At 43.8% G+C, this 66,405-nt stretch overlaps 1 protein-coding gene across 1 annotated transcript; it reads left to right on the forward strand.

The window, feature by feature from the left end:
- The first annotated feature begins 2,227 nt into the window (after positions 1-2,227).
- LOC147445128 (uncharacterized) lies at positions 2,228-58,730 on the forward strand. Its single transcript, XM_086527600.1, has 10 exons — positions 2,228-2,899; positions 2,978-3,017; positions 46,286-46,344; positions 46,419-46,500; positions 46,600-46,720; positions 46,838-46,879; positions 57,103-57,639; positions 57,720-57,839; positions 57,925-58,143; positions 58,273-58,730. The coding sequence occupies exons 1-10, from the start codon at positions 2,458-2,460 to the stop codon at positions 58,297-58,299; spliced, it is 1,689 nt and encodes a 562-aa protein (XP_086383726.1). The 5' UTR covers positions 2,228-2,457; the 3' UTR covers positions 58,300-58,730.
- The last annotated feature ends 7,675 nt before the right edge of the window (positions 58,731-66,405 follow it).

Here is a 66,405-nt window from a genome sequence, read left to right on the forward strand (position 1 = left end):
ACAAAGAAGCCAGTCTATCCCATACTTGGTTTATTGTTTGTGCTGAGCAAACGTGTGGAGTAATAGAATGCTTAACAAAAGTGCGATTAATGCATGAGCCTATGAAGCATCCCAACCCGACTTGTCAATTGCAGCAAAACAACTCTAGTACTAGAATTGCTAGAACTTGCACTATCAAAACGACAGAACCTATATACATAGGACTTGGTCTTATGTCATAAATGTGCACAATGTTTCGAACTTTCTTTGCAACAAGGAGATGATGTGTCATGCGTGCCCAAAGTGGGTAGTTTTTCCCATCCAATGTATCCTCAGAAGACAACATACTAAACCACATCATTGGTGTCAGCCATGGCCAATGACTGCACCTTATGCAAAAGTTGTTTTTATAGAGGAGAAGCTTACAAAACTAACATCATATAGAGCAGAATTTCCCAAAGCCCCGCTCCCCCCCCACCCTCTTATTATTATTTTCATTATGATGTGAACCATGATTGCAAGCATTATCATAAAAATAATAATTATCTAGCACTTGTTTAATTAGTTGGCAGATTGTGAAGGCACAATAACTTCACAATTTGTGTGATTCAAAGCTAAAATTTTCCCTCAAAATGTATAAATTCAACAACACTCTGAAAAGCATTTGATACATGAATTGGGTAGCCGTGTGGAGAGTGACGAAGGTTAGATGCGAAAGGTAAATTATCATGATTTTCCAACCATAACAAAAAACATATTTGATTGCTAAAGCTCTCTTCATCATTGTGCTATTGTAAATACATAATGGTAAGAACTTACATGAGGAGAACATAGAATCTTGTGAGTGCTTCAAGAGCCCATAATCACACCATGGTTGCTCCTACTTTACACACACACACACACACACACACACACACACACACACACACACACACACACACACACACACACACACACACACACACACACACACACACACACACACACATGCGCACGCATGCACGAGCGCACACACACAATGAAGGCTAAAAAATGTGGTATATCCTCTTGGAACAGAAAGAGTACTAGCAAATTTGACCTGCATGCACCACTTTCATTCCTTGAGGCCTTGACTGCACTTTCCTCCCAATTTTAGGTTTGACTCCTCTCCTTTTAAAGCATTTGGGATTAGCGTAGAGCCTGCCAAGGTCAACCACCCTTATTTCGTGCGTTTTTGATTAGTGTAGAGCATGTGAGGGTCAATCACCTTTATCTCTTGCATTGGGCTTCATGCACGCAGCTTCATGTAGTTCTCGTACTGCTCCCAATAAGCAACTCACGATTCAAGGGTCATTCTTTAAAGTCCTTTTGATTCAAAAAATTTGTTGGTATTCTTGAAAAAATCCTCGTTTTAAAATGAATCTTCTAAGCGATTTTGGCACTTAGCGACTTGTCCTCTCTTGTTATAAACAACTTCTTGAGTATTATAAATGTCACCTTGAAGTATTTTTAGGTCATTTTTTCGAAAAAAATTGTTGAAATTCCTAACATAAATCCTAGCAGCTTATGATCGTTCCAAAGTTGGCTAGACATCTCTCGCACTTGCATTGTCACTCTTGTTAATTCAATGGCCGGTTTTAGGGCGGATATGCAAACTTTCTCTCTTTAGCCTAGAGGGACAAGTGCTCATCAAACCTCAAACATGCATTATGATCATTCATATACATATTTGAATGATTAAAATGATATGTTGATGTTAGCATAGTATTTATAAATGACACACACACACACACACACACACACACACACACACACACACACACACACACACACGTACACGTGCGCGCGCGCACACACACACACACAGACACTCTCTCTCTCTCTCTCTCGATTCCTAAAATGCAAGAAATTGTTCTATGCTCATTTTTATGAGAAGCACAAAAATGTTTTTGTTGAGAAAGGATATAAATTCTTGAAACTCAACCTCCAAGGAAAAATGAATTTGGGTATGATCACTAATTATGTGTGTGAAAAAAGACACGATAATTAAATGGACACACAAACACACACACGCTCTCTCTCTTTCTCGCACATGCACTCACTCATGCGGACACGTTCAGACATGTATATATATGTATATAGGCATAGATGTGCTCAACTAGCAAGAAATAATGCCAAATTGTGTTAACGCTCACGTTCTGAAATCGAATTTTTGAATCGTAATTTGGCAAGCTTTATTACATAAACTGAAACAACGCGTTGAAACGAGCTTTTGTGCCGGTATTTGTTGTGATGGTTTGTACCACCTCCATACTTGCACCATAGCCAGCTCGCAATCCATGGGCTTGCTCCCGCTCCCGTTCCCGCTCGCGCTCCTAGCCAAGCAGTCCTCGCAGCAGGCCAACCATCTCTGCCTCCAACAAGCTTCGCCAACTAGGAACGCGATACGCAAAATTTAATTATACGCTAACATATGCGGGTGCCGAGGTAAGGGCGTAGATGGACCCGGAGGTCCTCCCCGACGCCTCTACTGCTTCTCAGCAGCCCGGGGAGGCTTCTGTTGAACCAGAGGTCCTTGCCCATGGGAACTTGGCCCTGATCAACAAGGCCTTGCAGAATGCGATGCAAGATGGGGCACCCGCCATAGAGAAAGAAACAACCGTCGGAGGAGCAGGAGGAAGGGAAGAGGACGAGCAGGAGGAAGAAGAAGCAGCAGACGGAATGGAAGAAGAGGAGGAGGAAGAAGAAACACTAGAAGGAGAGGAAAGCCAGGGAGGAAGAAGCGGAGCAACATCAGAAGCAGCAGTGGACAAAGAAGAAGCTGCTGAGGAAGGAGAAGAAGACACAATGGGGCAAGATGGAGAAGAAGAGGAAGAGGAGAGAGAGGGAAAAGAAGGAAAAGCAGGCTCTGCAGAAGTCAGAAAAACAACTTCCGAAGGAGGCAAGTCTTCCTTTGCAGGTTGTGGTTAGTTTAAACACTTTTTCTGCTAATTACGGCAGTCTTGTCCTCAACTTGCAGATGCTTCTGAACCTTCTCCACCAACAAGCACTCTAGACGAGTATGCCACCTCTACCTCTTCTTTCTTGTTATCAGTTTGTTACATAGACCTCCTTTGCTAGTTTTCATAATCTCATGTAGAAGATTGTGCATTTCTGAGAACTCAGGCATGTAATGTGCGTTTGGTGACCACTGAAACTTTGGCTCACAATTGTAACTTTCTTGATCGATTGATAAAGAAATACCCCCAGGGTCGTTCGACTGGAGGGCCAATACTCTCTAAAGTGGAACTACGCCTCTCTTGTGTCATGTACAAAGTGCAAAAGTGATCTTTTCAGTTTTGTTCAAGCGTTTTAGTTTGGTTTTATGTGTTTTGGTGAGTCGTGTAATTATAGTGGCATTAGAGCTCTTGTTATTACAAGAGGAGCAATCACTCAGCAAGATGGAAGCTTTTACCAATCTAACGACAATGAAGCAGAACTTGATTCAACAGGAAGAGGTTTTGCATAGCAGATAATCATAAAGCAAATAATCACAAGGGTTTTGGAGAAGAAGAAGAATATAAGAAGATGGTACTAGAAGGAGAAGATCAAGAAGAAGAAAGCAAAGGAATTGTTAGTTTTTTTTACCAAGAAGAGTATATATATATGATAACCGATGATGAGCCAATCATGAGTGAAGAAGATGAGGAACACGTTTGACCTCTTTGGGACAGGTTTGACCAACATTGGCTACATGTTGATCAAAGGTTGACCGATGGTAAATTGCAGCTTGGGAAATCATCAAGTTATTTTTTTGGTTAAATGAGATTTTGTTTGCTCTAAATAGCTTGAAAAGCAAGCTTTTTGGTGCTTTTGTGTGTTTTGGAATGTTCAAGAACTTTTGGGAATACACATGCACAGATATATTTAAAGTTACCAAGGACTTGTTGCATGTTACCACTGCTTTCATTACAGACAGACTGCCTATTACCTATGGCTTGCTATTACCGTTATGGATAATGCATTGACCTTTATCGTCAAGCTGTTTAACATATGCATGTAGTTACTATACTTAGCTCTAGGCATTATGTACCCTACAACTCCATGAAACTCTATGAAACCTATTTGTTTCTTCACGGAACCTTCGCAACGAAACGAAATGAAACACGTCAAAACAAAAGAACTACAAAACACCGAAACATTTCCTGTGACTATGGGCCACTTAACTAATGCTCCATAAACTTTTAATACGATGATGAATAGAATCTTTAGAGGATACAAACGACTTGTAAAGGGCTTTCTATGACGACATCATTGTTTTCTCTAAATCAGACACCACATATCGGTCATTGATGGGAAGAAGAGTAAGTTCTTCATGAAGGGACAATATTTTTGAGGATGGACTTTGCAAGGATTCAAGTAAGATGAAGCAATCAAAGATTGCCACTCCTAAGGAATGTTAAGACTCGATGGTCGCTTCCTTCCCGTTCGGGAACCTAAGAGACTAGCTCTCAACTTAGATACCTTCCGGTTTAGAGTCAGAGCGTGGAAGCTCTACAAACCGTCCTAGATTCCGTTTCCGGAATTCCCGAGCATAGGCTGAGGCCTCCTTGCTGCTCTGTGATGGAGTACCTGAAAAATCACAATCAGAGTAGCAAAGAATCGTAGATCTTATGCACAACCATTACCTGTTGTTCCTAGCACAGAAAACAACCTCTGTACGCAAACTTGTCCAGAGCTCTTGCAATTCCGTTGCGGCAGAGTCTCCTTGCACTAGCGCTGGCACACTTCTGAGAGTGGGGGCGCCTAGTTGCTTTTATAGGCCCTGGGAGGTGGCAGGAATAACAAATGTGCGCAATATCTTTTTCTGCCAATAATAGCAGGTTGGGGGGGCGCGGAGAGAGAGAGAGAGAGAGAGAGAGAGAGAGAGAGAGAGAGAGAGAGAGAGAGAGAGAGAGAGAGAGAGAGAGAGAGCTAGCTAGCTAGCTAGCTAGCTGCCGCATGTTGTTTTTAGCCAGCAAGAGGCCTTTTAGTTGATTTAATTTCAATAACATCTAACTCGGAACCTAACTGTGGAATATTGTCAAGCAATCAAGCTCATTGCAATTTTGGCGATCATGGTGCTGAGCTAAAGCTCTTGCCCTTGCTTTGGGTAGGCCAATTGTTGCAATCTGAAGATCCCTTGTGCAGTGCGGCACCTCTTTGTGCGTTTTCCTCTTGCAGGTTGTACCAATGGTAGTGTTTTCCTAGCACCCATCAGCATTTGTTCCTTGCGGTTCCTTGAGTCCGTCCAAAATCTTCTTGACGTTTGGTAGCATAAGGAGCTGCGTCATTTCCACGAGTTGAACTCGTACTTGTTGAAGTGCTTCTTCAACGGTTCTCCCTTGACCCGTCATGGTCCTTCTCGTTCCTTCTCAGAATCATTCTCGAGGAAAAGAGAGGTGATCGAGCTCTAAAGCTTTACATTTCACAAAAGGCAGTGCAAACGAGCAAATAACGCTGAAAATGAATAGAAGTTGAAAGAGAGAGAAAAGGGAGAAGATTGACACAGTGTTGGGGACTTGAAGATGGGCTAGTCCCCACCCTTACATAGAATTTCTATTATGGGGAGAATCTCTATTATCAAGCATGAGAACCGAAGAGAAACCCCCTCTGTTCTAGATTTCAGAGTCGATGGTCGTTTCCTTCCCGTTCGGGAACCTGAGAGAGTATTCCCTATCCGATGCTCCCGTCACCCATCTTGTGATGCATTAGGAATATTCATTACTTGGTCTCTCCCACCGAACTTACGAAACAACTCCTTCGTGATGCTTAATGTCACCCATCATATGGCACATCAGAGATGTTCATTCTTGATGGCTTTTATCAGTTCTTGTAGATCTACAGTTCCTAGTTTAATAGTTCAAGTGTACACATTTAAATATCTTAATTTCATTAAATAGAAAATTCTCAAAGAAAAAGAAAATAGTCAATCAAGCAATATTATGCAAAAACTGAGTATGAAATATTGTGAACCTTTTGAGATCACAGAAGAGATCAATGATGTATCCTTCAAAGTACAGCCGCCAGATCATTTATCACGTGACACATTAACCCTATGTGTACATGGACAAGCTACTTCATGACACGGGTTCAGTTAAGTTAGCTTAGGAAGTGATCTGGCACTTTTGTGAGTCTGTTCGCAGACCGTGCATGTCCAGACACTTAGATTAGATGCATATCCTCTGGTTGCACACAGCATGATCATGAGAACCCATCAAGAGCATTTTTACAGTGCATCGACCTATTTTTCCTATTTTTGACATTTTTCACTTATCATTTTTAAATGACTTTTGTTGGGTACTAGGTAGCGCAAATTCAGTAAGTGACTATATAAGAAAAACCTAGCGCTAGCAATTCTGGCAGAAGAGGCAGCAGGAGCACCTTTGTTCAACAGACACCTTCTCAACAAGACCCCCCACCGGCAGTTTACCTAACGTTTTCTGCATCAAGACCCAGATCCAGCCTAGCGTTTTTGCATGCAATTCAGCCCCTGGCGCTTTTTGCATTGCAGTTCAGCAGATCCACAGCAAGGCACAGCAGATCCACAGCAAGACACAACAGACTCCCTAGCGTTAGCAAATTTCCATAGCAGAGCCCAAATCAGCCCTAGCGTTTTTGCATGAGCCTGACACCTCAGCGTTTTTGCAGATCTTCGCGATAAAATCAGCCCATAGACCAGCGTTTTCAGTTTTCAGCAGCTAGAACCCGTAGAAGAAGTCTTGAACCTTGCAGATCTCACCCTCTCGCAGCAGATCCTCGCCGCACGGTCAGATCCCGCGTAGTTTGCAGTTTCAGCCCGGAAAATGCAGATTTCAGCATCTGCGTTTTCAGCGCGTCGTCGTCGCATCGTCGCCATCGACATAGAGTCAAAATTCAGTAGATAAACATTTGCAGATTTCAGCCATTTGCATTTTCAGATTTCAGCTTGTCTCGTCGTCGTCCTCATTGTCGTCGACATCGTCGGCAATTGCAGAGATTTGTGCAATCATAAGTAGACCGCTCTCGCCATAGAGAGTGGGGCCTTTGGAGAAGGGTTTGACAACTTCTTTGGTGTCGTATTCTTCTCTCTCTATCTCTCAGTCTCAGTACCTTCATTCACAATGTTCACCACTTTGTTTGTGTCCATTGCACTCTCTCACTAAAGGAACGGAAGGCTCTCCCTTCCGTAAGTAAAAGGAACCTTGAGCACAGTTCGGAGCACTCATCTTGAGCAAAGTTCAACATTCACTTCCGCTGCACCTTACATCATTGGAGGCTTCACAATGTTTTACATGTGATTTTTTGTTGACCTGCTAGGGGAGAGGTGCCATATGATGAGCGATCAAAGTTTGAACTTTGAAGAGATTCTTCAACCATATCAAGCATTGGTCCACAAGCAAACAAAGGCAAGGTAATTCCGGGGTACTTGGTAATGTTTGGGAATTATCCGGCTTTGGATGCCAAGTGGTTAATGAAGGGTGCTTGGCAAGTTAACCTCAGCTTTCGGATCTCTACCTTGAGGCTTTGTGGTTTGGAGCCTACCATTCCAAAAGTGTTTTAGTCGTCGAGTCTAATGCATTATCTGCTGTATGAGGGAAGCCACTCCACTTCTTAGTTCTTGTTCTAGCGCCAATCCTTCACAATACAATTTAAAAACATGCTCGCAACCCGTGTAATAGACTTGGACACTCCAAGCCAAAGATTTACTACAACACATGTGAGAAACCGCAAATAACTGAGAGAGAGAGAGAGAGAGAGAGAGAGAGAGAGAGAGAGAGAGAGAGAGAGAGAGAGAGGTGCCCCTTCTCGGTATTTCTTTATTATTATGCTTCGCAAAAGTACAATGTTCGAAGGTCGTCCTTGTCTCAAGGCTCGCAAGCCAAATTTGAGGTGAAGTGAGGCTTTGGGCACACTTATAAAGGCCCTTGGCCTATCCCAAAAGTGGTTACATGATAAGCTATGCTTCTAAAAGCATTAGGGCCAAAATCTGGTGCCCCAAAACGCCCAACGTAAATCGTGGAAATTCCGTACAACTGCCACGTCATAAGCGCAATTTGCGGAAGTCCGTACAACTGCCACATCATCAGCCTCTACACAAATTTTAACTCCTTGCTTTATTTTAAAAGGGGTTTACGCCCCTCGGTCGAGTCCTGTAAGTTAGTAGAGTTAGGTTTTCAACCCTAACCTAGAACCTGCAACAAGTCGGTGAAAACTTCTTCTGTCTCTTCCATTAGGGTTTATGCCCCTCAACACTTGTCAAAGATGACAGTCACTGAACAAATTCATATCACTGTCCCCGTTGAGATCTTAGATGAGAATCATGATCATTGTAACTTATTTAGCAATCACATCCAGACCGCGCTAATTTTTTCACGGATCTCTTGATCTAAATCTCGTTACTATCATATTTACATCACTCCTCATATGACTAAGACAAAATGCTATAGTCATTTCATCTTTCCGACACGTGCTCAAACAATACACACATGAGAGATCACATGTAAAGGGAGGGCACCAATGACCACGTGCCAACGAGAGCGAACAGTCTGAACAGACTTTAGACGTTTCAAATACAACTAAATTGAAAGAGAGAGTGCACGACACAGAAGACGGGGAGTGGTGGAGCTCCATCCCAAGAGAGCATTCACCCCAAACCCTCGCACCCCTTAGGTATTTTTTTATATTGCTTCAACTCAGTACAAACTGATACGCCATGCTCTGCACCTTCACGTGGATATGCGCCAGAGAATGAGCACATAGCACATATTTAAAGGCCCTAGGCCCATGAAAATCAGTATACATGAAAAGCGTTAACCCCAAAAGCTTTTGGTCCGAACGCGTTTGACCCAAAGCTTCAAGGTAAATTTGGAAATCCGTACAATCTGCCACGTCAGCAGTCTGTGCATTTCGCGGACGTCCGTATAGTGCCACGTAAGCATGTTGGCACAATTCACGGGTTGACCGTACAATCCTGCCACGTCATCGGCTTCATTCGTTGGGCAATTTTTGTGAGAGTGGGTCTTGGTTTATTTTATTCTGGGCCCCATTGGACGGGAACCCCATAAGCTGGTTTAGACTTCTTGTGTTGCTTCTTCTCATAGGGTTTAGGCCCCTCGATCGGGATCTGCAGGTTGACTCAGTTCTTCAGTGACTTGACAAGTCAGCAATTCGTGAGAGCACATGTTCATTTTAGGAATTCCATTGGAAATGTATATCTTTTCATAAGGTCATTCAACAAAATATTGTCAGCTTGTTAGTATCCTTGAAATCTCAAAAGATATGTGTGACTTTATTGCCATCAAGGTAACCTATGACAAAGGAGCGGACTAACTTTCCTCTTGTGAAGTCCACACAGCACCAGATTCAACCAAAAAGCTCTAGTATCTGAGGAGTATCTGCTTAATCCACCTCCTCCATCCACTTGGCATCAAGAACCGGATGATTTCCGAACTTGACTAAATACCGGCATATCAACTTACCTTTACTGTCCTTTCCTTTCGAGCTAGGACTTGTTTTGGAATGAGGATCTCTTCTGTCTCTTCCACTTTTGGTTGCTCGTCTGGCTCCCTGTCCATTGGCATTTCACCTTCGAAAGGTCTCAATAAACTCACATGAAATGCATTGTGAATCTTCCAAGTATTTGATAACTTCAGTCTGAACGATACATCATTTATCTTTTCCTGTACCTAGAATGGTCCATAGTGTCTCATACTTAGCTTGGGAAAAAGCCGCTCCTTACCCTTCCGTTTTTGTAAATGTGCTTTCTTAAATGTGAGTAGCACGCAATCATTTTCCTTCAGCCGCAAGTCACGTCGATGCTTGTCTGCTGCCTCTTACGCCGTGTGTGGGACTTTTGCAAAGCCTCATGTACCTTGGCAAAAGCACCGTCCAAATCCTATGTATACTAATCTGCTTGAAAATGCGGAAAATCTGGTACGTCAGTAGTCAACGCATTGTGAGCGTCTGTAGAGTTTGCCACATCAGCATGTCGACGCATTTTACGAGGCATGTCTGTTGCCATGTCAGCAGTGTGTCCGGGGGCCTGCCATGTCACCAGTTTGTGACATACCCCCCTCTTGAAAGAATTGTAATCGCCCTCGATTACGCCTGCAAAACAGACAAAGGCCATAAACTGTCTTAGTAGACACTGACTGTTAGTACCGACGCACTAGACACGACACCTCTAGCACTTGTACAAGACAACAGTCACATCGCCGGACATCACTTGACATCACATGACAAATCACACACAAATTCATTCCAAATCTTAGACCATGATCAACTGGCAACGTATTTAGTAATCGCATCTAGATCCATTCCGGACCTCATGTATGCTCGATTAACTAATCCTTATTGCAATCATGTCTATAGAGATTTATGAGACCGAAATGTTGCAGTCATTTGTTTTCAGTTCTTGCACTCAAACAAGTCAAGTACAAATCAATCATTTTCATTTTCGGGAATTCGAGTTATAAAGTCATACAACAGAATACTACTCAGCCTTTAGTATCCCTGAAACCCAAAGGGGACATGAGTGACTCTATTCAAAATCGGGGTAATCCGTTGACAAAAGAGCAAAGTGACTCCCTTCTTGTGCAAACCCATTGCACTAGATTCACCCTCGCTGAAATCTGGGTTCTATCGGAGTAGACTATGCTAAACCGAATGCTTCAAGGTAAAGTTCCAAAATCGCAGGAGTATCTGCTAGGTCCTCCTCCTCCATCCACTTGGCATTCAATGCAAGATAGTTCTTGAACTTAACCAAGAAGCGCCTAATGACTTTACCTTTTATCTTTCTGTCCTTGTGTGCCAAAATCTGTTTTGGAACGAGTATCTCCTCACTTTCCTCCACTTTGGGTTACTCATCTGGCTCCCCGTAATTAGGCACATCGCCTTTAAAAGGCTTCATTAGACTCACATGAAAAGCATTGTAAATCTTCCAAGTATCGGGCGGCTTCAGTCTAAAGGAGATACATTTATCTTTTCTTTTATCTGAAAAGGGCCATAATACCTCATGCTAAGCATTGGAAAAAGCCGCTCCTTTCCCTTTTTCTTTCTTAGGCGTGCCTTCTCAAAACGTAAGAGCACCCAATCGTCTTCCTTTAATTTCAAATCGCGACGGTGTCGATCTGTTGCCTTCTTGTGTCGTTCTTGAGATTTCGTTAAAGCCTCCCGGACCTTGGCAAAATCAATGTCCAAGTCCCTCGTGTACTCGTCGCCTTCAAAAATCTTATCTTTCGTGCTCAGGAAGGGTGGAACCTTCAGAGCATCTTCAATGATCTCAAATGGTGCCTTCCCTATTGAAGAGTGGATCGTGTTTTCGTAGGCAAATTCCACCAAGGGCAAATTTTTTTCCCATTGAGTCTTTTGATCAGAAATATAAGACTTCAATAAATCCAGAACAACTGAATTTGCAATCTGTCTGCGGGTGAAATGTTGATGAGAACTGCAACTGTGTGCTAATGTTCTCCCAAATAGCCCTCCAAAACAAACTTGTGAATCGGGGATGTCTGTCGGAGACTATTGTCTCAGGCATGCCATGTTCTGAAAATCTGTGCAATGAACAGTCTCGCTAAATGATCCGGCTTGACTGTTTTCTTCATTGGAATGAAGTGAGCTTGCTTGCTCAATCTGTCGATGACAGTCCAAATGCCTTCATGCCTACTCTGTGTCTTCGGGAGATAAAAAATGAAATCCATTGCATTACTTTGCCAAGGGCGGGTGAAAATGGGTAAAGACTATAACAATTCCTCTTGCCTTGTGCCTAATAAACTTGACCTTCTGGCATACTAAACAACTGCGTACAAAGTAGTCCACATCTTTCTTGAGTCTCGGCGAAGAGAAGTAACGCTCCACACCTTTCAAGGTGGTGTCGATGCCGCGGTGACCTGTAAAAGGTGGACAATGGCACTCAATCAGAACCTTTTACCTCAACGGCCGTGTAACACACAATATCGTTTTCTTCATCAAGTAGCCATCTCCTATGGAATATCCTGCTACTATCTCCCCATTCTGTATCTGAGTGAATACTTTAGGAAAATCCGGATCGGTGGCGTACTGATCAACCATATCCTCAAAGCTTCTATGATGGATCGTGGAAATAGCCAAGACTAGGGGCTTCCGAGACAAAGCATCTGCCACCAAGTTTTTCTGTCCCTGAACATGGACAATCTGGAAGTGAATATGTGACAAGATGTTAGCCCACCGCATCTGCTTTTCCGAAAGTTGCGTCTAAGTTTTGTGACAAGGAGCATAATGTCGCCACTGATTAAGAGCATGGATCACTGCCAAAAGCTCTTTCTCATAAATCTGTGCTGTCAATTTTGGCCTTGAAAACAATCGGCTTTCATAGGCAATCACATGGCCTTCTTGCATTAAGACCGCTCCCAGACTACGACCACAAGCATCACAATATACTTCAAATGACTTTTGCAATCCGGCAAAGTCAATATTGGTCCAGTAGTCAATTTTTCTTTAAGTGTCTGAAATGCAGTCACCTTTGTGGGTGCCCATGAGAAAAGGGACTCCTTTACGTGTCAGAATGTGCAAAGGGGAAGCTACCTCTGCAAACTTTCGAATGAACCGCAAGTAGTAAGAACACAAGCCCAAGAAGCTATGAACATGCTTCAAATTGGGCCAATCACGTATAGTCTCAATCTTGGCCAGGTCCATCTGTACTCCTGCTGAGACGATGTGTCCCGAGAAGTGTATCTCTGGCAAGAAAAATTCACTCTTTTTGGCATTGATAACTAACTTGTGATCTTGCAATGCCTGAAAGACCTGTAGCAGATGGTGTTTGTGCTTTGCTTCATCCTTGGAGAAGACTATAATGTGATCAAAGAAAGTGCCGACAAATGATCTATACTCTTGGAAAATCCTATCCATCAATCGGTTGAAAGTCGTAGGAGGATTGGTAAGGCCAAAAGGCATCACCAAAAATTCATACAAACTGAAGCTCGTTCGAAAGGCTGTCTTGTAGACATCTCCCGGAGCGATTCGGATCTGATGATATCCGCTTTTCAAATCAATCCTGTTGAAACAAGAGGATCCCTGAAGTTTGTCAAGAATATCATCGATCTTTGGAATCGGAAATGTCACGTGCACATCTAACCCTATGTGTATGCGGACAAGCTACTTCATGTCTAGGGTTCATTTCAATTAGCTTAGGAAGTGTTTTGGCACTTTTGTGAGTCTGTTCGCAGACCGTGCATGTCTAAGCACTTAGAGTAGATGCATATCCTCTGGTTGCACACAACATGATCATCAGATTACCATTAGAACCCATCAGGAGCATTTTTACAGTGCACATACCTATTTTCCCTATTTTAGCCATTTTTCACTTATTATTAATAAGTGACTTTGTTGGGAAACTGGGTAGGGAAAATTGAGTAAGTGAGTATATAAGAAAACCGAGTGCTAGCATTATCTGGCATAAGAGGCGGCAATCCACAACTGAAGTGCACCTTCTCAGCAAGACCAGCAAGAAGACCTAGCGTTTTCAAGCTACCAAGACCAGCCAGCGTTTTTCCATCAAGTGCAGATCAACCCAGCATTTTTCCACTTGCAGATCAGTCTGGCGACAACAGATCCACTAGCGTTTTTGCAGCAGGACCTCAGCACAGCCTAGCTTTTTTGCATCAGAAATCCAGCCTAGCATTTTGTAGATTCCCGACGACAAACCTCTTTTCTGCATCAACGTTTTCAGTTTTCAGCATATAGATCCCGCACCGCAGCCCCCAAACCTCGCAGATCTCACCTTCCTGCAACAGATCCTCGCCGCACGGTCAAATCAGCCAATGTTTACAGATTCAGCCCGGAAAACGCAGATTTCAGCATCTGCGTTTTCAGCGCGTCGTTGTCGCATCGCCGTCGTCACCGACATAGAGTCAGAATTCAGAAGATACAAGATTTGCAGATTTCAGCCCTTAGCGTTTTCAGATTTCAGCCCGTCTCGTGGTCGTCATCATCGTCGTCGACATGTCGGCAAGTCCATTGCATTGTAGAGATTTGTGCAATCAATAGTAGACCACTCTCGCCATAGAGAGTGGGGCCTTTGGAGGAGGGTTTGACAACATTCTGGTGTCGTATTCTTCTCTCTCTATCTCTTAGTCTCAGCACCTTCATTCACAGTGTTTATCCAATTTGTTGTGATCATTTGCACTCTCTCACTAAAGCAACGGAAGGATCTCCCTTCCGTAAGTAAAAGGAACCCTTGAGCACAGTTCGGAGCACTCATCTAGCAAAGTTCAACATTCACTTCTGCTGCACCTTACAGGAAATTTGTTCTTGATGGTGATTTTATTGAGAGCTCTGTAATCAATGCACATTCTCCAAGATCCGTCTTTCTTTAATACCAACAACACTGGAGAGTAGTAGGGTGAAGTACTCGGCTGGATAAGACCCTTTTCTAGAAGGTCTTTCACTTGGTTCACGATCTCTTCATTCTGGGCTCGGCTAACACGGTAAGGTGGCCGGTTTGGTGGTGTGCTTCCAGGAATCAGATCAATGGTGCGATCCTTAGGACGAGATGGGGGCAACTCGCCTAGCAGGCCCTCAGAGAAACAATCAGAATGAGTGTGGAGAAAATCTTGGCGTTCTTTATCAAGTTCAGACATGTTTGTTTTGTGTTTATCATTTAACTCTTTCAAGTAGATCGAGTAAACAAAGAGATTGGATTCCATTAATTTGGAAATGGCCGAAGCCGATACAATAGGGACGGACTCGCCCTTCAGTTTTACATCAAGTACAATTCTTCGGCCCTTTTCATTTGTCAAAGTCGCTTTCTTTGCAAGATAATTAACCACGGCGTTGTTCTTATGGTACCAAGGGACTCCTAGGAGGACGTCACAACCTTCCAAGGGCATTATGTGTAATAGTCCTCATATCCTAAATACCCCTGACAATGCAACCGAAGTTTGCCAATGATAGGTTTAATGGCTATGTCCCGTCAGGGTGCCGCTAGAACTGCCTCTGCTGATGGTCAATTCGAGCCTCGTCGCCAATTCAGGGGAAACAAAGTTGGCCTTGGCTTCTCCATCGAAGAAAATCAGGGCTTCTTGATCTTTCACTTTGTCCCAAGCTCGACAAAGTTCTGTACTTTCTTAATCAGGCTTGGGTCAGTACCCATGCAATCTGGTACCAGTCCTGCTTTCATCTTGCCTTTTCTGCTAGGTTCCTCTGCTGCTCTCGAACTCTCTGGCTTGCCTTCAGTCTGTTCTTGCTGTGCCTTTTTGGGGCACTTTGCAGAGATGTGCCCATCTACAGCCAAAACACATCCCCTCTCTGATATAATTGGCCCTCTCTTGAAGAGTGAGCCGGGGTCGTGTATCCTTATCCTTCTTTTCTTGGGAACTCTTTTTCTTTCTACTTTCATTGTTGGAGGTTTGTCGGGTTCTCTGAGTCGATCTCTCATCAGTGGGGTAAGTCAAATTTCCCCAATGTATCGAGAAACCCCGTTTCGCATGACCCATTAATTCTTGAATAGAATTTGACTTTTGTTCAAGACAATAGTCTCGGATCTTTGTAGGGAGTCTGCAACAAAACCGCTCAATTTGTTCCTTAAAAGAGACCTTCTTAAATGAAGAGGTTGGTAGAAAAGAGTCCAAAATCTCTCGCTATAAGCGTCCAAAGAATCACCCTTGGTCATTCGAAGATGGTTCCAATTCATACTCCCGAGTCAGCCAAGAAGAAATAAAGAGCCTTTTGAATTTCAACCACTTGACTTGAGCTTCTTCCCGAGAAGAAGGGTGGACAACCATGTTCAAGCATTTCCTTTAAGAAAAGATGCAGCCCTCCTAATCTTGGAGTGCTCGGAGTAATGTCCTCTAGAGAAGGCTATGTCAAATTGGTGGATGAAGGCCAAAGCCCTTGGAGCATCTCGGAACCCAAAAAAGGATTCAAACTTAATCGACTGTCCACCTTCTTTGAATCATTTTGCTTTTGTCTTCGAGGAAGTCATATTGGTTGGCTCTATAAAAATGCTTCTTCTTTGCATAAAACATATTGTCATCGGAGTCCGAACTATCAGAGGAGGACTCCTCTGTAGAACTGTCAGAAATTGGGTGAAATCTGGGTTTCTTTGCCTTTCTTGCCCTTCGGGAAGATTTTCTTTTCGCTTCGCTTTTTGCCTTTTCTGTCCTCCTCGGTCGAGTCAGAAGAGCTAGAAGAACTGTCAGAAGAAGAACTGGGTAGTCCTTCAAATCGTACATGCTTCTTCTGCTTTCTTGCAGATGCAAAAGAAGATTGACGGCCCAAGTAACCATGGTAGTCAGTCCCCTTCTTGCGCTTTTTCACTTGCTTTTTGGATTGATTGTTCGCGTCCAAAAGCTGATTGATTTTGAGTGTGAACCACCTCCTGTAGTTCTTGTTCTGTAAACATCCTCGGAGAAGGAGGTTTCTTGATTGCCGGTTTGATTGGTGGTTTTGTGGCTTTCTGTCATTGAGTGTGCACTTTTGCGATGGATTGTTGAGACAAAAATTTTGCAAACTGAGGGTCCTTCACAAATTTAATCATCTGCTTTGTGCACTCGTCAACCTGCTGTCGACATTCCATTTCTTGAAGTTCGTACTGAGTAGGCAGAGGTGGCCCGTACTCTTTCTCTGTTAATTCGGTTGAATCTTCTTTGTGATCTCCTTCCGCATCAGCAGATGTAGAAGTCGACTGATTCTTGTTGGAATCCATAAGTGTCGCGAGAAAAGGATCGGATTTTCCGGTAGAAGAGAAATCGGCCGTGCTTTGATACCAATGTAACAAACTTGGACACCTCAAGTCTAAATTCTATCGCTACACAACAAAGATTCACTTTAAAACAGTTCACAAAAGACGACACACTTTAAAACAGTTCACAAAAGACGACACGGCCCCACGTAGTTCCGTGCCAAGAGGTATTGGCCCCAAAGACTGGCGCCCCTTTCGGTATTTCTTTTTATATTAATTTGTGCGCAAAGTACAAGAGCCCGCGGGTGCTCACTCTGTCTCTGCGTCGAGATGCCCAGAGAAGTGAGCCCCTCAAGCTTATTTATTCTTACAAGGGATGCCCAAAAGCAAAGCCCCAAAATTAGTTTAAACTCAAAAGCTTCTCAAACTCAAAAGCAACTGTAACCAAAAGCTGCCAGCGTTAATTGTGGAGATCCGTACGTCCTGCCACGTCAGCAGACCAATGCGTTTTGTGGAAAATCTGCCACGTCAATAGTCAGCGCAGATTGCGGGCGTCCGTACAATTTGCCACGTAAGCCTGTCGACGCATTTTACGGGGCTTATCTGTTGCCACGTCAGCAGTGTGTGGGTCCAAGGGCCTGCCACGTCACCAGTTTGTGACACTGACACCCTCGACAATCCCTAGACGTGTGAAGTGTGTTGTGAGCAAACTCCACCAAGGGCAAAAACTTTTCCCATTTGAGTCTTCTGATTGGAAATATATGACTTCAACAAGTCTTAAACCACTGAGTTGGCAATCTTTGACTACCCATTGGTATGTGGATGAAACGAGGACGAGAATATTAAAGATAGATTCAGGCATACCATGTAATCTAAAAATCTGTGAGATAAACACCTTGGCAAAATGATCGGCTTTTACTATCTTCTCTACCGGAATAAAGTGAGCCTGTTTGCTGAATCGGTCGATGACTGTCCAAATGCCATCATGCCCGCTCTGAGTCTTTGGAAATTTAAAGATAAAGTCCATTGCTATACTCTCCCAAGGTCGGTTAGGAATGCGTAAAGGTTGTAGTAGACGTGGTGCCTTATGTCTGCCAAACTTGACCTTCTGACACACTAAACAAGTGCGTACAAACTCTTCCACATCCTTTCTGAGTCTAGGCTAGTAGAAATACTTTTCCACACCTTTCAAGGTACTGTGGATCCCTTCATACCCAACAAATAGTGGATTATGGACCTTATTCCTCAATCCCTGTGTGACACACAACAGGGTTTTTTGCAGTAAATAACCTTCCTTTGTACAATTTTCAAATCTTGCCAATCTCTGATGGTTTCTTTTTTGGCCGGGTCCATCTTACACGCTCTTCAGAGACGATGTGTCCCAAAAGTGTATTTCTGGCAAGAAAAACTTGATCTTTTTCCCATTGATCACCAATCTATGTTGTCTTCGCGCCTAAAAATTCTGTAAGAGATGATGTCTATGGTCTACTTCACTCTTGGAGAACAGATGATGTCGTTGAAAAAAGTTGCCCACAAATGACTTGTACTCTCTAAAAATCCTGTCCATTATCTTGTTGAATGTTGCGGGAGCTTTTGTGAGACCAAAGGGCATCACCAAATACTCGTAGAATCCGAAGGATGTCGTGAACGCGGTTTTGTATACATCTCCAGGAGCGATGCTGATATGATGATAGCCACTTTTCAGGTCGATTCTACTTAAGCAGGTAGAACCTTGTAGAATGTCGAGTATATCATAGATCTTGGGTATTGGAAACCTGCTCTTGATGGTGATTTTGTTGAGAGCTCTTTAGTCAATGCACATTCTCCAAGATCCATCTTCGTTATTAGTACGAGAAGCATTGGTGAACAATAAGGTGATGCGTTGGGCTGAATGAGACCCTTTTCAAGAAGCTCTTTCACTTGGTTCATAATTTCCTCATTCTAGGCTCTGCTTACTCTGTATGATGGCTAGTTCTGCGGCGTGTTGCCGAGAATCAAATGAATCGTATGATCTTCAGATCGCTGAGGAGGTAACTCTTCAAGCTAACCCTCAGAGAAACAATTGACTTGAGATTGCAAGAATTATTGTCGCTCTTTCTCTTAGTTTGACATATTTGACTTCTTATTTTCATTGAGTTCATTCAAGAAGATCAAGTAAACAAAAAGAGTGGATTTCATCTATTTTGAACGGCCGAATTCGATACAAGTGGGACAGACTCGCCCTTTAATTTTACATCAAGAATAACTTCCTTGCCCTTCTCATTCTTCAGCGTGGCCTTTCTTGCCCGACGGCGCTATTCTTGTGGGACCAAGGGATCCCCAAAAGGACGTCACATTCCTCTAGAGGCATGATGTAGAACTCATTCTCTAAATACCCCTGGCAATGCAACCGAAGTTTGCCTATGACAGATGTAATGGCAACATCCCGCTTTGGTGCCGCTATAACTACCTCCATCGGTGGTCCCATTTCTTTTGGTGTGATTTCAAGCCGAGCCGCCAAGTCCGATGAGATGAGTTGGCCTTGGCTCCTCCGCCGAAGAAGATAAGGACTTCCTAATGACGTACTTTGTCCCACGTCCCGCGGACTTGCATACTCTCATCTGTCTGTTTTGGGTCAATCCCCACAAAATCCGGAACCAATCATGCCTTTGTCTTTTCTTTCTTTGCACGCTACATTGGCGCTTTGGAACTCTTTGCTTTGTCCTCGACCTGATCATTTGACGCTTTGTTTGGACATTTCGCAAGAATGTGCCCTTGTTCTCCACAACCTTAGCACTTGCCCTCTTTGTAGTAGTCAGCACGTTGCTCGGCTGATTTGTAGTGCCGGTTGGCTTCTTCTTCTATTGCTTTCCCTTCTTCTTGTTACCATTGAATGGAGTTGGCCCCCTTTGAGCGGACGTTGGCCTGCCCGTAGGGTACGTTGGTGTGCCGATATGCATACCAAATCCTTGCTTGGCATGGCCCATAAGTCTTTGAATGGAGTCCGCCTTCTTCTGCAAATAGTATTGCCGTATCTCCTCGGGCAAACCGCAACAAAACCGCTCAACTTGTTGCTTGAAGGTAATTTTCTTGAAGGAAGAGGCTGGTAGAAAGGTATCCCAAAACCTTTGACAATAGTCATCTTGAGTATCTTCCTTGGTCATCCTAAGATGATTCCAAGCTGTGATAACATCCTGTTCATACTCTTTTGTGAGCCATGCGAAAGTGAAGACGCGTTTGAATTTTATCCACATTGTAGGCACTTCCTTGCGCAAGAGTAGGGTCGACCTCCAAGTTTGGGCATTCCCTTTCAAATAAGATGAGGCTCTTCGTACTTTAGAATCTTGGGAAAAATGTCCTCCCGAGAAGACAATGTCAAATTGTTGTTTAAAAGCAAGAGCCCTGTGGGTGTCCTTATAGCTTGAGAAGGTGTCAAACTTGAGTGCTTGCCCACCCTCTTTAAAATCCTTGGTCTTCTTGCCTTTCTTCTCGAGATGGTCAAATTGTTACAAATTGCTGAAGTGTCAAGCCACTGAAGAACGGAGCTAATCTGCAGAGCCCGGCCGTGGGGCCTAAACCCTAAGAAGAAGCAACAAAAGAAGAAGAAGAAGTCTTACCAACTTATGGGACCCCGTCCGATGGTCAAATTGTCACAAATTGCTGACGTGTCAAGCCACTGAAGAACGGAGCTAATCTGCGGATCCCGGATGCGGGGCCTAAACCCTAAGAAGAAGCAGCAAAAAGAAGAAGAAGAAGTCCTACCAACTTATGGGACCCCGTCCGATGGGGCCAGGGGACCTAAAGGCATTAAAAAATAAAGCGGTGCCAACACACACACACACACACACACACACACACACACACACACACACAAAGTGTAGAAGCTGATGGCACGGTAGAACTGTACGGACACCCGGATTTTGCGTTGACAGGTGCTAACGTGGTAGTGTACGGATTTTCGTGTTTTTGCACCGACATGTGCTGACATGGCAGTGTATGGAATTCCCTGTTTTGTGCTGGCAGCTTTCTGGCAAGATGCTTTTGAATCAGTCGCTTTTGAGTTTGAAAGCTTTTCATGTAGTTGCTTTTAATGGCCAAGGGCTCATTCTGTGGCATGCTCCATGTGAGGTGTAGGGGATGGAGTACTAGCGTTGTACAAAGTTCAAGTAATATAAAGAAATACCGAAAGGGGCGCCAAGGTTTGGGGCCAATGCTCTCTGGAGTGGAACTCCGCCACTCCCCGTCTCGTGTGTCGTGCATCTCTTTCAGTTCAGTTGTTATTTGAAATGCCTAAAGTTGTTCAGTCTGTGCTTTTCCGTCGGCACGTGGTGCCCCTCTTGTGACATGAACCAGTTCAGATAGTGCTGGTGCATGCGCTTCTTTCCAAACGTTGACTCATCCGAATCAAAACTATCCGAAGACAAGGTATCCTCGTCAAAACTGTCATAAATGTTTTCGATGCTTCCGAGATCTCTTATGTGATCCGCCTTCTTGGTCCGTTTGTTCTTCTTGCTCTTCTTGCTTTTTTGAGTCTTGTCCGTCCCGATGCTTCCCGCCCTCCTCGTTGAAGTCGGAGGAAGAGGAAGTTTCTGAGCTAGGTGGATGTGAAGATGAACTAGGGTCATTCGCAAAGCCTACACGCTTCTTGGATTTACTAACTGCCTCGAACGTAGATTTCTGACCCAAATAGCCGGGATAGTTTGCTGCACGACTTTTCTTTCGAGAAGCTTTCATAACTTTATTGACGTGTTGCTGTACCACATTGTCAAACTCATCTTGTGAGTACATTTTTCGCTTATTTGCACTCGGCTTTGATTTTTGTGTCATTGCTGAGTTGAGATGAGGGAATGGTTGCCTGTTATCCCGAATGAATCTCGTCAAGTGGGCGATTCCTTAAAAGCTGACATTGGGATTCCATCTTGTCGAGGTCACTTGGGGGACGAGGGCTATACTCGACTCCTGATTCCTCAAACAAAAGTCGACTCCCGCTAGAACTGCCGTTGGTCTCTTCACTCGTGTGAGAAGATGGAACAGTTTCCTCCCTGCGAGATCACTACCGGAATCTATGTATGTTGTGGAAAAAGGATTAGATCCTTCGTAGAAGAAGAATCATCGGAGCTCTAATATTACTGTAATAGACTTGAACACTTCAAGCCAAAGATATATTGCAACACACGTGAGAAATTGCAAATAACTTGAGAGAGAGAGAGAGAGAGAGAGAGAGAGAGAGAGAGAGAGAGAGAGAGAGAGAGAGAGAGAGAGAGAGAGAGAGAGAGAGAGAATGGGTTGTCCTTTTCTCACGGATCTAAAGCCAAAATCTGAGCAGAAGTGATGGTTTGGGCACATTTATAAAGGCCCTAGGCCTATCCCAAAAGCAATTACATAAAAAGCTATGCTTCTAAAAGCATTAGGGCCAAAATCTAGCGCCCTAAAAATCCCGGTGCAAATCGTGGAAATTCCGTACAGCTACCACGTCATGAGCCTCTACGCAAATTTTGACTTCTTGCTTTATTTTTAAAAAGGGTTTCGGCCCCTCGATCGAGTCTTGTAAGTTAGTAGGGTTAGGTTTTTAACCCTAACCCCCTTTTGGGCCACTCAACGAGAACTTGCATGTTGGTGAAACCTTCTTCTGTCTCTTCCATTAGGGTTTAGGCCCCTCGGTCGGGTCGTGCCCATTAGGCCATGCCATGTCATCGTTTGTGACACTTGTCCGTTGCATTGACTTCATCAATCCCGTATCGTAATTCCACTTCAAATTTGGGTTTCTAGGTGTGTCCTTGAGCCATCTTTACATAAACTTGGTCTCATTAGGTTGTAACAAACTTGGGCACCCCAAGTCAAGATTCTATCGCAACACAGCAGAGATTCACTTCAAATTTATTCACAAGAAAGTCGACACGGCTTGACGTAGTTCCGTGCCAAGAGATATTGGCCCCAAAGACTGGCCCCCTTTCGGTATTTATTTTTATATTAGTCTGAGAGCAGAGTACAAGAGACCTGCGGGTGCTCGCTCTCAGACTCTGCGTCCAGATGCTCTGTAGAGTGAGCCCCTTAGGTCACTTATAAAGAGTTACAAGGGATGCCAAAAGCAAAGCCCCAAAAGCTTTTAAAATAAAAAGCAACTGTAAAATCAACTGATCTAAAATCTGCCAACAAAAGTTGTCAGCGTATTTGTGGAAATCCATATGCTCTGCCACGTTAGCAAGTTAGCATAAGTTACGGAATTCCGTATTGATGCCACATCAGCCTGTTAGCGCGAAAAGCGACCGTCCGTACAGTGCCACGTCATCGTGTTTGTCTGGGTGGCTCTGCCACGTGACCAGTTTGTGACGTACCCCCCTCTTGAAAGAATTGTAATCGTCTTCGATTATGCCTGCAAAACTGACAGAGGCCATAAATTGTCTTAGTAGACACTGACTGTTAATACCGACGCACTAGGCATGACACATCTAGCGCTTGTACACATCATAGGACATCACATGACAAATCACAGAAAAATTCATTCCAAATCTCAGACCATGACCATTGGCAACGTATTTAGTAACCGCACCTAGATCCATTCTAGACCTCACCAATGCTCGATAATCGATTAACTAATCCTTATTGCAATGAGACTAATGTCTTATAGAGATTAATGAGACCGAAATGTTGCAGTCATTTCGTCTTCCAGTTCCTGCACTCAAACAAGTCAAATGAGAGAATACAAATCAATCATATTCATTTTCGAGAATTCCGTGTCATAAAGTCATACATTAGAATATTAGTCAGCCCATTTGTATCCCTGAAACCCAAAGGGGACATCTTTGACCTTATTCAAAGATCGGGGTAATCTGTTGACAAAGGAGCGGAGTAACTCTCCTCTTGTGCAAACTCGTTGCACTAGATTCACCCTTGCTGGATTCGGGGTTCTATCGGAGTAGACTATGCTAAACCGAATGCTTCAAGGTAAAGTTCCAAAATCTGAGAAGTATTTGCTAGGTCCTCCTCCTCCATCCACTTCGCGTCCAATGCAGGATAGTTCTTGAATTTAACCAAGAACCGCCTAATCACTTTACCTTCTATCTTTCTGTCCTCGTGTGCCAAAGTCTGTTAAGGAACGAGTATCTCCTCGCTTTCCTCCACCTCGAGTTGCTCATCAGGCTCCCCATCAACTGGCACATCGCCTCTAAAAGGCTTCAATAGACTCACATGGAATGCATTGTGAATTGAATCTTCCAAGTATGGGGAAGCTTGAGTCTAAAGGAGACATCATTTATCTTTTCTTTTATCTGGAAATGGCCATAATACCTCATGCTGAGCTTTGGAAAAGCTACTCCTTTCCTTTTCGTTTTCTTTCTCAAACGTAAGAGCACCCAATCGTCTTCCGGCCAAGAATGACAGTATACGTGATTGGCTAGATTCGAAGAATGTTCATGAAGTTAGAAGCTTCTTGGGCTTGTGTTCTTACTACAAGCGGTTCATTCAAAAGTTTGCAGAGGTTGACTTAGAAAGGAGTCCCTTTCTCGTGGGGACCGACAGAGGTGACTGCCTTTCAGACACTTAAAGAAAAACTGACTACTGGACCACTGTTGACTTTGTCGGACTTGCAAAAGTCATTCAAAGTATATTGTGATGCTTGTGGTCGTAGTCTGGGAGCGGTCTTAATGCAAGAAGGACATATGATTGCCTATGAAAGTCGATTGTTTTCAAGGCCAGAATTGACAGCACAGATATATGAGAAAGAGCTTTTGGCAGTGATCCATGCTCTAACTTAGTGGCGACATTACCTACTCGGAGCCGACTTCACGGTCTTTACTGATCATCAGAGTTTACGTTGCTTCTTGTCACAGAAGCAGCTTTCGAAAAAGCAGATGCGGTGGGCTAACATCTTGTCACAGTTTCACTTCGAGATTGTCCATGTTCAGGGACGTAAAAACTTGGTGGCAGATGCATTGTCTTGGAAGCCCCTAGTCTTGGCTATTTCGCGTTTCATCATAGAACCTTCGAGGACATGCTTGATCAGTACGCCCCAGATCTGGATTTTTTCGATGTATTCACTCGAATACAGTTTGGGGAGGTAGTAGCGGAATATTCCATACGGGATGGCTACTTGATGAAGAAAATGATATTGTGCGTCACACAGCCGTTGAGGGAAAAGGTTTTGACTGAGTACCATTGTCCACCTTTTATAGGTCACCGCGGCATCGACACCACCTTCAAAGGTGTGGAGCATTACTTCTTTTGGCTGAGACTCAAGAAAGATGTGGACGACTTTGTTCGCAGTTGTTTAGTATGCCAGAAGGTCAAGTTTGATAGGCATAAGACACAGGGATTACTACAACCTTTACCCACCCGCCCCTGGGAAAGTATTGCAATGGATTTCATTTTTGATCTCCCGGAAGACACAGAGTGGGCATGATGGCATTTGGACTGTCATCGACAGATTTAGCAAGCAAGCACACTTCATTCCAGTGAAGAAAATGGTCAAGCGATTTTTCGACTACATGGCATGCCTGAGACAATAGTCTTCGACAAGATCCCCGATTCACGAGTTTGTGGTGGACAATGGCACTCAATCAAAACCTTTTCCCTCAACGGCTGTGTAACGCACAACATCGTTTTCTTCATCAAGTAGCCATCCCGTATGGAATATCCCGCTACTACCTCCCCATTCTGTATTCGAGTGAATACATCCGAAAAATCTGGATCTGTGGTGTAGTGATCAACCATTTCCTCGAAGCTTCTATGGTGAATTGCGGAAATAGCCAATAGCGGCTTCCGAGACAAAGCATGTGCCACCAAGTTCTTCTGTCCCTGAACATGGACAATCTGGAAGTGAAACTGTGACAAGATGTTAGCCCACCACATCTGCTTTTCCGAAAGCTGCTTCTGTGACAAGAAGTAGTGTAAACTCTGATGATAAGTAAAGACCGTAAAATCGGCTCCGAGTAGGTAATGTCGCCTTTGAGTAAGAGCATGGATAACCGCCAAAAGCTCTTTCTCATAAATCTGTGCTGTCAGTTCTGGCCTTGAAAACAATCGGTTTTCATAGGCAATGACATGGCCTTCGTGCATTAAGACCGCACCCAGACTACGACCACAAGCATCACAATACACTTCGAATGACTTCTGCAAATCCGACAAAGTCAATACTGGTCCAGTGGTCAATTTCTCTTTCAATGTTTGAAAGGCAGTCACCTTTGTGGGTTCCCACGAGAGAGGGACTTCTTTCTGTGTTAGAATGTGCAAAGGGGAAGCTACCTTTGCAAACTTTCGAATGAACCACTAGTAGTAAGAACATAAGCCCAAGAAGCTTCCAACTTCATGAACATTCTTCAAATCGGGCCAATCACGTATAGTCTCAAGCTTGGCCGGGTCCATCTGTACTTCTGCTGCTGAGACGATGTGTCCCAAAAAGTGTATCTCCGGTTAGAAAGCTCGCTCTTTTTCCAATTTATAAGCACTTGATGCTTTCTCAGTGTCTAGAAAACCCACAAATGATCGGTATTCTCTAGAAATCCAAAAAGTAGTCCTGAAAGCTGTCTTGTAGACGTCTCCAAGAGCAATACAGATCTGATGTTAATCACTCTCCATATCAATTCGGCAAGTAGAATTCTGAGGTCTGTCGAGTATATCATCAATCCTCGTAATGTGGAAATCTGTTTTGTTTCATTGTTTCTTTATCTTGGCCTCGGCTAAGTCTGTAAGGTGGCCGGTTCGGTGGTGTACTACCACGAATCAATCATGTGATCTTCACGACGTAAAGGAGGTAACTCACTTTGTACGCCTTCAAAGAAACAATCAGCCCCGAATGCAGAAAATCTTGTCGTTCTTTTTCAAGGTCCAAACACATTCGACCTTCAATCATCATTCAATCCTCTCAAGAAAATAGAGTAAAGAAATCGAATTTCATCAAGTACAATCTCTTTGCCCTTCATTTGTCAAAGTCGCTTTCTTAGCTCGATAGTCAACTACGGGTTTGTTCTTGTGTGCTAATGATCGATGTAATGGCAACATCCCGTCCGGGTGCCGCTAGAACTGCCTCCGCCTGTGGCCTCAGCCTGTCGGGCGTAATTCCAAGTCGAGCCGCCAATTCAAGTGACAATAAGTTGGCCTTGGCTCCTCCATCAAAGTAAATGAGGGCTTCTTGATCTTCCACTTGGCCCCAAGTGCGGCAAAAAGGTACTTTCGTTCATTTGATTCGGTTTGGGCCCCACGCAATGTGGTATCAATTTTGCTTTCATCTTTCCTTTTCTTCCGCACTCAGCTGCTGCTCTGTAATGCTCTGGCTTGTCTTCAGTCTTTCCTTGCCGTGCCTTTTTAGGGCTCTTTGCGGAGATGTTCCCTAGTTCCCCGCAACCAAAACACTCACCCTCTTTGAGATAGTTAGCCCTTTCTCTAAGAGTCAATCGGGGTTGTGTATCCTTCTTTTCTTGGGAACTCTTTTTATTTCTATTTTCATTATTGGAGGTCTGTCTGGTCCTCTGAGTCAAGATCTCATCAGTGGGGTAAGTCAAATTCTCGGAATGTATCTAGAAACCTCGTTTCGCATCACCTATCAATTCTTGAGTAGAATTTGACTTGTGTTCAAGGCAGTAGTCTCGGATCTTTGTAGGGAGTGCGCAACAAAACCGCTCAATCTGTTCTTTAAAGGTGACCTTCTTAAATGAAGAGGTTGGTAGAAAAAAGTCCCAAAATCTCTCGCAATAAGCGTCCAAAGAATCTCCCTTGGTCATCCGAAGATGGTTCCAAGAGATTCTTAAATCTCGTTTGTACTTCCGAGTCAGCTAAGAAGAAATAAAGAGCCTTTTGAATTTCAACCACTTGATTGGAGCTTCCTTCCTCAGAAGAAGAGTGGACCACCATGTTTGAGCATTTCCTTTAAGAAAAGATGCAACCCTCCTAATCTTGGAGTGCTCTGAGTAATGCCCTTTAGAGAAGGCTATGTCAAACTGTTGGATGAAGGCCAAAGCCCTCGGAGCGTCTCAGAATCCAGAAAAGGATTCAAATTTCATCGATTGTCCACCTTCTTTAAATTCTTTTGTTTTCTTGCTCATGTCTTCGAGGAAGTCATATTGGTTGTTGTCTCTCTAGAAGTGCTTCATTCTTGTCCATCTCTTTCTGCGAGTATAGGTTCTGCTTTTCTGCACTCGTCTGTCTTTTCGGCTTTCCTGAATCCTCCCTACTTGAGAGGAGAAGCAACGGCCACCTTATCAATCGGGTAATTCTTCAAGTGTTTCGCCAATCTCGGGTCCCTGGAGTACTTAATCAATCATTTCATACATATGCCAATATGCAGTTGACGTTTGTATTCCGTTCTGGCAAACTTGTTCGAAAGAAAATCTTCATTCTTTTCTTCAGTTCACGCGTCGGATTTTCAACTTTTCTTTGCCTTCCCACTGAGAGAGGCCATCTTTGTCAGATTCTCCACGAGAACCCATGTGTAATGTGGGATTCTTTATGGCTTTATGCCTTGTAAGACAGAGTGATGAAGACGGGAGGCATGCTTGATGCGTGAGGAAGTAAGGGTGGGAGTGGCTAATAAGTCTGCGTGTGTTGCGAAAAGGATCGGATCCTCCGTAGAAGAGAATCTTTCTGTGCTCTGATACCACTGTAACAAACTTGGATACCCCAGGTCAAGATTCTACCGCGACACAACAGAGATTCACTTCAAAACAGTTCACAAAGACGACACGGCTCGGCGTAGTTCCGTGCCTAGAGGTATTGGCCCCAAAGATTGGCGCCCCTTTCGGTATGTCTTTTTATATTAATCTGTGTGCAAAGTACAAAGAGAGTCCGTGGGTGCTCACTCTCAGACTCTGTGTCCAGATCCTTTGAGAAGTGAGCCCCAAAGGCCACTTATAAAGAGTTTACAAGGGGTGCTAAAAGCAGAGCCCCAAAAGATTTTAAAATAAAAAGCAATTGTTCCAAAATCAACTTATCGAAAAATCTGCCAACAAAAGCTGTTAGCGTAATCTGTGGAAATCTGTAAGCTCTGCCACGTCAGCAAGTTAGCGCAAAAAGCAGGATTTCCGTACAATTTGTCAGTGGAATTTACAAGACGTCCGTACGGTACTGCCACGTCAGCGTGTCGGCGCGTTTTGCGGGTCCGTATGCTGTTGCCAGACTGTGTGAGTGTTCGGGGGGCCTACCACGTCACCAGTTTGTGACAATAAGTGACTTACACTGTGTGTGTGAGTAGTGGATGCAAGTTCACAACTTTAATGGAAAGCTTGCCTTCTCCTTTGTCTCATCTAGCGCGATGATTTGGTCTCGTGCATCCCTCTCTCCCCTTTGCACATATGGTAACGCCTCACTAGTTGGGCTACTCAGATGATCATGTACAATTTTGAGGGTTTTATGCGCATTTGCCAAGGCAAGAGCCTTTTGAACAGGTACCGGATTAGCTAATTGCTAATCCCCCACAAGTACGCACAGTTCATCACGAGAGATTGCGAATTTGGAGAGTTTTCTCGCGTGAAAACTCGTCCAATTTACAGGGGAACCCATTGCGTGCGGGAGTCCTTGGGACACGCGTAGGTGTGTTCGCTCCGCTAAAAACGATTGAAAATAGAGAATTACAGCCTACTGTGTTTTTTTGTAGGTTTAGGGTTTCACACCTAAACTAGCCCAGTGAAAGCCTTGGGATGCGTGTACAGGGTTTTGGGCACCTGAAAGTGGAGAAACAAAGAATTACAGCACGCTGAAATTCTGTTACAGCTCACCAGAAAGCTTCTAAATTGTGAGGGAATCGTCCTAGACAGGTACTTTTGACCTACAGGGGTTCTGGCGCCGTTATGTTGCTGAAATCAGGTCGGAAACCTGCTTTTCCAGCCCTCGCCAGGTTTGGACAGTTTTTTGAGAGTTTGGCCTAAGTGTTTGGATGCTCCTTAGCAGTCCATGAATACTTAACGTTCTTCTTTGTTAAGTCATATAATGGTCCTGCTACTTGAGAAAATTTAGCTATGAAGCATCTATCGTCAACTTTTAATTGAATAAAGAAATACCGAAAGGGACACCAGTCTTTGGGGCCTACAGGATGTTGGTCTCGTGTGCGTAGTGACATTCTAGTTGCTGGACACATCTGCGTTCTCTCTTCTTCACAGTGCTCTCTGTAAAGTTAACATGTGTTTGAATTGGTTCAATTTCTTGTCCTTTGGCCAAATCCTTCCGGTTGGGCATTGCAACGTCACCGACTTGTGACATTTCCCCCTCTTGAAAGAATTGTAATCGCCCTTGATTATGCCTGCAAAACAACCAAAGTACAGACACTTTCTTAAGTAGTGTAATGGTAATGGCCTATGAACATTAAGAATAGCGGAATTAAGAGAACCGTAGTGAGCATTTTTATGAGACTACTTTGAGAAAATAGAGGGTGAACTTAATGAGTGGTAGCAACATAACCATTATACTTAATTAACTTGGCATGATCAATACTTTGCAAGAGAGAGAATTAGAGAACTTGACAACAATTGAGGACCGGATTTATGTGGAGCCCGTCCCCCCTCCAAAAGGCTTTTGTATTATAATTTCTCTCATAAAGAGAGACTTGATACAATACAAGCTTTGTGTTCCTTGAGACCTTGATGGTGCAATGAAGATAGAGAGCTTCATGCACCACAATTATGCCCGTAACTTAGCTAAATGAAAGCATTAACTTGTCCCTAGCCTCAGTCCAAAGACCTCAAACACCTTCGAAGGTGGAGAGAGCTAGCAGGGAATTAGGGTAGGGAAGAGGAGAAGAAACATTCTTACGAGAAAGAAATAGTTCCTCATTTATTATCACTCTTCTTGCTTAGCATAGCGTAATAGCATAGTAATGAAGATAGAGAAGATGGCAAGCTTTAGCATTGGAGCATGGCTCTTGGTTGGATTTGCATTCCATAGCCAAGAGTGTTGGTGTAGGCTCTCAACTTCTCACCAAGCTTGAAGAAGGAGATGAAGCTCTTGCACTTCGCACTTCACACAATGAGAGTGTGTGTATGTGTGTGTGTGTGAGAGAGAGAGAGAGAGAGAGAGAGAGAGAGAGAGAGAGAGAGAGAGAGAGAGAGAGAGAGAGAGAGAGAGAGAGAGAGAAATGAAATGAAATGAAATGTTATATTAACGTCTTCAAAAGGCCAAAATGACCTATGAGACCAATCAGTTACAAAATAGTGAATCTAATACCATGTCTGGGTACAAAAGAACTAGAAAAGAACTAGAAGTGGAACAAAATACTACTACTACTACTACAATCTAAAACTACGTGGGTGTAGCAGCTGATACAATAGGTACCCGGTAAACTGGATGTGAGAGAGAGAGAGAGAGAGAGAGAGAGAGAGAGAGAGAGAGAGAGAGAGAGAGAGAGTATACCCCTTAAGCAAGCCCTCTACTTGCATGGTCGACCTCCTCTTCTACCTCATGCTTGTGGCTTATTGGCTCTCTCAAGCCTAGCCAATCACAAGCCTTGGTCACAACTAGCAATAGAGGTAGCCTTTGCACAAGTGTCCTCCTTTCCCACTGAATATTCCTAATTGGATGAGATTGCCTGGGTATGTAATTTTAGTGCATCAAGACATCCGTGGAAGATTAGTGTGGTCTAAGTGTGATGGCTAATTTTACTACGCCGGAATATCAAGAGTTCCGACCTGGATGAGAGGAGAAGCCAACTCCTTAATCAAAAGAGTCGAGAGGAGAAGCCAACTCCTTGATCAAAAGAGTTGAAAGGAGAAGCCAACTCCTTAACAAAAAAAAACAGCAAACTGATTGTCCCTCGGAAGATTTTTGAGCTAACTTGAGTTGTTTTGCAGACATGCTGTAATTGCGGACGATTACTTTCTTTCAAGAAGGGGTGCTGTCACAAACTGCTGACGTGTCAAAGCCCTGAAGAATGGAGCCAACTTGCAGATCCCGGCCAAGGGGCCTAAACCCTAAGAAGAACAAGTAACAGAAGAAGAAGTCCTACCAACTTATGGGGACCCCGTCCGATGGGGGCCAGTGACATAAAGGAATTAAAATAAAGCAGGACCCACACACACACACACCAAGACTTGAACAAAAACTGATGACGTGGCAGTTGTACGGACACTTCAAATTTTTCGTTGCCTGTACGGATTTTCGCGTTTTGCGTTGATTGCTGCCGTGGCAGTTGTACGGATTTCCGTGATTTACGCTGGCACATTTTGGGCATTGCTTTTGGACCAGATGCTTTTGAGTTTGAAGGCTTTTCATGTATGCGCTTGGGGCCTAGGGCCTTTAAATATGAGGCCATGGGCTCATTCTCTGGCATGCTTCTTGGATTAGGTGTTTTTAACAATTTTTGAATTGCATGTTACCCCCTTTGATGCCCCAAGTGGTACCTCCTCCTCCGGCACCAGAAAGTACGAGAGCTTCCAACCAACAACCTTCTTAGCCGTCTGTTCGGATCGGGGGAGTCTTCAGGAATATGGTGTAGCCATCTGACACTGATCCAGTGCAATCGCCTTTGCCACCGCCATTGCCCCCACCTCCACCACCACCACCACCACCACCGCCACCAAGCTACAATGGTTGGAGCCCATATTACTACCCTTATTATCTATACCCGCGATATGCGCCTAACCCAAAGATTTCAAAGATGGCAGCACTACTGTCAATTTTTTTCACTTTTTCCGGGGTGAAAGATCGCAAGAAAGCATTGCAGTTCCTACAGCAATTCGACAACATCTATGCTTTGGGGAACTATACAAAAGAATCCAAGATTTCTCAACTAGCGGGATTTCTCAAAGATAATGCTATGCAATGGTGGAGTTCAATCGCGACACAACCGCATGCTCCAAAGACCTCGCAAGCTTTCAAGACAGTTTTTGCACGCAACTACATAACTTCTACGTTCGAAGTCCGGATTTTGGCAGAGTGGGGCAACTGGAAAATGCTTGCCATCGAAACCATGGACGACTATAACCAAAGGTTTCTCGACGTGTACCTTCCGGTGTCCTTCTTTAAGTTCATTTCCTTGGAGGACTAGTGCGAGTACTACACCATTGGACTACCATCACCATTGCATGAATATTGTCTCTCCAAGCAAGTCTCTACCATGCAAGAGCTTATGGACCATGCCGTGGTCGGCTACAAGCTCATGAAGGGAAAGTTGGAGTTTACCACAGAAGAATCTTCGGCCACTAACCACAACTTTCGACAACAACGAACAAATGCTCAAGAGTCTCGTGACACCCAACCTCAAAGGCGGCGTCTGACACAACGTCAACGAGAAATTCTTTTAAAAGAAGGCAAATGCTTTGGATGTTTTCAAATAGAACATACATTTACTACATGTCCTGAGCGAGCCTCGACGTCTTGAGAGCAACCTTTTGCTCCCACGATAGAACGATCTTCAGGGCCACCGCCAGCCAAGAGAGCTAGACCCGCTATTGGACTAGTCCCTGATATCTATGGCATATGCCTTGAAAGTACAAGTGAATTGTGTCGAGCACATGGCAAAGTCAATGGCTTCAAAGCCCTTATTTTCTTTGACCCCGAAGCTACGGAGAATATCATCCATCCATAATTCTTGAAGCAGATGCACTTTGATTATGATGTAGAGGGTGGAGAAATTGAAGCTGAGCTAGCCACACGGCAAACTCAGAAAGTGGTACCGCTCATTGGTGCTCTTCCAGTGACTATCCAAGATTATCATAGAAAAGCCGATTTCCACATTATGAAGTTGGGCAATTGGGACGTTCTCTTGGGCATGCCCTGGCACGACAAGAATGATGCGACTCTCCAAGTTTGGAAACGAACCATCATTGTGACACAGAAGGGCAATCCAGTCATCCTCAAAGTTCGGTTGTCCGAACAAAGCCCTGAATGAGCTCTCGAATTGTTTTATAGTCAGATACTTTTGAACATTGTTTGAGAAAGTATTGTTTGAAATTTGTTTGGAGGATGCTATTTGTTTTAAACCTGTCTTGGTGCCGATTTGAATTGTTTGATTCTGGTTATAATACTGCTTTCAATGATTGGTGATTTTACTCTCGGGTGGAGTAGTGAGAAATGCTGTTTTGGTATTGTCTGAACCTCGAAACGACGCTGACGGGATGTCTGGGGAGTGTTTGGTTGTATGCTTGAACCTCCAAGTGACGCGGGCTGCGGTCTGGGGAGCGTTTGGTTGTACAGTCCTCTGAGCTCATGGCCCGCACCTTTTTAGGTTATTTGCGAGGAGAGTGACGAGGTAGTTGTTGAGTAGCTTCATACCGCAAACCGTTTGTCTCGGGGAGTGCTTAGCGGCGCTGTTTGTTGTGTCTGTAACATACATATGTGAGCATTTGTGTTGCATTGTGGTGTGCAAACCACTGAATATTTCTAATTGGATGAGTGCATCAAGAGTGGTCTGGGTGTGATGGCTAATTTTAATACGCCGGAATATCAAGAGTTCCGACCTGGATGAGAGGAGAAGCCAACTCCTTGATCAAAAGAGCTGAAAGGAGAAGCCAACCCTAAAAAAAAAAGAAAAGAGCAAACTGATTGTCCCTCGGAAATTTTTTGAGCTAAGTTGAGTTGTTTTGCAGATATGCTGTAATTGCGGACGATTACTTTGTTTCAAGAAGAGGTGCTATCACAAACTGCTGCAACGTGTCAAAGCCCCGAAGAATGGAGCCAACTTGCAGATCCCGGCCGAGGGGCCTAAACCCTAAGAAGAACAAGTAACAGAAGAAGAATCTCTACCAACTTATGGGGACCCCGTCCGATGGGACCCTAGTGACATAAAGGAATTAAAATAAAGCAGGACCCACACACACACACCAAGACTTGCGCAAAAATTGATGACGTGGCAGTTGTACGAACGCTTCGGTTGACTGAGGAGGTGGCTGACTGTACGGATTTTCGCGTTTTGCACTGACTACTGTTGTGGCAGCTGTACGGATTTCCGTGACTTACGTTGGCTGCTTTTGGGCATTGCTTTTGGACCAGATGCTTTTGAGTTTGAAGGCTTTTCATGTAAACTGCTTTTGAGTTTGGGGCCTAGGGCCTTTAAATATGAGGCCATGGGCTGATTCTTTGGCATGCTTCTTGGAGAAGGTGTTTTTAACAATTTTTGAACTACATGTTACCCCCTCTGATGCTTTAGGTGGTACCTCCTCCTCCGGCACCAGAAAGTACGAGAGCTTCCAATCGGAAACCTTCTCAGCCGTCTGTTCCGATCGGGGGAGTCTTCAGGAATATGGTGTAGGCATCTGACCCTGATCTAGTGTAACCGCCTTTGCCACCGCCATTGCCCCCACCTCCACCACCACCACCGCCACCAGGCTACAATGGTTGGAGCCCATATGGATACCCTTATTATCATACCCGGGATATGCGCCTAACCAACCCAAAGATTTCAAAGATGGCAGCACGATACTCAAATGTTTCACTTTTTCCGGGGTGAAAGATCGTAAGAAAGCATTGCAGTTCCTACAGCAATTCGACAACATCTATGTTTTGGGGAACTATACATAAGAATCCAAGATTTCTCGAGCAGCGGGATTTCTCAAAGATAATGCTATGCAATGGTGGAGTTCAATGGCCACACAACCGCATGCTCCAAGGACCTCGCAAGCTTTCAAGACAGTTTTTGCACGCAGCCACATAACTTCTATGTTTGAATTTCGGATTTTGGCAGAGTGGGGAAACTTGAAAATGCTTGCCACCGAAACCATGGACGACTATAACCAAAGGTTTCTCGACGTGTACCTTCCGGTGTCCTTCTTTAAGTTCATTTCCTTGGAGGACTAGTGCGAGCGCTACACCATTGGACTACCATCACCATTGCATGAATATTGTCTCTCCAAGCAAGTCTCTACCATGCAAGAGCTTATGGACCATGCCGCGGTCGGCTACAAGCTCATGAAGGGAAAGTTGGAGTTTACCATAGAAGAACCTCCGGCCACTAACCACAACTTTCGACAACAACGAACAAATGCTCGAGAGTCTCGTGACACCCAACCTCAAAGGCCTCGTTCGACACATCAACGAGAAAACCTTTTACAAGAAGGCAGATGCTTTGGATGTTTTCAAAAAGAACATACATTTACTACATGTCCTGAGCGAGCCTCGACGTCTTGAGAGCAACCTTTTCCTCCCATGGTAGAACGATCTTCAGGGCCACGGCCAGCCAAGAGAGCTAGACCCGCTATTCGACCAGTCCCTGATATCTATGGCATACGCCAACAACATAAACCAAGCGTGCGAGACTTTTCAAGGCAACTACAACTCAGGAAGAGAGAATGTATTAGGTATGGCCACCGCGTTTCGACCTCAAAAGGGTCTCATCAGGGCCCTTATTTTCTTTGACCACGAAGCTACGGAGAATATCATCCATCCAAAATTCTTGAAGCAGATGCACTTTGATTATGATGCAGAGGTTGGAGAAATTGAAGCTGAGCTAGCCACAAGGCAAACTTAGAAAGTGGTACCGCTCATTGGTGCTCTTCCAGTGACTATCCAAGATTATCATGGAAATGCCGATTTCCACATTATGAAGTTGGGCAATTGCGACATTCTCTTGGGCATGCCCTGGCACGACAAGAACGATGCGACTCTCCAAGTTCGGAAACGAACCATCATTGTGACACAGAAGGGCAAGCCAGCGATCCTCAAAGTTCGGTTGTCCGAACAAAGCCCTGAATGAGCTCTCTAATTGTTTTATAGTCAGATACTTTTGAACATTGTTTGAGAAAGTATTTTTTGAAATGGATGCTATCTGTTTTAAACCTGTCTTGGTGCCGATTTGAATTGTTTGATTTTGGTTTTAATATTGCTTTTAATGATTGGTGATTTTACTCCCGGGTGGAGTAGTGAGAAATGCTGTTTTAGTATTGTTTGAACCTCGGAACGACGCAGATGGGATGTCAGGGGAGCGTTTTGTTGTATGCTAGAAAACGCAGACGGGATGTTTGGGGAGTATTTGGTTGTATGCTTGAACCTCCAAGTGACGTGGGCTATGGTCTGGGGAGCGTTTGGTTGTACAGTCCTCTGAGCTCATGGCCCAGACCTTTTTAGGTTATTTGCGGGGAGAGTGACGAGGTAGTGGTTGAGTAGCTTTATACCACAAACCGTTTGTCTCAGGGGAGTGCTTAGCGGCGCTGTTTGTTGTGTCTGTAACATGCATATGTGAGCATTTGTGTTGCATTGTGATGTGCCAACCACTGAATATTCCTAATTGGATGAGATTGCTTGGGTATGTAATTTTATTGCATCAAGACACCCGTGGAAGATCAGTGTGGTCTGGGTGTGATGGCTAATTTTAATACGCTGGAATATCAAGAGTTTCGACCTGGATGAGAGGAGAAGCGAACTCCTTGATCAAAAGAGCTGAAAGGAGAAGCCAACTCCTTAGAAAAAAAAAAAGAGCAAACTGATTGTCCCTCGGAAAATTTTTGAGCTAACTTGAGTTGTTTTGCAAATATGCTGTAATTGCGGACGATTATTTGCTTGCAAGAAGGGTTGCTGTCACAAACTGCTGACGTGTCAAAGCCTTGAAGGATGGAGCCAACTTGCAGATCCCGGCCGAGGGGCCTAAACCCTAAGAAGAACAAGTAATAGAAGAAGAAGTCCTACCAACTTATGGGGACCGCGTCCAATGGGACCCTAGTGACATAAAGGAATTAAAATAAAGCAGGATCCACACACACACACACTCACACCAAGACTTGTGCAAAAATTGATGAAGTGGCAGTTGCACGAATGCTTCGGATTTTCGGCTGACTGATGACGTGGCTGATTGTACGGATTTTCGCATTTTGCACTGACTGCTGTTGTGGCAGTTGTACGGATTTCCATGACTTACGTTGGCAGCTTTTGGGCATTGCTTTTGGACTAGATGCTTTTGAGTTTGAAGGCTTTTCATGTAAACTGCTTTTGGGGCCTAGGGCCTTTAAATATGAGGCCATGGGTTCATTCTTTGGCATGCTTCTTAGAGAAGGTGCAGAGTCTGGAGTACCGGCTTGTACTGTGTTGATGCAATATAAAGAAGTACCGAAAGGGGCGCTAATGTTTGGGGCCAATATTCTCTGCGGTGGAATTCCGTCACTCCGTGTCGCGTGTCGTCTCTCTCTCTCTCTCTCTCTCTCTCTCTCTCTCTCTCTCAAAGTTCAGTTGTTATTGAAGTGCTAAAGTCTGTTCAGTGTGTTCTTTTCTAATGGCCTTGTGGTGCCCGTTCTGTGTTAGGTGTCAACGTTTGTGGCCAGTCCTCTCTGGGGTGCAATTCCGCAACTCTGTGTCTCGTGTGCTTTCTCTCTTTCAGTTCAGTTGTTATTGAAGTGATAAAAGTATGTTCATTCTGTTCTTTTCTATTGACACATAGTGCCCGTCTGGTGACAGTGGGTCTCCTCTTGTGCAGTCCACACCACACCAGTTTCAACCTACTGATTCATTGGTAAATTTTGGCATAGACATTGCTAAAAATCCAAAAGCTTCGAGGTACAACTCAAAATTGAAGAGAATTTGCAATGATCTCCTCCATCCACTTTGCATTGAGAGCCAACAAGTGCCCTTGACCAAATTATATGTGGACCTAGCTTATCTTTCTGTTGTTTTTTTGTGCCCTGTGACCTGTGGGTAGCCCCGTTGGCCTTCCCTATCTACTGGCAGCTCAATCTAAATTGTTGGAATTCTCTGACGAACCATCAACTAATTTTCTTGCTTTGTTGGAACCTTTGGATGCACTTTCAGCTGATTCCATTACTTCTTCAGAATCCTATGATGAACTTTCAGCCGGTTCCCTTGGGTCTTTCTCTTCTCTGGAAGACTTTTGTCTTGGTGAGGTGGACACTAGCTTGTCCGGAGGATAGGTCAATGAGCCGGCATGCATACCAAAACCTTGCTTGGCATGTTCCACAAGTCTCTGAATGGAATTAGAATTTTGTCACATACAATACCTTCGAATCTCTTCTAGCAATCCACAACAAAACAACTTAATTTGGTCCTTCAAAGTGACCCTCTGAAACGAGGGCACCGGCAAATAGGTATCCCAAAACCTCTGGGAGTAGTCATCCAAAGTGTCTTTTTTAGTCATTCTTCGATGATGCCAAGCTGTGATGACATCTTCTTCATATTTTTCCGTTATCCAGTCATAAGTGAAAATTCTCTTGAATGTTAGCCACTTCTCAGGTGCTTCTTTGCGCAACAACATAGTAGACCACGATGCGTGTGCATTTCCTTTCAAGTAAGATGCGTTTTGAGAAACGACCTCCCGAGAAGGCGACATCGAAGTGCTGTTTGAATTCAAGGGCTCAGTTGGTGTTTTGATAGCTTGAAAACGTGTCTCCATCCATAAACTCCTTGGTCTTCTTGTCCTTTTGTTCATTGTTGGAACTTTCAACAGAGGATAGAGTCTAATCCTCTGAGTTGCTAGATGGCTCTCTATGCCTTCTAGACTTTTAAAAAATATGCTTTTCTGGCTTTTTCTTTGCTTCTTGTACTTTTCCTCATCCTCTCTGGAACTAGAGGACGACGAATTGTCGGAATTCTTTGAAGATGAAGAAAAATGTAGGTCATCCTCGAAATGAACACGCTTCTTGGATTTGCTTACCATCTCGAAAGTCGACTTCTGGCCCAAATAATAAGGGAAATCCGTTGATTTCGTCTTCTTTTGAGAGTGCTTTAAGCCTGCATTTGCTCTCAAAATCTCCACGCGAACCCTCCCAAAATCTGTTAACACAAAATGCGAAAATCCGTACAGCCTGCCACGTCATCATGTTAGCATGATTATGGAAGTTTAGCCCATAGTTCAAGTGTTTGACTTTTTAGGGTTAGGCCTCTCGACCAGTGCTCCATAGGGGTTTGGTTTTTAATTCCTAACCCCCTTTAGGCCTCTCAACCACATGAGTTCAAAACTTCTTTAGTTCTTCTGAGTAATAAATTTCTCGTCCTCCTGGCCAATTCCTTCTATTTGGGTATTGCCATGTCACCAACGTGTGACATCACTCTCTGTCACAAACTGCTGACATGTCAAAGCCTAAAGAATGGAGCCAACTTACAGATGCCTGTCGAGGCGCCTAAACCCTACGAAGAACAAGTAGCAGAAGAAGAAGAAGTCCTACCAACTTATGGGGACCCCGTCCGATGGGGCCCCAGTGACAAAGGGATTAAACTAAAGCAGGACTCACATACACACTCACGCAAAGCTGACGACGTGCAGCTTTACGGAAGTTCCGAAAATTACGTTGGTTGATGACGTGGCAGGTTGTACTGATTTCCGCGTTTTGCGCTGGTTGATGACGTGATAGGTTGTATGGATTTCCATAAATTACGCTGGCAGCTTTTGGCATTGCTTTTGGGACCATAAGCTTTGGAGTTTTGAAGGCTTTTCACTGTAATTGCTTTTCAGGCCAAGGGCCTTTAAATATGAGGTTAGGGCTCATTCTCTGGCATGCTTCCTGGAGAAGGTGCAGAGTCTGGAGTACCGGCTTGTACTGTGTTGATGCAATATAAAGAAATACCGAAAGGGGCGCCAAGGTTTAGGGCCGATACTCTCTGGGGTGAAATCCCGCCACTCCGTGTCGCGTGTTGTCTCTCTCTCTCTCTCTCTCTCTCTCTCTCTCTCTCTCTCTCTCTTTCAGTTCAGTTGTTATTGAAGTGCTAAAAGTCTGTTCAGTCTGTTCTTTTCTATTGCACGTGGTGACCGTGGTATCAGAGTATCAGGCATGTGCTTTTCTAAAAGCATACCGGTCCTACAAAAGAGCAGACAGAGCTATTGGAATTTTATTTGAGGTATCTCCTGCCTCCGACCCTGGACTTATTAGTCACTCCCACCCTTACTTCATCGCGCATCAGGCGCGCTCCCGTCTTCATCGCTATGTCTTACAGGGCATAAGCCATAAGAACCCAAGACTTGGAATTCATGGATTCAACAGAATATTTGCAGTTTCTGCTCAACAAGCTTCACGACATTCTTTCGCGGCATCCTCAGCAGAATCTTCCGATGCTGCAAAGTTTTCAACAATTTTTGAGCTACATGTTACCCCCTCTGATGTCCCAGGTGGTACCTCCTCCTCCGGCACCAGAAAGTACGAGAGCTTCCAACTGGCAACCTTCTCAGCCGTTTGTTCTGATCGGGGGAGTCTTCAGGAATATGGTGCAGCCATCTAACCCTGATCCAGTGCAACCGCCTTTGCCACCGCCATCGCCTCCACCTCCACCCTCACCCCCACTAGGCTACAATGGTTGGAGCCCATATGGATACCCTTATTATCCATACCCGGGATATGCGCCTATCCAACCCAAAGATTTCAAAGATGGTGGCACGACAGTCAAATTTTTCACTTTTCCGGGGTGAAACATCGCAAGATAGCATTGTAGTTCCTACAGCAATTCGACAACATCTATGCTTTGGGGAACTATACAAAAGAATCCAAGATTTCTCGAGGAGCGGGATTTCTTAAAGATAATGCTATGCAATGGTGGAGTTCTATCGCGACACAACCGCATACTGCAAGGACTTGGCAAGCTTTCAAGACAGTTTTTGCACGTAGTTACATGACTTTGATGTTTGAAGTCCGGATTTTGGCAGAGTGGGGCAACTTGAAAATGCTTGCCACCGAAACCATGGACGACTATAACCAAAGGTTTCTCGACGTGTACCTTCCGGTGTCCTTCTTTAAGTTCATTCCCTTGGAGGACCAATGCGAGTGCTACACCATTGGAATACCATCACCATTGCAGGAATATTGTCTCTCCAAGCAAGTCTCTACCGTGCAAGAGCTTATGGACCATGCCGCGGTAGGCTACAAGCTCATGAAAGGAAAGTTGGACTTTACCACAGAAGAACCTCTGGCAAAACTCCCGGCAACAACGAAAAAATTCTCGGGATTCCCGTGAAAACCAACCTCAACGGCCTCGTCTGACACAACGTCAACGAGACGCCTTGTTACAAGAAGGCCGATGCTTCGAATATTTCCAAACAGGGCATACGTTCAATACATGTCTTGAGCGAGCCTCGACGTCCTCAGTGCAACCTTCTGCTCCCACGTTAGACAGATCCCCGGGGCCACCTCCGGCCAAGAAAGCTAGACCTGCTATTGGACTAGTACCCGATATTTATGGTATACACCTCGAGATTTTTAATGAATTATGCAGAGCTTATGGAAAAGTCAACGGGTTGAAAGCCCTTATTTTCTTTGACCCCAGAGCTATGGAGAACTTCATCCATGCAGAATTCTTGAAGGAGATGCACTTTGATTATGATGCAGAGGGTGGAGAAATTGAAGCTGAGCTAGCCACGGGGCAAACTCAGAAAGTGATAGCGCTCATTGGTGCACTTCCAGTGACTATACAAGATTATCATGGAAAAGCCGATCTGCACATTATGAAGCTGGGCAATTGCGACGTTCTCTTGGGCATGCCCTGGCACGACAAGAATGATGCAACTCTCCAGGTCCGGAACCGAGCCATCACCGTGATGCAGAAGGGCAAGCCCGTTGTTCTTAAAGTTAGGTTATCCGAACAAAACCCTGAATGACCTCTCTAGTTGTTTTCTAGTTAGATACTTTTGAACAATGTCACAAACTGCTGACGTGTCAAAGCCTAAAGAAAGGAGCCAACTTACAGATGCCCGTCGAGGGGCCTAAACCCTAAGAAGAACAAGTAGCAGAAGAAGAAGTCCTACCAACTTATGGGGATCCCATCCGATGGGGCCCTATTGACATAAAGGGATTAAAATAAAGCAGGACTCACACACACACACACACTCATGAAAAGCTGATGACGTGGCAGCTATACAGAAGTTCCGGAAATTACGCTGGCTGAGGACATGGCAGGCTGTACGGATTTCCACGTTTTGCACTGGGTGATGATGTGGCAGGCTGTACGGATTTTCGTAAATTATGCTGGCAGCTTTTGGCATTGCTTTTGGGACGTTCTTTTGATCATTTCATGCCAAAAGCTGCTAGCATAATCAAAAGAACGTCTTGCTTTTGCGGGAGATGTTTGAGTGGTAGTACCACCAGCTTTGGAGTTTTGAAGGCTTTTCACTGTAATTGCTTTTCAAGTCAAGGGCCTTAAAATATGAGGTTAGGGCTCATTCTCTGGCATGCTTCCTGGAGAAGGTGCAGAGTCTGGAGTACCGGCTTGTACTGTGTTGATGCAATATAAAGAAATACCAAAGGGGCGCGAGAGTTTGGGGCCAATACTCTTTGGGGTGGAATTCCGCCACTCCGTGTCGCGTGTCGTCTCTCTCTCTTTCAGTTCAGTTGTTATAGAAGTGCTAAAAGTCTGTTTAGTCTGTTCTTTTCTATTGGCACGTGGTACCCATCTTGGGACACTCTCAGCTTTAGACTAAGGACTAACAAGGTACATTGGAGATGCAGAGGCTCACACAGTGCATGGAGTTTGTCCGTGAGATTGTGACTCTTGACTCTATAGTAGACTGTGACTGTTGATGATAGACTCACACAGAAATGAACTGCCAAGAGTATCAACTGATACTGAGACCAACGGCTCCTCAAAATATATACAGGAGCAAATATCTAGGGAAGGGTTATATAAGCTGAGTAGACTACTCTGGTGTGGTGGGGATGATCATCCAGCTGGTGGTACTACCACTCAAACATCTCCCGCAAAAGTGCTCCTTTGTAAGTCTTATCTGAAGTCCGTGACTAAGACCCGTCCAAGATTACCCTGCACTTGGTCCACCCTTTGTCTGCAACTGGAGACCGGAGCATTGTAGCTGGGCTACATCACCCTCAACCGAGCAGATGAGATTAGAGCGGGTCAGTGACTGAGAGCGCTTGGCTGTAGACCATCACATCAACATAACAGGGCGATTCAGGACATCAAAGCCATACACCAAAGACACAAGTTATGGGAGAGATCATGCGAGTCCATCAATCCCTCATGTATCCTCTTCACGTCATTTTTATGCCTTGTATATCACACACACATCCATTCATTGACACAACTACATCACAACGGAGACTCTTTTTCGTTGTTATTTTTGAATCTTATGACATCTGGATGACATTGACACCTTGTACATGGTTTTATCTCAGAGGTGAGTTCTCTTTGGCCTTGTCGATATTTCAGTGAAATTTTTCTTTCCTTCTCTGTCTGTCTCTCTATATACATATCTCATTAAAGGTCAAGCAACGTTCTCTAAGCAATGAATTCAAAAACTAAATAGTAGTTTCACAGGAGGTTGGTTTGCATGGCCTAGAGTTACCCATTCAGGGAGAGGAGCTCTTGGATGCTGAGTTCGCTGATGACTCAGGCATGTGTCTAGAGGGCCGTGAGGCCGATTTGCACATGTGTGAGCAGGCATTGGAGGTGTTCTGTTGTGCGTCCGGAGCATTGATCATTTGGAGAAAGACAATGGCTTTTTGGGTTGGTGATGCTCCCATGCCTGACCGGTCATCGGGCGAGGGCTTTTGTTGGATCCCTGCAGGGACACCAATTCGTTACTTGGGTTGCTAGGTTGGCCTGGATTTGTCACCGGAGCAGCAGACTGCTCACCTCCAGCCATCAGGAGGAAACTGCTTCATTGGAGCTCGGCACGGCTATCTCTTGCTGGCAGGGCTGTAGTGGCCAATCAGGTGCTCTTAGCCACCATGTGGTACATCACTTCTTGCTGGATTCTCTCGAGTTCTTGCATCAGCCAGCTGGACAGGTTGATTAGGAACTTTTTGTGGACAGGGGGCGAGTTCCACAGATGGGCGGCCTTGGAGCCCCTCCACTCGATGGATTTTCACAGAGATGTGCAGAGTGGGCTTTGTGCAGGAGACGGGAGGACTGGTTCGCTTTGAGCTTGCTTCGGTCTTGGGAGCAGCTTAGGAGGGGACTTGAGCAGCATCTGCCCACATGCACTGAGGAGCGCTTGAGGCAGCCTCTTACACGGAACTTATTGGTCAGTACTCAGCAAAGTAACATGGTTGGTAGTAGACCCCATGTCTCTTGGGGTACCATGGCAGAGGGTCCAGCCCGCACCTTGGGAAACTGGTTGCAGTTTACAGCACTCCTTGAGGAGATTCGGAGCATCCAACTGCGTGGCATGAGGGGAGTGCAGAGCATGTGTCAGGATCTTGTCGAGGCTATCCCAACAGAGGGACACACTCCTCTCGAGCCGGATGCTCCCAACTTGATGGGGGACTTTTTCACTAGCCCTGAGGTCCTCATCACAGTTAGGGCTTATTCAAACTCAGGCCTTTGCATGTTCTTTGAGGTTCAGCGAGAGGGTCGCGTACACAAAGTTACTATTGAGGCACCAGAGGTATCGGAGTGCTGCTTCCAGCGGATTCGATTTGTGGGCATCAGAGGGAGGACCTTTGTGCTTGATTTTGACTGGTCAGATCTTGAGACCGGACATTGGCGGCTATGGCTTGAGAGAGTCGCCCTCTGGCGCGAGTGCAGTGGGAGTGGTTTTGGCGGGATCCGTTTGCTTCAGCTGATCACTCATCAGGGATCCCCTTCTTTCAATACACAACACGATTGGGGCGTCACATACTGGCGGCACAGAGGGAGGCCTATCCTGCTGCTGTAGATCACTGGCAGGAGGGTCTCACGGCTGAGTTTCTGACAGACCTCTGGGGGCGCTTGTGGGACATCAGACAACCGAGGAGAATCACCATGTTCCAGTGGCTAGTTGCCCATCGATCCATTGCAGTTGGGAATCGGTTGGTCTACAGTGGCCATCCGGTGGGCTCTGCCGCTTGTGATCACCCGCTTGAGTCACAGCGGCATTGTCTATGGGACTACCCCATGGCGTAGCAATTTTGGCTTCGGATTCTACGGCTGATGCCTGCCTTGTCGACAGCTAGTCAGTACACTTGGGGTGCTGTAGCCTGTCCACCCTCACGGGCCCAACACTTCTTTTCGAGTTGTCTTCAGCTAGCAGGATGATTGTGATACAGGAGGGCCGGCCTACACTCCAACCCGCAAGATAGCTTACACCTTGGGAGCGATAGAGAGTTTGTTGGGAGCTCATCTACAGCTCGACACTTTGGTTCATTTGGAGAGCCCGATGCTTCGGCATTTTCGAGGCTCGCTCCATCCCACCGGCAGAGACTGTACGAGACATCTGGCTGGAGCTGATCCATACACTCAGAGGACAGTTTGAGAGGCTTCAGGGAGCTCCGACTTCATGGGGGAGTGCTGCGAGGCATTCCTATGACCCTGGCGACTAGGGTCTTTCTAGTAGTATCTACACCATGGTCCATAGGGCTCCTATATGGCATTACCGCCCACCTGTGTGGTTGTTTCCTCCTCCCATATCCTGATTTAGCCATCATTGTACATATCTCACTGTTTCACGTCTCCCCACATTCTGATGTAGCCCCCTCTTGTCGGGGCAGTTTGTAGCCCGCTGGGCGGTTTTTATCAACGAATGGAAGGATCTTTTTCTTGGAAAAAGAAAAGGAACTAAGTAGTAGTGCAACTAGCAATGAAGGGTAGCGGATTGGTGTGATATCTCTATGTGTCAATTTATCATCTGCTGCACCTGGCACCATATGATCTTGTACGACTGTAATACGCTCGATAACAGTGATGTATAAATTACCCAGAGTTAACGGATTTCAAAGGACATTAATGGACTATGTGAAGGAGATCCATAAATGTAGTGGCCAAAAATAGCTATTGCATGGGTAAAGTGGAGATTGATTGCCTTCCTTGGCCGCACATGCTAGTGCATACTCTTTGTTTTTCTTTTCTCTTACACAGGTGTAGGTGTTCATCAAGGTGAGCCCGTTCTTTGTTTGACAAACTGTAACCTTGATCTGTTTGTAGGTTTGTTGAAGTGGATCTTTCGGATATTAGAAAAGATGTCCAATGCCCCATTTGTCTTGGTACGTTGGATTCAATTTAAACTTCTCATAGAGTTTCATTTTCTTCACTAACATGTAAAGCTCCATGCTATCAGGCATTATTCGTAAGACAAGAACTGTGATGGAGTGCTTGCATAGATTCTGCCGTGAATGTATAGACAAGTCCATGCGGCTGGGGTGAGTGTTTTCTGGTTTTGGTCCAATGTTTCACTTGTAATAATATCTGTTCAAGACAGTAAGCTTTGTCACATTTTTATTATGATGCATTGCTTACAGTAACAACGAATGTCCCGTATGCCGCACCCACTGTGCAAGCAGACGCTCACTCAGAGATGATCTGAACTTCGATGCCCTCATTGCAGCTTTATATCCAAACGTTGATTCCTATGAGGAGGAGGTATGCAAGAATGCTGACATGGTCGTATCAGTGTATACTTACAAAAACATCAAAATGGAGTTTTTTTTTGGGCGAGAAAGATGGCATGAATTTTCGATGTGGAAATTTGATATGCAGGAGTTTGCTTTGCGCGAAGAAAATGAGCGTCGGAATAAGCAAGTAAGGGCTCACAGATTTTGCCACATTCAACTTATCATCTGTATGAAGGTTGCTGTGAATGTCCTGAAATTGTCAGCTAGTGTTTTACATCACGTAAATCATGGACATCTCGATTTATAATAGTCGGAATAAGCAAGTAAGGGCTCACAGATTTTTGCCACATTCAACTTATCATCTGTATGGAAAAGCTGAAGGTTGTTGTTAATGTCCTGAAATTGTCAGCTAGTGTTTTACATCTCGTAAATCATGGACATCTTGATTTATATATTTATTGGGATTAGGAAATGTTCACAGAAAGCTCATGTAAAGCGCAAAAAAGATGGGGTAGTTGTCAGGTTTTGTTTGTTAAACAGTACCCGTAAACAGGTGGTTCACATGGTACCTCCATATTCAAGGCAGGTGCTACAATTAAGATACTGAGTAGCAAGCTTGTATAACTCAAAGTCCAAAGGAAACCTATAGCAAACTATACAGAGGGGCGTGTCTACAACGTGAGGTGGCACTTGTTGCATGTCCACATAGGCGTGCTCGCACAGCTTGTGCGGAAGAAGAAAGGCAGAAATGTATCAGCTATTCTTTGGAGAGGGCATGGTAGAGGTTTCACGAGTGCCAGCCATCAATACACGTATCTTTCACGAGTATGGTGGCATGCTATACGATGCTACAAATCAAGAGCCTGTCTCCTCAATTGGTCTCTTGTCCAAATCATTTCAATTTCTTCATGGAGAAAAAGGTGAAACATGCCATTTATTGGAGTTTAAATAATGGGAGAGCCTAGGATCATTACGGCTTGGCAGCGGAGCATGTGGCACATGATTGTGAAGTACTCACATTAGCATCGGCTCACATATTCAATAGGGCAGTTAGTGAGGGATTTCTAGTAGCCGATAAAACCATATGATTGTACGGATATTGGTTTTTTCTTAAGCGAGCTGGTACTAAGGGAATGATATTGAAAAACGTATCATATGAATTTGTACGTGGACATACGAAACCCATGGGAAAAATACCATACGCCTGGAGAAAACCTGGGAAAAAAAAGTATGATTTCAAGCCGCGAGTTCTCTAGTACATTTTCCTTTAGCATGTGCAATGTGCATGATCATTTAGTGTCCATATCTGGAAGTTTTTAACGGACGGTCTTTCAGACATGGAGCGAAACCTTTGAAACCCGTTTCGAAACAGGAAGTTTTGAAAATCCACGGCTACTATGGCGGTATCATTGGTGTAAAATAGGGATGCCCTCTTTCACCTACATTGTTTGGGGCTCATATAGACAAGGCCTCAGAATATAGCGTGAGAGGAGGGGCAGGAGCTAGTTTAGCTTGGGTGTTGATACCAATATTGCGCTGTATGTGGGTGACATTGTACTTAAATCAGACTCACCCAAAGGACTAAAGGACAATTTAATTGCATTACAAGCCTTTTGCACATACATCCTCAGTTGCTTGGGTGAGGAAATTTGCACGTCAGTTCACTTTTGGTGGGGAGAGTGTGGAGTCTCTCAGACAGTAAGTGTATTTGCAGACTACCATAGTCTTGGCAAAAATTATAAGAGGTTCAACTTGCACCAGCATATGCAATGGTGCAGTAGAGAGGGGGTGCAGACACAAATTGATAACTAGATTGATAGACATTGAGTACAAAGAGGCTCATTATATAGAGCTAGCCAAGGCATTTCATCTGGCATCATACATGACATTATAAGAGACTCCAAATCAGCCCAAATCACTAGAGAACTCGTGGATGAGTACTCGTTTAGGCCCTTTTATGCGCCCTTTTAGTAAGTCTAAGTGAGTCTACTCCACTTAGAAATGCCCCACATGGGTACCTATACACCCAAGGTACCTTTTCCACATGCTACCACATGATTCTTGCCACCTACGCATCAAATAGACCAAGGGTGATACATAATAAGACAAAGGATAAAGCCCACAAACCCCTACAACCCTCCCCTTGACAACTGACAACTCTGACACACTCCAATCTAGGAGATATAAACATCTCCAATCCAGGAGACAAACAAATAGATATTAGTCCAATCCGGGAGCCACCGCAAGTCTCTAATCCAAGAATCCGCAAAAATGCCTCCTCTCGAACAATGTCGCGAAATCTGGGACCAAGCTAATCCAAGCTCATCCCAAATGTGACTCCACAGCAAGAGATAAAGAAAACTTCAACCTTGTCGCTATCACCAGTTGTCCACCCTTCTTTTTTATCTTCGTCTCCAGCCTTAGTGCTTCGTCGATCTTGATGTAGTTGCTATTGCCCTAGCTTTCTCATGCACTTTATTGAATGGAAATGCAAAGCTAAATAATGTTATGCAAGTTAAACTATTGTTGCTAATACTCCTCCCTTTGAAAGTGAATCTCCCTTCTGGTTTCTCTCGACACGACTTACTGTGCTTTGGAGCGGTCTTTGCAATTGTAGACTCTCCAAGCTTAATGTCTAGACTCCGTACAAGAGCACAATCGTGATATCATCCATATAATTATTATACATTGCAATAGTTGTGCTGTAAACCGGTTGGCTTATTGACCATGCGGTGCGGGACAGAAAAACAGTATTTTTCAGCTTAAAAAACCGATATTCAGTACTCAGATAATGGAGATATAGACAGAGTAATCAGGAGATAGAAATATTGGGAGATAGAGATGGGATTGGGAGAAATGGAGAGGGGGAGTTTCTCCCCTATGCTGTACTGACCCGTACATAGGTGCCCCTTTTGGTATTCCTTTTATTTATTCAAATAGTTACAATACAATACAATGCTCATGAGAGATGGCACCGTGCTCTTGTGAGAGGAGATCAGGGGAGAGGGTGTGCCAACAGTAGTCCTCTACAATTGACTAAAATCAGCCCTTTAAATAGAGATGTGTTTGTGTGTGTTTACACAGAGTCCAAGTGCCAACCATGCCCACTTTCTTCTTTTGTCTAGCCTCTAATGGGCTGTTTTGCACAGGTGGCCGGTTCCTCATGTGTGTGTGTGGGTGCCTTGGCTGAAAATGGCAGCATTTGTGTTGTCATGCACCTGCCATGCTTCGATTGTCCTTTTCTAGGGTTGCTTGGTACTTCCATGCTTGAATTGCCCTTTACTAGGGTCGCTTGGTACGTGCCGTGCTTGAACTACAACTCCCATGCATGCATGCACTCCAGTTGCCTTGCATGGATTTCCACCTGCCATGCATGGACTCCAATTGATTTGCATGGACTACAATTGCTTTGCATGGTCCATCACCTACTACAAACATGGACTCAAGTTACCTTGCATGGGTCATCCGAGTGTCCACCTGCACTGCATGCTTTGCCAGATGCTAGACGAAGTAGCCTTCCCCCTTTCTCATCATTCCTTACTTGTTTATAGGTCGCCTTGCATGCTCTGCCAGTTTCCCTTCTCCTAGGTGCCCTGCAAAGGTCAAGCACCTATAGCTTCACAAGCAGCAGAATCTCCTGCAGCTTCTCAAGTGATTCCTGCAAAATCAACAAGTATATCAATGCATTCAACAGTGCAGATATTCAGCCTTGCTCATGGCTATGTGCCAAATCGATGATAGTTGCAGATGAGCCCTTCAATGGCTAAAACCGGTGACATTCCCTCTCCTTAAAAGAATAAGAGTCGTCTCCGATTACACCTGTATACAACATTGAAATTTGGTAACCATGGCTTAAAAACATGTATGCAAATCATTGTGCTAGTGCATCACTACACTATATGGCCTAAACACCATAATGCATAATACAAGTTCTACAATTCACATTCATGCTGGCCCAACGTTTGACATTGGACTTCGCTTTTTGATCCAACATTTCACATTGGATTTCACCTCATGGCCCAACCTTTCACATTAGACTCACCTAGAAGTCAATCAGTGGCCATCACACCTTGGTTCGACCTTTCACATCAAAGCAATCCGGGTGTACCAATGGACTAGTTGTCCGGAGATAGTATGCTGCAGACAAACATCCATCATAGAAGTCTCATGAGCAGAGTACTGTCAGCTCAGTATCTCGGATTTGTTAAAACTAACACAACTGTGACTACTATGTTGTCACATCGGTCATTTGGTTGACAAGAGAGTGGAGTGCTCCCCTCTATGCAACAGACACTGCACCATATCAACTATTGAAACGACCCAACCGAGCTTTTTTTGGTGGAAGCTCCAAAACCAAAGGTCTCAAGGCATATTTTCAAACCTGAGAATTGCCAATTCACCCTCCGCTCCATCCAAATTATTCGGCATTACCAAGTCACACTTGGCCCACTTCTAATTAATTCGAAAGGATCTACCCTTCTACCTTTTTATAATCTTGCAAATACTTCAAAGTGTGTCATCACTTAAGAATTTGAAGATGACTTATGGGATTTGTCATGATCCTTCTTTTCAGGAACAAAACAAGAGTCCTTCACTAGTATGTATCGATTGCTTTCGCAAACAAACACTTCTTCGTCAGGAAAACCCGACCCCATAGAGTTCTTGATGTAGCTTTGCACATACTTTGATTAACTTTGAATTGCCGATTCAGATACAACTAGATTGACTAGCCCTTGAGCTTAGCAATCTATGAAAAGGTCTCTTCATGTGCGAGGATTTATTCTTGCCGAAGACACTCCTCCATTTCTTCAAAGAGTAAGCTTTCACCCAAGCATATTGTATGTGTCCTGAGCATGGGCCAGGGTGCTTGTAACGTTTTGCTTCAGGCAATAACCTTTGATTTCCTTAGGCAGCCCACCACAATACTTTTCCAACTGTTCTTCCAAAGTAGCTAATCGGAATATAAAAATTTCAGAATTTCTGGTCATAATCTTTAAGGGTATCTTGCTCTTCAAGTAGCATCTGGTTCCATGCTGAGAGAGTATCTGCTCCAAAGGATGGTGTCCACCACATAGATGCAAAAATTTTCTTGAATTCACCCCATGTTTTGGGAACTTGGCCTTGCAACAAGAGTGTTGACCACCACTGTTGAGCATTCCCCTTCAAGAAAAAGGAAGCCTTCCTAACCTTGGAGGCTTCTGTGAGATTTCCCCTAGAAAAATCTATGTCAAACTGTTGTATGAAGGTAGAGGCCTTTTGCTCGTCCTTGGAACCATGAAAAGTGTCAAACTTGACACTTCAACTTTCTTTCTTGTAATCTTTTTGGACAGCCCATGGTTTAAGCTGTGCCAATAGGTTGTTTGCTTCTGCCTCTCCCTCATCTTTACTGTCAAGAGATTCTTCATGTTTGTCTTTACCACTGTCTTGGACCTCAACCTCCACTTTCTCATACTTGTCCTTCTGCTCATTGATGTTAATCTCCCTTGAATCCTCCATTGTTGAAAATAAGCTTACTGATCAGGATCTAGATTGCCCGTAGAAGAGCGTGCTGTGATACCACTGTAATTGGCTGGCCTATTGCCTAGGTGTACAGGACAACAAAACAGTAATTTTCAGCTTTGAAAACCAGAAATTCAGCACTAAGATAATGGTGATATAGACAAAGTAATTAGGAGATAGAGAGACTGGGAGATAGAGATGGGATTGGGAGAAATGGAGAGGTGGAGTTCCTTCCCTACACGGTATTGGCCCCTAGATCTTTAGTCTCACAAGCAATAATGCAATTTTGAAACCTCCACGGAATAAATTTGTGAAGTAATGAGGTGACGCCCCTTTCGGTATTTCTTTTATTCATTGTTACCCGGAACGGGAAATTGGAACGCGGAACGCGGAACCCGGTATGAAATGCCATTCCCTGTTTCGGACACTCACGTCTGAAACATGGAACGGTGACTAAAAATGGCCATTCCCTGTAACTATGCTTATTCATGTAAATGGTTACACTACAATCCTCATTGGAAATGGTGCCTTGCTTGTGCGAAAGTAGACCGGGAGAGAAATGAAATGAAATGTTATATTAACGTCTTCAAAAGGCCAGAGTGACCTATGAGACCAAATTGATACAAAAGTGGTGAATCTGTTACAATGTCTGAAAAGTGTGAAAGTGCGAAAATAAATGCGAAAAACTAAATACAAAGTATTAGATAAACTTCTTAGGAGCATTCTGGGTGTCTGGCTAGAATGCTTCTAATCCTTTGTTGTAGTCTCCTCCGGTGATGTGTGCTTCTGCATCTCGGTCGTGGTCGTCTCGATTTCCTAAGCTCAATCGCCCTGTCAATGAGGGTGCCTTTGGTTTGAATGTGGGTACTCCTTTGTGCTCGCTGCTGGCCTCTTGCTTCTCTCGATCCGAAGAAATCTGTGATCTGCCTCTGAGGCTGTAGTGCTCTTTGTCTTCTCATCAGATTATCCCTGTGCCGATGTAGTTCCAGTAGGTATAGGCCTAAGCACCTTTGATCCTGGTATTGCATGACTCTATCTAGAGGTCCAAAGCCTTCTTAAAATAGGCAATGGAAACGCCCGCGTACCTCATAGTATACGGTGCAATGACATATGTAGTGTAATTCTGTCTCCGGCTCCATTCCGCATAACTTGCAAATTCTGCTCTCATGTGGGATTCCCCTAAATCTGCCAAATTCAATTTCCAGCTGGTGTGAGGATGTACGAATCTGACCAATAGCACATCTCAAACCATGAGACAGGTGGGTATCCATGTAGCTCGGGCGAATCACAAAACCATCTTCAGATATTTGTAGGAAGTTTTCTTTGTAGTCGGCCATCTTCGTGCCCAATTCTTGTGTAGGGTCTACCCATGTCCTCTTAGTGTCCAACTGTATAAGATCCTGGCGGATGATTTTATTAATCTCCGTTCGTGTGATTGCCAGTGATGGAGCCTCAAGAGAGTATTGGAAGGGGGGTAATCTTTCCATACTGAACCCGTGTCTCTGAAACCACGAGGACAGTTGCGCATACCAGCATGATGTATCTCCCTTCATTGCTAATTGTCGAGAGGATTCGAGGGCCAATCTAGTATATCGGCAATTATTTGTATCCCATAAACCGTGTATAAAGGACACTGATATGGTAAGAGCTTCAATTTCTATGGGAGGGGTAGCTAGTTCCGCCCGGGTAATCACGTGTGGTACGGAGGCCTTGGCTCTAATCATTCGGGAAATCATAGATACCAAAGGTCTCTCCATTGACTTCCAATTATCCTGATCCACAGATGGTCCCCAAATCTGGACCCCATAAAGCATAGCCGAAGCCACCACAGTATCAAAGAGCCAAAGTTTTGTTCGTGGTTCTTGAAACTGCACTTGTGAACACATCCTCTCCAACCCTCCCAAGGCCGCAGAGGCTGTGGACAATCTAGCGTCCGCTGCTTTCTTAAGAGTAAACTTCGGTCCTGTAAATACCACACCAAGGTATGTGTATGCATCTGTGTACTCTACTGTATCCTGGCCATATGCAAATGTAGGTGCCGATCTCCTAACCCACTGCGGTGTGGTGTTAAACACCATAACTTTGGTTTTACCCAAATTTACCGACAGTCCGCTGTCTTCTGCGAATTTATGTAATGCATCTAACTGCCTCTGCATTCCATCTGGTGATTCTGCTATCAATACAATATCATCTGCATACAACAACAAAGGGATCCATGACCCTGCAAGTTGAGCACCTCTGTCACCCTCTCTATCAATGTAATTTGATACCTCATCTATATACATACCAAATAAAGTAGGGGACAGTGGGCATCCCTGCTTTACTCCAACGGTGGAATGAACAATGTCGGAATCCCCTTCTGGAGTACGTACATAACCCGTTACTGACCCGTATAAGGCCATGATCCCCCAGATAATCTCTTTGGGGACTCTTAACTCTTGCATTCTGCGCATCAATCTGGCCCTTGGTACTGTATCAAAAGCTTTCCGAAAATCCACAAAGCAACAATACATCCTTCTCCCGCTTGCTCTTCCTTCCTCAATAATGGCTCTGAGCGTAAGAATATGATCTAAAGTGGAATAACCCCTCTTGAATCCAGCTTGTCCTGTTGCCCTTATGCCCTCATTCTCTACCCATCTACTCAATTTTTGTTCTAGAATGGATGCGTACAATCGGGTCAATGTGTGACCCACCATAATGGTACGGTAGTTCCCGGGTATCATAGGATCCCCTGACTTGAAAATAGGTACGATAGTAGATAATTTCCAAGATTCAGGGAATCCTTCACACATGACCCGATTAAACAGACGAGCAAGGACTTTTGAAAGTAGATCCCTTGCATGGATCAGATGTTCTGCTACTAAACCCTCATGATCATAGGCTCTTCTTGTCTTCATCTTATCAGAGAGAGAGTGCCAGCAGTAGTCCTCTACAATTGGCTAAACTTAGCCCTTTAAATAGAGATGTGTGTGTGTGTGTTACACAGAGTCCAAGTACCAGCTGTTTGCACTTTCTTCTTTTGTATGAGTCTCTAATGGGCTGTTTTGGACAAGTGGCCGGTTTCTCTCGTGTGTGTGTGTGGGTGTCTTGGCTGAAAATGGCGGCTTTTGCATTGTCATGCACATGCCATACTTCAGTTGCCCTTTTCTAGGGTCACGTGGTACTTGCATGGACTCCCACTTGCCATGCATGGACTCGAGTTGCTCGGCATGGTCCATCACCTGCTATGCATGTACTCTAATTACCTTGCATGGACCATCCGAGTGTCCACTTGCCCTGCATGCAGCGCCCTGCACAGTCAAGCACCTATAACTTCAGAAGTAGCAGAATCTCCTGCAGCTTCTCAAGTGATTCCTACAAAATTAACAAGCATATACATGCATTCAACACTTGTAGATATTCAGCCCTGTCCATGGCTATGGGCCAAATCGGTGACAGCTGCAGATCAGCCTTGCAATAGCCAAATCGTGATGTGTGCTTGGTTGAATTCCCTGTAGTGCAAAAGAGAGAGAGTGAATTTTTCTCAAGAAGTGAGCTTCCAAACTTTGGTAGAATGAGGGGTTATAGAAGTGGCACTTGAGAGCTTTATTTTGGCCGTGGGAAGGGGTGCCTTATGAAGTTTTCTTGAATAAGCAAATTGAGCACGTGACTAGGCTTAGCTGGAACCAGGGGAAGCCAGGGGGCAAGTGTCGTGTGTGATGGCGAGTGAGGGAGAAGAGATGTGCTAGTGCACAGAGGATTGGCAGCACACAGTGTGCCAAGTTGACTAGCGGGATGAACCGAAAAGTGCTGGTGGGGCACGTGCCTTGATAGGTGGCTGCTTGGCAGCATCAAATAATGGGCCGAAACCAGGTTCTGGACAGGTGGTAGCACGAGATGATGACGGGGAGCTGCAAGCAGGTTGACCAGCTGGCAGGCGGTCGATGAGGCATGGAATACACTCCAAAAAAAGAACTTTTGACTTGAAGGCTGTCGCTATACCACTTCCAAAAATGGGGGTGTGTGGATTTATCAAGTTAATGAGCTTGTGACCCACTAAGAATCCATCTTCCAAATTAAGAGTCCTTTGAGTAAAGCCACTCCATGTGCACACACAAATAACTATGGAAAACTATTAACCACAATGACTCTTAATTGATTGAGATTGAATTCAATCAAAAGAGTAACGCGCACACACATGCTAGATAATTTCAGTTATTGATGCAAAGAGACAAGAGTCAAATTAATGAAGGTGCATGTACACACTAATGAGAGAAGCTTAAGAATTGCTCAATTATCGAGCTATTAGGGAACATACATGCTCTAATTAAGAGGCTACAAATGCTCGATCGAGGAGCTTATCAATGATGGATGGACACACATAGGAAAGATAAATTAAGAGAGAATTAATCTAAATGCAAAGTCAAAGCTCTTCTAATCACACGCTTCTCTCATCTTTATTACTTGTAATTGATCATGAAATTCAACAAGAATTTCATAGTATTGAGACTTCCAATGCACTTTGAAAGAGAGCACAGCATCCTATGGACAAAAAAGTGAAGTTTTGCTTATATGTGACTTAGACATGGCAGTCTTATTTACCTTTTTTCTTTGAAAATCAAAAGGATTCCTGAATGTGTTTTCTGTAGTGCCTGAAGCTTTTCATGATTGAAATTTACTTATTGGTTAAGGTTAGAAAGTCTTGTCCAAACACAAGCAATGCACTAAGACAAATTATTTTAGAAGGCCTTATCCTAATGTGCAAAGGTGGGTGCGTAGGAAACAAATTTCTTATACCTAACATGATGATACACTAGACAAAAGAATTGAAACATAGTTAAAAGTGTCTAGTGCCTCCTGATTCTGTGAATCACTTGCGTTTTCCCCTAATAAGTCACACATTGATAAGACGACTTGTGGGTTCTACAACAGCTCCAGCAAAGTATCGCGGAGACTTTAGAGCGACAGTCGGATGCAATAACCAGAAGATGCACGACATCTAAAGTAACAGCTGCTACTGGAGTCCGGAAATCCCAGCCCAAGTATCGAAATGTGGAAAACCAAAGTAGGGGAAAAACATCACAAAGTTATCGTGCAGATGATGAAGACTACACGGAAGAGATTGAGCAGACAGTGGCACCTGAAACTGCCACACGAGAAAGGAGAACAAGACGTCGAAAGCGAGAAACTACAACCTTGCAACTTGAGGCCACTGATGATGAGCAGGGTGATGTGCAAGCAAACAAGTCTTCACGTTTGAACACAGCTAAAACAAATGATGACACAAAAGGAGAGACATCAGGTGGCGCTGTTGGAAGGCTGGAAGGCTTAGCAACTTGGGCTAGGGCAGGATCCAGGAGCACTGCAAGATATGGGAATCTGAACAGCAGTAACAATAGGCTTATTGCACGTGCAACTATGCTTCTGGAAGCACTCTCTGCTGCTACACAGATGGAAAGAGATATTGAGGTAAGCATTGAGATTCAGAGAGCTTGTCAAACCTATTGCATATGTGATTCTCTCATTCCACTGACGTTTGTTTGTTGCAGTTTGATGTTCATCTTATATTGCAACCTTTTACCAGTGATGATGATGATGATAATCTTCCAAGCCTTGACAAGCCTTACATTAGTTGTCCAGCAAATGTGACTGTACAACATGTTTGTGAGGTACATGGTGCCAAAAGTGGTTAATTGTCTTGCAGGTCATTTTGTATTACCATTTTGTTGATTTCACTTGTATGCTTGTGTTCAGTTTCTTGTGAATCGCTTGCCCATAGACCCAGAAGAACAGTTAGAGCTTATACTGGGAAGCAATGAGGGACAAGATCTATTTACAGATAGCAAACCCAATCATTCGAAACAGAAAGGCACCTATGATGGCAGTGAGGGCTTTAAAGTGCCAGAGATACTACATCCACAAGCTACCCTAGGTCAAATTCATGAGATTTTATGGCATTGCCATGGAAATTTGGTAAGATACGGATAAACAATGCAAGCCTGCAGTGACATGCACTTAATTAATGAGAAGAATACTGCATGATTGAGGTCTTTTTAATCATGTCTGAAGGGGTTCTTGAGTTGTTTCATCATCCATTTGCAGGTTCTACTGTATCGCCGCAGAATTTAGATGGGATATTTTAACATTGGGCTGAGCTTGGACAGCGGAATGCTGGAGATGACAAGCATTTACTTCAGATTACAATCAAAGCGTTACTTGCTGGGTCAGATGGGCCTTGCCTGTCGTCAATAGCTTTATATAAGGGTTTTACCTTTTCTGTATACATACATTACCAATTGCTTCTCATGCTTCTGACACGACGTCTCCATTGTTTCTTCACTAATATACACATGAATTGCTCAGAAGTGTTACAAGTAAGGCTTACAGGGTCAGCTGACAGGATAGTCTTAGGTTCATTGCATGAGGATAATGCGATGATTGCAACTCCTTACCATTTCAAACGATCTGGTATTGGTGTTTTTCGGAACAAAGAGTTAATAAATTCAGTACTCTACCAAACGGATTTTTTTTTTTTTCACTTTGTTAGCACCTTATAATCGCCAGCTTAAGCTCTTTCCGTTCCAAGTTTTGTAACGCAAGTTTCTTGGACAGTGGTATTTACATGTATGGTAGGTAGCTGAGAGCTACTCTCATATGCAAAGACAACAAAGATTCGTGGAGCTCTAACCTGACTGACTAGCACCATACACGAAAACAAGACACTAGACACGCATGGTGAGCTCATGGCCGGAAGAGCATAGAGGGCATGAAAAGGGTTCTTCATCACCGTTGCCACCTATACATGAGTGCTGCAAGCTCAAAATCTTTAGTTTGAGCGCTTGGAGAGTAGACTAAGTTAAGTACTTGTTCTTTCATAGTATAAACAAGTACTAGTACCAAGGGTTTTTAGTAATTTTTTGTTAGGTCACACTCAGTCATTACTAGCTCTCTGAATAGTTTGAGAATTACAAAGATCCAATTTAGAACTCAGTTGATCTCGGGCTAACCTAGCCTCCACACTACCTCACACGGACAGCTTCAAACGGGATCTATGGTTGAGGTGATTCGATCCATCCCATGCACATTTGTAACTTCGGGACATCTCGTAAATTTGGCACGAAAGTAAATTCGGGGAGGTCTAGCCCCATGTATTGAACCCACAGCCTCCCTATCGTGAGCCATGTGCACTAACCACTATGCCCGCTTTCATTCATTCAAATATATAGGGAATTTGACTATGTGAGATTGTATATGACGGCGCGTTTATATATTTGGGGCAGACTTGTAAATTCGGGATGCCTCTCCACCGTCAGATCTCACGACCCATAGTTGAACCCCCATTTTTCTCTTTCACCATTGATCCCATTTGACATGCTCGTGTGATATAGTGATGAGGCTAGCCTTGGCTCGTGTGCATATCTCCATCATCACTTAGCAATCTTGTGTATATATTACATATCTTGCATATTACAACATAATGAGATGGATTGGGAAAATATATAACATTGATGCTCCACAATCACATGATAGAAACAACCACCATAATCTTTTGGTCTAGTTTGAATTTATGCCCTCAAACAAGCTTTTGTAGGGTGCTTATGATTATGTAGGCAAGCATAAGGAGGGGCGGTGGTTCTTGAGGGTAGCTAGATGTTGAATTATCTAGAAACATACAAACAAATTTGTAGAAAAGGAAAAGCATGAATATTAGTTGCGTGTGGCTTGTATTTTATTTGCTTTGTTATGAATAGTAGTTGCGTGTGGCTTGTATTTTATTCGATTCGTTTAGACTTGCTTGATTACACATCGGCAAATGTGGAAATGCTATGCCAAAAGAATATTGGTTCTGTAACAACCTCAAAGGTAGGGATCAAACTTTGAAGCCTATGCCTTTTTTGTTTAATTTAAAGTTGTAAGAAGGTGCACACAAAGCTTGAAGGAGGAGAAGTTCAAGTGCACATAACACATGTAGTGGTATTACTTAGTGTGCAAGTACAAAGACAAGTGATGTCCTAGGGCTATGAATGTATATGCAAGTCTTAGCTTCACTGTTTGAGTTAGGGTTATAGGAATGCACACATAGCTTGGAGATGGAGCAGAAGCTCAAGGCACACAACAAATTATGTATAAAGTACGAGGGAAAAATCTCCTAGTGAGGGAAAAAGTGCACCGACGGTCATAAGTGTGCTCACACATATCACTACCATATACATGGTAATAAATCCCCCTTGGGAGTGATGTGGTGAATGAGAGTTGACACATAGACTATAGGAAAGTGCCACGCCCTATGGATATGATTAATCTACAAAGGGAAGCAAGCCCAAAGCTTTGCAAAAAGCTTTGAACTTCTCACGAGGTAATGCCTTCGTGAACATATCTACAAGGTTGTCATGTGTTGGCTCATAAGCCAAGTTGATCTGACATAGTGATAATGTACCTCAATGTGCTTTGTGCGAGCATGAAAGCCTCACCACCTCGCAACTGCCAATACGCTCTGACTGTCAATGTAGATGAGAGTGCCATACTCATGTCTAACGCCCAAATTAACCATATTTGAACCATACACACTCAATCGTAGCTGTGAAAGCTCCTCTATACTCAACTTCATAACTAGAGCTAGCCATAGGAGGTTGCATCTTGCTCAACCAAGATATATGCATGAATTGCTAACGAGCATGAAACAAAAACCATTTGTGGACAGTTGCGTGTCAATAAAACCTAGCCCAATCCGAGTTAGAAAAAGCTTGTAAATCTGGCAACAATGATCCTCCCTTGGGATAAAAGAACCTAAGATGTATATTGCAACTTAACTCGTGAAAGATCGTCTAAACTAGCTACCAATGCTTAGACCCTAAGTACTATGCATAAATTTGTTCACTTGTGAGAGGAAAATTGAATACATGGCCTTGTGATGCATACATAGATGAGGCAATCAAAATCTTTCAACTAGATATGTAGGACCTCCAACACCATGTAGACTTAACTTCAAACCTAGTTCCATAGGAGTGGTAATTGGCTTGCAATCATCAAGTCCCAATTTACTTGGAAAAGTTTGCACTTTTTTTTTTTGACATAATGCAATACCTTCATCACACTGCTTAAACTGAATGCCCAAATAATGATGCGAAAGCCCCAAATCTAATGTTTCAAATGTGACATTCAAATTAGTATTAAATTCAGCAATATGTGTCCCATCCAGATGAGTGAGCAGTAAATCATCCCCATACGTAACAACAATAAGACATATGTCATCCACACAGTTTGCATCCAAAGTGCTCTCAGACTTTTTAGCCAAACATGAGAAGATTGCTTCAAAACATATAATGCTTTATTAAACCTGCACACTTTCTTTTCTTGTCCTTTGTTGACAAAACTATGATGCTCCATTACATACCCTTCCTCATACAACTCACCATTCAAAAAGTAGGTTTAATATCCGATTGATGTACATCCCATACAAAATAAGCTCCAAATGCACAAATGAAACGAACAGTAGTCATACGAAAAGTGGGAGCAAAAGTTTCTTACATAATTGTGAGTGCTGTCGTGCATTTATTGTTGCACCATAGCCAATAGAAACTTTGAAGTAGATTAGAATGGAGAGTACTCAATAAACAATGTAGAATGAAAATATGTTGCTTGATTAGAGAGGGAGAGCGACAAGTTTTAGATGGTGATAATTTTTAGTGTCAAGGTGGGAGAACTGCAATCAATGATTGGATGGATATGCACCACAAGTGGTAATGGCAAGGGTCATGTGAGCTAACACAAGTAGCATGTGGCTATTAAGTGTGTAGCATGTGTTTAGGAAGTGCCATGAAGACAAAACTTGATGAAAGAAAAATAGTGTAGGTCTTACCTCCAAACTAGATGGTTTGGGGCAGTGTCTAAACACTTTACAAATGCCGGTCATCACTTCTATTGGGAACCTTGTTGGTAGCCTCATCGTCTATGCTTTGATTTTTCCTTGCTTTTGGAATCGAGAGGATTTTGATGACGATGGTGCACATGTGGGTTCACATGGTTTGATCTGTGTTAGGTGCATATCCATCATAGGGGCACAAAAATCAATTTAGGAGGGTCTTACCATGAATTTAGGATAGGTAGTGTCTAACTCTTGTGTAAACAATTGCGTACAAGTGCTTATGGGTGTAATGTGGGAGCTGTGTTTACTCAAATGGTTACACACATTACAATCATATCCAAAACTGGAAGGCTTGAATGCATGAATGCTCATGATTTGAAGCTTGAATGCGCAATGCGGTGGCGACAATGCCTTAGTGCCCAAAATTAGCTCCAATGAAGGAGAACCTTGGGAGCTCGGGCTCGAGAAGGTGCAAAGCCAAGTATTGTGTATGCTCACCGTCGGAATGGACTTAGAAAAACAATGGAGTGAAGTTAGGAGGCCAAGGGGTGTTAGTGGCGTGTAGGAGAATGGATGCTGAAAGGCAAAAACCAAAAAAAGGAACATGATCAATAAGCAAAAGGTCTATCTCTATAGCTAATTAACGAGTGAGCCAACCAAGTAATGGTTGATGACGAGCACTAAGTAGCGTGAGGTTTGGTGGTGAGTAGGTAGTGTGACAACAAACTGTAGATAGGAGGTGTGGATGAGAAGCCAAGATGAGTGTGTTTGGACGCTTTTGCACGAAGGCAAATCCTCGTTGAAGGTGGAATCATCCAATTTTGCTAGCACCTCCAAAAGAGTGCTACAACGGAAGTGTAGCTTGTCGTGATGTGTAGAACAAAGACTTAATGGAGCCAACTTTGCCAAAAATGGCGGAGCTAGCTCTCAAAGGCTTCATTGTGTGGAGGCAACATATCAAACAACAACCACGATAGCTTTTTCAACTCACATATGGAGAAGGTGGTTGACATTAGCGGAACTCTCCCTCTGCCTTCGTGCGAAACCCTTCTTTGATGAGCAATTAACTCAAGCGAATCAAATTCCAAGACCAATTAACTTGGACTCATAAACACGATCTTGAGTATTTGCTAAGCCATCACAAGCTCACCATAAATAAGGGAGATGTAATGTAAAATAGACTCGTGTTTATTCTTTAACGAAATGAGCTTTAATTAGCTTTATTTCCTTGCACTGCTGCATGTGGGATAGTTCCATCTTTCCTCTTCTTGACGCATGATCTGGGACTCTAGGACAAAGTTCACACCTTACAATCTTCCCTTGAGGTTTGGACTAGGAAGATACAATGAAGGTTCTTTATCCACTAAGGATGTCAATACAAGAGGAATCCTCCCCTTGACCTTTGGGCTACAAATTGATGAAGAAATACAACACTCCAATCTAGGAGCGCACACAATGTACATCCCCAATCCAGGAGCCACACACTCAGATCTAGGAGCAAAAAAAACAACGCTCTAATCCAAGAGCAAAATCTTGATAAATGTTTGCTTCGCTCTAATCCAAGAGCACCTTCGTCTTCTTCAATGCTTTCTCTTCAACTGCTTCATGGTTATTGTCTTTGTATTCTCCCCTTGAACAAGTGCTTCTTCCCCACTTTTGTTGTGCAATTAGGCTTTATTGAAAAACAAATGCAATGTAAAATTACTCGTGTAAAAGAGCTGCTATTGCGGATGCTAATGATGTTGTTGCCAATTTTCCCATGGTGCCTTGGAGCGGTCTTTGCACTCGGAGACTCTCCAAGGCCAGTGTCTAGGACTCCATACATCATAGGAGCCCTTTTTATTTTGCATTGAGTGCATGCAAATATGGATGCAACAATTTGTACAAGATGCAAAAATAAAGTTTGTGCAAAATCAAGTAAACTAAGTGTATAACAAATAGAACCTTCTTGATGATCCTTTGCTCCTTCCCTCGAGCTTGACCTCATCACAGATGCCTTAATAGGCATGGCATACATAGCATAAAGTTGTGCTTTGTGCTTGATCATGGTGAAGGTCTTTTGAATGTCCGAAAGAATCCTACTTTCTTTGGAAGTTCGAGATCTTGCTTTGAAGTCAAATTCCCCCCTTTAAATCTTGTTGAATGTCCTTTTGAAGTTCTTCTGCGGGTATGACAGGCCCACTGAGGCAAAGTTCAAAGCTTATGAATGTGGGAGTTCAAAGGAAACTTGCTTCCTTTTTGAAGCTCCTAAATATTTTTTTGACTTTGATGCTTGAAGGCTTTTGAATTTTGATGGTTGGAGCTCTCTCTTTTGCAATGGGATGAGCCCCTTGCCAAGGTAAGAGGGTAAGGGCCTTAGGGTCTGAAGCTCGCGGGAATGAGTGCCTTGGTGAAGCATCTCTTAGGAGAATGGCGGCTTTCTATAAAAAATGGGCAATCGGGAAGTCTTCGGGCAGCTTGGTCATGTTTCCCAGCAGCGGGGTCAGCCAGGGCATGTGTGGGCAGCGGACAGATTTTTGGGCAGGTCGGGCAGCAGGTAGGTGTGAAGTCCGCCTTGCTTGTGTGTGAGTACCCTTTTGGGCTCGTCTTTTTCCTCCTAAGTAGGGGGTTCCCACCAAGCTGGGGTCGACTTTTGAAGCTTTTTTCTACAAGGATTTTGGTGGGCATTGAATACTTCTTTAGGCGCACGAGCGCGCGCGCGCACACGCACACACGCACACACACACACACACACACACACTTTTGAGCCTTGGATTTGTAGGAAAAACCATAGAATGAGGGTGTGCAAAAGAGAAAAATTAATCAAGCTCTAGAATAGTCAAATGAAGTGCAATTTTAGCATGGGTAGGCTTGATGGGAAGCTCTCAAATGGGGCTACACACACACACACACACACACACACACACACACACACACACACACACACACACACACACACACACCAATGGTAAATGCCAATTTTACTAAAATAAGGAGAATCTTTTGAATGCAAAAAGCAAGTTCTTAATGAACATTAATGAGCTCTGACGCTAATGAATCTTCCAATTAGCCAGTGAGTAGTGGCCCAAGAGCTTTTAACTCAAGAACATGCTCATGCTGGCCAATGGAATACTAATTAGGCATGCGGCATGCAATAGAAGATCAAATCTAATGGATCTAGCTAATGATGATTAAGGAATGCTAATTGTACAAACATGCAAATGCATAATAGCAAACCTAGCTAGCATACGCATGGCTCTGATACCACTTGATGGGAATCGGATCATGCTAGCTAGGGTGGATGAAAGATAAACATTGTGCAGATAAGTGAGTGTGTGTTGGCTAGATTATCACTCAAGCGAATTAGGTTCTAAGATCAATTAAATTGGACTCATAAACACGATCTTGAGTATTTGCTAAGCCATCACAAGCTCACCATAAACAAGGGAGATGTAATGTAAAATAGACTTGTGTTTATTCATTCATGAAATGAGCTTTAAGTAGCTCTACAGCCTTGCAACACTGCATGTGGGATAATTCCACCTTTCCTCTCCTTGACTCATAATCTAGGACTCTAGGACAAAGCTTACACCTTACACTACTCATTCCCTAAACACATGCTACACACTTGACAGCCACATGCCACTTGCGGTAGCTCACATGACCCTTGCCATTACCACTTGTGGTGCATATTCATCGAATCATTGATTGCACTTCTCCAACTTGAGCCTACAAATGGTCATTATCCAAAACTTGTAACTCTTTCTCTCTCCCCATTCTAATCAATCAAGCAAGATATTATCATTCTACATTGTATATTGGGTTCTCTTTGTTTTAATCTACTTCTAATTATCTATTGGCTATGGTGCAACCATGAATGCTACATTGGCTCACCCACCATAGCACTTAATGTGATATTATAGCTAACACGTAATTAGCATTTCCAAATTACACCAATTAGATCCCTATGCTAGATTTAGTGCTCTCTCTCTCTCTCTCTCTCTCTCTCTCTCTAAGCACTAAATTGATTCTTAAACTTTTAGCAGTAGGCTAATTAAGCTCAAGCCTAATTATCTCTATCTTTTGATTTGGATACGTCTACATGGCTACTTCCCTAACCAAATAATTAGATATGATGATGGGATCAAGCTCTAGGTTTTGTTGGGGGGGGGGGGGGGGGGGGGGGGGGGGGGTGGGTTGTTTTCTATTTTGCTTGATTGTTTTCTTTTTTTCTTGCTCTTTCCGCTTTTTCCAAGACAATTTACTTTGCTTGAAAGCACTAATTAAATAGTGCTATGTGTATGTGTACGTAGACACCTTCATAAATTTTCCAACGTAGAAAGCTACACCATAATTGGCACAAGCATCAAGCTATAACACATCGACTAAAT

This window comes from Adiantum capillus-veneris, chromosome 13 (genome assembly GCF_014529385.1).
Source record: "Adiantum capillus-veneris isolate H3 chromosome 13, ASM1452938v2, whole genome shotgun sequence".
Taxonomy (NCBI): domain Eukaryota; kingdom Viridiplantae; phylum Streptophyta; class Polypodiopsida; order Polypodiales; family Pteridaceae; genus Adiantum; species Adiantum capillus-veneris.

Coding starts and splice junctions, on each gene's coding strand:
- LOC147445128 (XM_086527600.1), top strand. CDS start 2,458: ATGGACCCGGAGGTCCTCCCCGACGCCTCTACTGCTTCTCAGCAGCCC. Junction 2,900..2,977: donor AAAAACAACTTCCGAAGGAG/GCAAGTCTTCCT, acceptor CTCAACTTGCAG/ATGCTTCTGAACCTTCTCCA. Junction 3,018..46,285: donor CCAACAAGCACTCTAGACGA/GTATGCCACCTC, acceptor ATCTGTTTGTAG/GTTTGTTGAAGTGGATCTTT.